Raw genomic sequence first — 72,089 nt, forward strand, 5'->3', positions numbered from 1 at the left:
GAGGTTATATGTAAATCTACATTTAACAGGTAAAAAAGCTCAATCCAAGTAAATGAAACAGACCCTGACAAAGTAACAAAAAACTTTAAGTATTCTGGGTTTTTTGTTTTTCCATATGAAGTTCAGAGTTTCAATTTCAATGTCTTTAAAAAATTGTGTAGGTATTTTGATAGGGATTGCACTGGATATGTAAATTGCTTTTGGTAAGATGGCCATTTTTACTATGTTAAATCTCCCTATCCACAAGCAAGGAAGATCATTCCATCTTCTGATGTCATCTTCAATCTCTTTCTTCAGGGTTTTGAAATTTTTTCAAACAAGTCCTTCATTGCTTGGTTAAAGTAACTCCTAAATATTTTATATTGCTTGTGGCTAACATGAAGAGTGTAGTTTTCCTAATTTCTTCCACTGCATGCAGACTGGCTAAGATAAAAAAAATCAAGCAACACCACATGCTGGCAAGGATATGGAGAAAGAAGAACACTCCTTCATTACTGGTGGGAATGCAAACTAGTACAAACACTTTGGAAACTTATCTGATGCTATCTCAGAAAACTGGGAATAGGGCTTCCTCAAGACCCAGCTATTCCACTCCTTGGAATATACCCAGAAGATGCTCCAACACACAACAAGAACATTTGCTCAACCATGTTAATAGCAGCCTTATTTATAATAGCCAGAAACTGGAAACAGTGTAAGTGTCCCTCAGTAGAAGAATGGATAAAGAAACTGGTACATTTACACTATGGAATACTACTTAGCTATTAAAAACAAGGAATTCCTGAAATTTGTGGACAAATGGATTGAACTAGAAATGGTCATAATGAGTGAGTTAACTCAGAAACAGAAGACTCAAATGGTATATACTCACTTATATCTGGACACTAGCCCAAAGGGCATGTCCCACGAAAGTCTTCAATTACCAGGAAAGTGGGACAGAGGGGAAGACACCCTACTGGGACTCTAGATGGGAGAATAATTGGAGAATGGGGTAATAGAAGGACCCAGAAGATCCTAGAAACTTACAAGAAGAACATTATGATGGGCAGATCTAGGCCCAGCGGTCCTGCTCAAATATGGCACCAGCCAAGGACAATACGTGCAGTAAACTTTGAACCCCTACCCAGATCTAGCCAATGGACAGGATATTCTCCTCAACTGAGTGGAGAGTGGGGTCTTACTTTCACATGAACTCAGGTGCCCCATATTTGACCACATCCCCTGGAGGGGGAGACCTGGTGGCACTGAGAGGAAGGATAGCAGGCTACTAAGAAGAGACTTGATATCCTATGAGCATATACAGGGGGAGGAAGTCCCCCTCAGTCACAGTCATAGGGGAAGGGAGTAAGGGGGAAATGGGAGGGAGGGGGAATGGGAGGATACAGGAGATGGGCTAACAATTGAAATGTAATATGAATAAATTAATTAAGTATATTTAAAAACACTAAGTAAACCTTATATATCAGGGCATTTGATGCAGCTGAGCTACTGCCATAGCCTACTTCTTCATCTTAAATTTGCCTTCTCTTGTTATACTGCCTATGGTTTTGCAGGCGTTGTGTGTCTATGCTCATTTTTTTCAGAAACATAAGTACTTTCTATTCCCACTGGTACCCACTAACTTCTGATATCAACAGTTACCACTATAAATTTGATTTAAACTTTTGCAGCGTATTCTGAAAGTCTATTTTGTCAGTTGAGAGTTACTGAGCTAAAATATAGCCTCTTGATGAACCAATTTACATTAATTGAATATCCTTCCTAGAGGTTTCTGAAGTTAACAGTGCTTAATGTTAATCTATTATTAACTGTTCTTTTTCAAAAGGGCTGTGCTGGCTAACTTTAGCCACTCTAATTCTACAAGGTGTCTTTGGGAAGTAAATCATAAGTTTCATGAGTATGGATGTGAAATCTCATGTGGGCACAGTATGATTTTATAGCCCATTGCATGGTGAAATTGTTTAGGTAGAGATCAAAAATCATAAACTTTCACGGCTTCTTCCAATTTACGAATGATGGTGAAATGGTTTTCAATGATATTTCACTTTCTCTTCTCTATTTTAACCTGAAAATTTGGTGCTTATTAATTTTTTTATATAGAGAGCAAAAGAACTGTAAAACTGTTTTTTTTTTCACGGATCATATCCAGGTGAAGTAACTCTGTATTTCTGCTATGTAACAGAAATGTTCTATTTAATATGCTTAGTATGATAGTCAAATCAATACAGAGTAAGATATCTCCTAGGAATGGCCAAACAATTTCTTATAGGAAGTAAGAGAGTGCTCTGGTAGAATAAACAAAATCCCACACAAACCAAGGAACAATTGTCATATTTTTACTGTTAAATAACCTAAGTGGAATGTTGAATAATGACATTAGCATTCACTTAAAATAATGCATAGTTTACAGAAATTGACCTCCATCAGACTAGAAATTCAAAATATTAAGTATAAAATATTCAACAAAAAATTTATTTTTAAAATATAATAATATTACTTCATCACACATGAATAACGGTTCATATTTAACCATTTAATGGTTCATATTTAACTACAAGAATAGTTTCAAAAGAATGCCCTCATGTCAGATATGTGCACTGTATTTCTGTAAATGTATCCAATGTGGACTGTATAATTTCTAATATAGAGAGAGTTTACCTTTCCAAGGAATTTAATTGTCATTGACTACAGAGTGGTACATTATTTTACATGAGAGAAAAATTCATGTTTTATTTTCTTTTGTTCTTTTATATTGACTATTCCATATGGACATATGGTATTTTCTCAACCAAAGCATGATGGTTGCATAAGAAATTATACTACATGGTTTTATAGTCTTTCTCTTCCATTGTCATAAGTAATATATACTATGTCCAGAACTTAGAAGTAGATGATAAATTTGGGAGTAAAAAGAGAAACAAAATGATTGAAGTAAATGTGAGTGAGATGTGGTGATACTGGGGTAAAGAGAACAACTGAGACAGAGTATTCTAGAAGAATTAGGATAATAGTATGAATATTTGATAGGTTATTATCAATAAAACAATACATTTTATGAAATAATTCTTTTATTAATCTACAAATTTTGCTTCTATGTGTTTTGACATTATATGTATAAAAGCAATCTTCAATTCTGACAATGAGTTGATAAACATTCACTTTATGATCAATTTACATGGCATTTAGTGTTAACTTGAGTTCAACTGATAGAATAAAATGATATGGAGAGATTTCTTTGCACATATTTACAACTAGATATTCAGGTACTTATGTGAATACTTTAGTAAGATTGTTGACATGACCATTACTGAATCACTACCAATTTACATTGGTAATATTTGATTCTTATATGAAATTGTGGTCTTCTAATCCTGTTCCTTTCTCTGAGTAATGTGTGGTAAACTAGTAATGATTAGCAGATGAGAAGGACAAAAACCAGCACATATTAAAAGTGATAAAAAGGAGAAACCACTGTTTAGAACAAGATAATATATTTTTTAAAAAGGGAGGAAGAGAAAACAGTCAGACTTAAGAAATAATGCTATGATCAAAAATACCTTTTAATTCTTGAAGTAATTTTTTTAACCTGTTGCCATGGTGATAATATTAAAATTGGTATGGCATCACTGCTTTTTCTTAATAAGTCAGAAGACACTCTTTGGTATCTCGAGAGAGCAGGTACAAGAAAATTAGCTATGCCTAAGACAAGAAGTGAGTGAGAAAAATGTGTTTTAATTTAGCTGCATTGATCAAATTTCTACAAGTGCCTTAAAACACTTATACTGGATATATTCTTGATGTCGTTACTGCTTCTGAGTATCTTTCGCTCCTCTGGGACTTTCTATATAAATCAGGTTAGTATTTTATCAAGTTAACCCGAATCCCTGTTCTGTCTCAGATAGAGAAAGTATAGGTATGCACCACCATGCTTGGTCATATCACTATGTTTACAAAATGGAAAAAATGGAATGAGAATTCATTGTAGTAGCTATGCCTGAACTCTCAATTCAATGTAAGAGGGTCAGACATTGTCATTTCTTTCATATGATCCAATTAATACACACACACACACACACACACAAACACACAAACATACATATATGTATATATTCACTTACCTCTTTCTGAACTTATATAGTGTTTAATAACATCATATTATCTATAAAATAAATAATAAATTAGCTATACATTAAATATATATAAAAGTTGATATAAACTTTAAAATCATAAAAAGCCAATAAGCTTAATTGGTATATAACTTTATTTTTATAAGATCAAAGTGTTCACTAATGAATTATTTCAAAATATTTTTTATTTTGTTTGTTACTCTATTTATTTTTATTTTTTTATTAATTTATTCTTGTTACATCTCAATGGTTATCCCATCCCTTGTATCCTCCCATTCTTCTCTCCCTCCCATTTTTCCCTTATTCCTCTCCCCTATGACTGTTCCTGAGGGGGATTACCTCCCCCTGTATATGCTCATAAGGTATCAAGTCTCTTCTTGGTAACCTGCTGTCCTTCCTCTGAGTGCCACCAGGTCCCACCTCAAGGGGACAGAATAGCTAAAACAATCTTGTACAATAAAAGGTGTGCCAGAGGAATGTCCATACCTGATCTCAAACTGTACTATAAAGCAATAGTAATTAAAACAGCATGGGTCTGGCACAGCAACAGGCTGGTTGATCAGTGGGATCGAATTGAAGACCCAGATATGAATCCACACACATACGGTCACTTGATTTTTGACAAAGAAGCCAAATCCATTCAATGGAAAAAGGATAGCATCTTCAACAAATGGTGCTGGTCTAGCTGGAGGTCGATGTGTAAAAAAATGCAACTGGACCCATATTTGTCACCTTGCACAAAACTCAAATCCAAGTGGATTAAAGATCTCAACATAAAACCAGAGACACTAAGTCACTTAGAAGAAAAAGTGGGGAAGAGCCTGGAACACATTGGCACAGGAGACAACTTCCTGAACAGAACACCAACAGCACAGGCCTTAAGTTCAACAATGAATAAATGGGACCTCATGAGGCTGAGAAGCTTCTGTAAGACAGGAGACACTGTCAAGAGAACAAAGCGACAGCCTACAGACTGGGAAAAGATCTTCACCAACCCTACATCTGACAAAGGTCTAATATCCAAAATATTTTTAAATGGCATTTTATCATTATACAGTTATAAAGTATTTGAACTAATGGTAAATAAAATGTTATATTATTGAAATTATTGAATGTCTAAGGATCATTTGCAATAGTGATAGTTTATATATCTTGTTCATCATATGAGAATGGAAAAAGCCTTTCCATTATCTTGACTCTGATACTTAAACTTAAGGAGCAATTCTTTCACCAAAATCTCTTATAGGGACTAGGATATGCACATGATGACATTGTAGAACAATAGTTCCCAGTAAAATTTGTCATGTTTTTACAATTCTATAAAATTATAATTGTATCTTATATGTACAGATAGAGTTCTGTCATAAAACATATTTTTATGTTTGGATATCCAAAAACAAATTGATAAACCAAGTTTTCACAAATAAGAGAGTATCAAGATTTCTCCTGTGAAAAAATAAAACAGGATTTTTGTGGGAAGTATGAGAAGATTTACAATTGTGGAAAACATTTAGAGTAGATATTTTGTCATAAATAAATGAATGATAAAATGTAAATCTGTAAAATGTGTTATCATTAGGCTGAAGCATAGGGACACAATTTGGAAAATTCATTTGCAATGCATGAGAAGAAGTGAAAGGATAAAATATTAGCTGAGAAAATTTCAGTAAGCTTATCAATTTTTAGACTGTTCATGAGCATGAAAAGAGAAACATTCCTAATGTTACCAAGTAGATACTGACCAGTAATGAGAATGCAATGAAAAACAAGACAGCACTAACACACTTTGAACTCCACTTTTACTGAATACAAATATATGCATAGAAATATTTAATAATGCATTTTCAGACATGGCATACCATTATATGTGAAATGTTCCTTCATAACTGTTTTTGTATTCTAGGACCTACATAAGAATTACTGTATTAAATTAAATGTGAATATGTCTTTTTCTTTTCCAATGTGTAAGCTCATCAACTAATATAAATTGGAAATCTCCCACTGTAGCTGAAGTTTTGTTTTTATACAAAATCAATTGGTTTTTATCTTATTCATCATTTTGTTCATTTCCCTGATTTGCAACAGGGGACACACCTGTTAGTCATTTTATCAAGTTATCCAAAGGAAGTATGTAGACAATGCCTTTATTAATATCCTATCTTGATATCAAACAAGTATGTCCTTTCATTTGACTAACTTAGAAATTGTTTTACTTACTATTACTTGAAATATTTTCTTTTTTCCTTGAAAGCTTGGTGCACTCTAGGCAGTCCAATTTAAGGGTAATTGTTGTTTCTGTAGGGGTAAAATTACCAACCATTAAGATTCCTAAGATGCCTGATATAATCATCTGAAAATCTACTTCCTACTGTGTGTTATTATTGACAAAATGGGTGTACTTCTAAAATATTTAGGAAAATACAAATGTAACAAAACTAGAAATGATAATTATCTATTCCAGAGACAAACAGGCTCTGATTGCTGATGACAAAGCAACAAATCTGCTAGGGTGATATACTGAAACATTGCCAAAACAAGGGCAAACTGTCGCATGGGATATAGAATAAAATGTAAATTACATATTGGAAGATGATCTTTGAGTGCTGGCTTAACTGTTTATAAGAAAGTTATTTTGAAGTAAATCTTCATTGGACCAACTGAAGAAAACACAAATTCAAGATAGTTCATCATACTTTAGCTGTGAGCTGTTTTTCTGACTTAAGACATAAACTATAGATTATAAATATGTATATTTCATAATATTTAGAGTTAGATAGATATGATTATTTTCTTTTAAGAAACTTAATTTATAGCTGGAGAGATGTCTAAATTAGCAAGTACCCTGCCATATGTGCATAAGGACCTGAGTTTGGATGCCCAGAAGCAAAACTGAAATTTGGCATAAAGCTGGTCAACTCAGGTTATCTTGTAACCACAGCATTTTGGAGTGGCAGACACAGAAAGCTAGAATCACAAAGGGCATCATTGACAAGTGAGACTACGCAAATCAGTCAGTTACAGATTCTGGGAGAGACCTTATCTGAATGAGTGAGTAAATACATAAACAAAGGGATGTGAAGCAATCAAGGATAGCCATAGGATAGCCATTCAATGTATACCTTTGGCATGCACACAGAGACACACATACATACAATCATGACCAACTATACACACACACACACACACACACACACACACACACACACACACACACCAAGCTAACAACTATATACATCACTCAAACAACACAGGCACACAGAGACCACTACACATAACTGCACACATATATATTAAAAAATACTTTAAATATATCTGTTTTAGTGTATCAAGTATTTAAAACATAAAAATTAATTTTATATGTCTTTATATATTTGATGTACTGTTTATCCTTAATTAGCTCATCTTATATACTGTACCATTCTTCTTGATACACATACTTATTAAGCAATTAACATTAATCTTCATTTCTTGATGCCCTTGTGGACGATATAGTCAGTCCTGCATATGTTTGCTTTTTCATCCAGCAATTAGTTGTATTTTTGCAGAACTTTATAAAAACCCAATCAAATTATCTTCATCTTTTTGAGTGTGCCTTAATTTTGCTTGAAAAATTAATTGTACATTTTCCTCACATTTTCTTTCCATATCCTCTCTCCAATATCTCCATACCTTCTCTTTCCAACATTAATAACTCCCATTAAAGAAGAAACACACAAAGGAAAAATTACCTGTCTTCATATATCGGACAAATTCATATTTTTAAAATGTTCTTACAACCAAATGTACCTACATTTTTAATTCTATCTCAACCTAATATCAATGAGATTCTTTAGAGAACTGGAAGATTCAATTAAAAATTCATACAGAAACACACACACACACACACAGAGAGAGAGAGAGAGAGAGAGAGAGAGAGAGAGATGAGGGAGGGAAGGAGGAATGGAGGGGGAGAGAGAGAGACAGAGAGACAGAGAGAGCACTGAGTAGTGAAATCGGTATTGAGCAAGGATAATAAAGCAGGAAACAATGTAGTATCTGATTTATTGACTTCATATTACATTACAATACTGTAGAAACCAAACAATGTAGCATCGACATAAAATAGACACATAAACAGAATATAGTTAATGATTTAGGAAGGAAGCTCAGGCTGATATTCTGCAAAGGTGCTAACACCGTGTGATGGAGAAATCTCAACCATTTGCATAAATGATGGTGAAAAAAAGACGAACATCAACAAGCATAATCTTTTCTTCATTTCTCATAACTTTGAAAATGAACTCCAACGGACTTATATGTAAAACAAAACCTATGAATTTGCTAGAAGAAATCATAATAACCATGATTGAGAACATGGTAAGGAACATTTTTTCCTAGATAAAAACCTTAAAACATAGGAATAAAATAAAATTATGCTGTGTAGTGCACTGGGAATAAATCAACAGAGAGGTACCTTGCAGAATTTACTTACTAAATTTACATGTGAATATGAATGGCTATGAAACTTGTAGATAACCTAAATAACTACCTAGAAAAAACATAATCCTGTTGCAACTGGTAATGGAATGAAATATTCATGTTTTTTTTTAAACAGAAAGTGTAAACAGGACAACATTTATTTAGCAAATATTTAGCATTATTAATATTAACATTTGTTTAGAAAACTAGAAATGACATTTGTTCACAGTTATGAATTTAAGCTCTAAAGTGACCAAGACAGGAAGATTCCCACAAGCTCAAAGCTAGCATGTACTGTATAGTGAATTCCAGAGTACCATTGATAGAGCAAGATCCTGGCAAAGATGTAGACAGAAGAACAGGGGAATGAAGGTAATGAGAGGGGATGGGAACTAAAACTAGAGAAAGGAAAGGGATGTGATAGAGCAAGAGGAGGGAAAAGGATGGGAGGATGTGGTAGGGGATGGAAAGGGTGAGAAAAGGAAAGGAGAGGAGAGACGAATGAAGCGAAGAGAGGTATCCCAGTAAAAATGGTTATTATCAAAGCAACAGATGATGACAAATTTTAGTGAATATATGAAGAAGGGACATTTCACATCATTTGTAGGCATGGAATTCAGAATATCTTCTATAAGTTCATGTATAAAAGTTCAACACAAAATAAAAACGGAATTTCCATGTGATCTAGTGATGACAATAATGTGTTTATATGAAGAGAAAACGTGGCCATTCTGATGAACAGGCATCTGTATTCTCAAGGTCATCACAACAGTATTTTCAGTAGCCAAGAAATGTGACAAACTCAGCATTAATCATCTGGGAATATGTAAGAAAAGTCCAGTATACATTCCTGAAGGACACTATTCAGCCGTAACAAGGAATCACTCTGTTATTTGCTTGCATTCCAGAGACCTTTGTAATAAGGAAAACAATCAACTACAGAAGGAAATGAACTACATGATCCTGTTGGTGGTATTATTATTATTATTATTATTATTATTATTATTATTATTAATGTAGTAGTAGTAGAAGAAGAAGAAGAAGAAGAAGAAGAAGAAAAAGAAGAAGAAAAAGAAGAAGAAATAGAAATAGCAGTAGTAGTAGGGTTTTTTTTCTAAGACAGTTTCTCTATGTAACCTTGGCTGTACTGTAACTTGTTCTGTAGACTAAGCTGGCCTTGAATCCATAAAAATCTGACAATCTCATCTTTCCAACTGCTGGTATTAAAAGCATGCACCACCACAACCTGGCTACTTTTTATTATCTAAACTAATTTTAATTTTAAATAGATTTTGATTATATTCTTGCCCTCTACCCAGTTCAACCAGATACCTTTCTTCTCCTTACTTGTCTAAATTTAAGTTATTTCTCAATAAATAAATAAGTTAATTAATTAATAAAACCCAAAACCCCTAAGACAACAACCACCAACCACCTCTAACTAGAAAACCAAAATACTGTGGTTCTCACCTCTCCTAATGGTGCAATCCTTTGACAGAATTCTTCATTTTGTGGTGAATCAAGGTCATACACTAGTGGGTAAGTTTTCATTCACTGATTCATGTATTCATGTATTCATCCATTCCTTTTTTTCAATGATAGCAAAATAAAGTATAAGATACAACAGGAACTATCACATCAAAGTCAGGCAGGACAAATCAACAAAGGAAAAGAGCCTAAGAGAGGGCACAAGAATCTGAAGTCCCCTTGTTCACACACATAAAAAAGCTAGATTGGAAGTCATAATAAAAGTTCAGAGGAGCTGGTACAGAAACCTGTGGTCCATGCACATCCTGCTTCTGTCTCTGTGAATTCACATGAGCTTTCCTCATGTTGATTTAGAGCAGTGTCCTCAACCTACCTAATGCTATGACACTTTGGTACAGCTCCTTATGCTGTGGAAGCCACAACCATAAATTTACTTCAGTGCTTCAACTTGACTGTAATTTTACTACTGTTATGAATCACAACACAAATATATAATCTGCAGGGTATCTGATATGTAACCCAGAGCAGTGACAAACTACTTCAAGAACCACTAATTTAGAAAGCTCCATTGTCTTGGCATCTTCCTTTCCCTCTGTCTCTTACACTCTCTGTGTCCTTTCTTTGGCAGTGTTCCATGTGAAGAGAGATATTTGATGGAGACACTTCCACTAGGTCTGAATGATGCATGATCTTTTATTCTCTCGGTAATATTCGAGTCTCTATATTTGTTCTTATCTGCTGCAGGAGGAAGCTTCACTGATGGTGGGTTAGCAAGGCACTGATCTATGCAATATAAAGTCACTTCTTTCTTTCTATTTGTTTGTTTGTTTGTGTTAGACCAGTTTTCTTCACTTTGCCCAAGGTCCCATGGCTGTATAGCTCAGGTTCTTGGTTGCCCAAGTAATATTGGGTACGGCTCCCATGTCATATTTAAGGGGGTGGGCCTTAAGTCAAATCAGCTATGGGTTGTTTACTCTCATTCACTTTGTGCCCTGTTGTCCTTTCATAACTTGAAAGTAACACACCATAGACGATAAAGGGGTTGTGGCTTGCCTTTGATGGTATGCAAGAGTACGTTCTGTAACAAAGACAGTGGATCATAGATGTTAAGGATATAGGGAGGTACGAGCCCTTCATCTCCATGTCCAATGAGTGGTGTAGGTGTTGCCCTCAGCAGGATCTTGCTGTCAGTTTGTGGAGAGAAACCTATAGTCTTGGCAACAGCCAGCAATTTTTAGGGATTCTTCTGGGGTCCCTTTGGCCAATGACTTTGTTAAATATAAGTCAATCCTAGTACTGGAAGCTTTGTGTGGTGACAGGATATGGCCAATTGTGATTATATCTCCCTAGTTATTTGGCAATAACTTTTACATCAATTTCATATATGTATACAATTTATGAGGTTTCTACTGTATTAGAATTCCACACTACCACTCAAGTGCCCCTTAATTTTAGCCTTTCTCCCGATATTGCCCCCTGCTACTCCCATATCTCCTTCCTGTTCTCACTTGATCTTCCCACTCCAGACCTCCTCAAACTACCAATAAGTATCAATTCTATTTCCCTTTCCTAATCTCACTGCTTTTGTATTATTGAAAAACTGGTAGCTCTTATGGGCTGGTGAGAGGGACAATGTTGATCAATAAGTTCCAAGTTTAAGTTTTAAAGGGATATGAAATCTTCTACACACTACAAAGGCTATGGATAACAGTGGTTTTCTGTACATTTGGAAAAACTGGAAGATATTATTTTTTTTGAAGATATTATTTTGAATAGTGACTTTTTATGGTTTCATTGTATTCGTTCTAATTTTATTTAACAATTATAAAATAGACATGTAATAAGATGTTATGTTTTTACAGATAATAAGACCAATTTTACATTAAAAATACATATAATAAAGTAAATGTAAGTAAAAAACATTAAAGGTAAATATGGGTAAGTGAAGTGAAACAATAAAGAATGAATAAATAAGGTAACGCACTGTCTAAAAGAGAAATTATGTAATTTATGATTGCTGTCCATCCGGCTTTTTGAAAAGGGCCTGAAATATTTGCACACTGGTTTTGAAAGGACATGAATGAATAATTAAACATCATCCTCACTTTCAGAATGAAAGAATAAATGTCAAAATTAAAATATTATGGTAAACTTTCTCATTCTACAAAAATTGAAGATATTATTTTGAGCTTTCAAGCTAAAAATAAAATATATAGGCTGATATGTAATAAGTCCCTTCTATATACCTGTAAAACAGTGTATGTCTATTTATATATAAATGTGTAAATGCAACTATAGCATTCCTATATATAGACACTAATATACATTAACTGTATATAATGTGCTTTATTTTCAAAACCTAGAAATTTAGCAAAGAATGAATTTTATATATAAACTTATTTATTTCTGTTGGAATGGATAAGATTCCTATCACAACCTTTTATATATTGACACACATCACTAAATAAAAGTGAAACATTTTTCTGTTTGATATTTTGATTCTCCAGGTATGTCCCATGAGGGGACATTTGCATTATGTTTTCCCACTCCTTAAAATGTATCCTCTACAATTGCTCACATTTAATAAGTTCAATTAAAATGAATGATTAAGGCTTTTTAAAAATAATCACCATTTTGTGACAAGAATGTTCATCTATATATCAATAAAGTTACCATTAATATTCCTGCCACTTCTGTGGTGCAATTTACTCATTAAATTTGATCCATGTCATAATATAACTGTTAAAATGAGGTTCACACTGTTCATTTCAGGAATGATTTGAGATTCCCAGTATCTTTCCAGTTCAGTTACCACAGAAGTGACAAGACCGAAGAGTTGTCTTTAGTATTGCATTTGTCATCCCAATCCAGTGTTTCCCAAACAAGTATTTACAGTCTAAAATGTTTTTCACTAGCATGTATGGGATTTATCTAAGTGTTTTGATTTAAACTGTAAAAAACTTAGGCAAAGAGATACATTAATTTCTTGGAATTTTATGGAGTTTGTTACATGGATGTAATATAAATATATATGAAGTGTGTGTGTGTATGTGTGTGTGTGTGTGTGTGTGTGTGTGTGTGTGTGTGTGTGTGTAAAACTGTTGTAATGTGCTCATTCTTGTTCTTGCAAGCTCCCTAAGAACTTAGGGGAAGCTTCCTGGATGAAATGATTAATTTGCATGCATGTGGACCTGAAATAGTGGTTCCAAACATACATCAAAAGCAGGTCAGGGTAATTACACCAGGGTTTCGATGGCGGAGTGGCAGAGATACATCAATACTCATTGGTCAGTCACCAATCACTCTATGATCTTCATGCAAAGGGGAAAAACATAACTTAAGAAAACAAGGTAAATCATGATAAGGAAAGACATTCAAGATTGATCTTTGACCTTAGAACATAAACACAATGTCATGTTAATGAATGTGTATATATTCACACACATAGACACACAGACTCACACACATGCACACACATACACACACATGCACACACATGCACATACACACACACATACACACACACACCACTTGCACATACCTGGGTTTACTAAACATACAACTCTTTCCCATCTTATGTATAGTAACATTACATTATTAGCTTTAAATTAGCTTATGAGGCACAGAAACAGCATGCTAATGGATAAATATAATTAATCAAACATTTTCTTCTGCCACACATTCCTGGGTAAGTTGCTGAATAAAATATTGGTGGGCATTATACTCCAATAATTTTGAAGACTGTGAGACATTCTATATTGGCAAGATCTTGTGTAAAGTCTTGTAGATGTCCCTATAAGTGCTCGCCAACTGTGAGTGGAGTGAGATGACAGAGAGATTCAATATAGGTTGAGAAGCAGCACACACAAAACCCAATAAACAAAATGCATAACACGTGTAAAAAAATAAAACTATGAACCACATTTTTCTTGTTTCATATATTTTTCTTATAAAATAATAACTTGATCATTTTCTTCCCCTAATTCCTTTCAGATTCACTTTACCTCCTAACCCAACTATCTTTATACTCTCTCTCTCTCTCACTCTCCCTGAATTTCTGTCTCCCTCTCCCCCTTCTCTTTCACTCTGTCTCTAAAATTAAAATCACTGTAACAAAAATCAATACAACAAACAACGAAAAACAATAAGACAACAAAATGTGTTATACTGCATTCGGTGTTGGTCAATTACCCTCTGGCACGGAGCCTTTCTTGGATTGTAGTTGATATACTCAGAGGTACTCCATTGATTCACAAGACTATTCAAAGTAAAATATGAGAGAGTGGCAAATGGCATAATTAGCATTATTACAAGTATTTAGTTGTTTGGGATTTGAGATATAAGACAAATCTTAGGTTAAAATTACAAAAGATAATTTTTCATATTAAAAAACTACAAAAAATTATTAATATAATTATTATAGAATGAAGAACACAGGTTAAAAGCAAGAAATTTGTAGATTGGGAGAATTATCAAAGAACAATTTCAACTTAAAAATATAAAAATATGATATGGCTTATAAATATCCATAACATTACTAACCAAGTGAGTATTAAGAAACATATTAGATGTGTTTCTCAAATTTAAAATAACTTCAATACTTAGGATGCAAGGTGACATACTTCAAAACTTCTACTGTTGATAGTTATGAACTAAAAGTTTTATACTATATACTGAAAAAAAGAAAAGAAATTAAGCATTCATAAACATCATATTTTATATACACATTAGGTGTATTTCTATAAAATCTTGACAGGATAACAACCAATCACATGCTTAAAATCCTAAATATTACATGCACACAACTAAAGAAGAACCTACAACTATTCATCTTACCTTTATTCACGTTAAAATGTTTTTATTAATGTGAGAAAATTTCATATATGATTGCTCTATTTATAAAATATGACATTGATACCCTTTGCGTATATACAGGGGGAGAAAGTCCCCCTCAGTCATAGTCATAGGGGAGGAGAGTAAGGGGAAAATGGGAGGGAGGGAGGAATGGGAGGACACAAGGGAGGGGATAACCATTGAGATGTAATATGAATAAATTAATAACATAAATTTTTAAAAAATGAATAAAATAAAATATGACCTCCTCTGTTTCCTTTTTTGCACTCCTAAGTCCCTAAGTTTCTATCAAATTCTTTACTTCTTTAAATATTATTTTAAACTTGCATAAGTATAAACACTAAAGGAGGCAAAGGATTAATTGGAATGCACAAGATTAAACAATAATAAAATCTTACCTGATGGAAATTGCTTTGGCATAGTACTAAATGAGAAGAATAAATATATCCATTTTTTCAGGTAACTGTGGGCATCTCTCATTTAAGTCATTGTATCTTATATTTCAAAATATCATTCAATAATTATGTGAGCATTGAACAGATACAGATTGCATTTTTCTTCTTATTAATAGTAATGTTAAAAATAACCAAATCAAATAAAAATTAAATTACATTAAAATACTTTATAAATATCAAAACATAATACTAGAGACAATGTAGAAAAATTTTGTACATTACTAAGATAACTAAAAGTGTGGGGTCAATGCATAAGCTCTATTTCCTCAAACAAAAATAATACAGATTTTTTTTCAGGAAAAAAGTTTGTGAAAGAAATTAACAGCAACAGGTATATTTCTGAGCATTCTCATTTTACAGTGCTTGTTAATAAGCATTGTTTTCAGTTCTAGGCTAACATGGACTCCCTGTACACTCAGGTCATTCATTTTATTCTTTCTCAAGTCTCTGATGGGGTCGAAGACCAGATAGTTTAGTTTTGCAATTAAGCTTAGTTGCTTAGGGGTTAAGATGTTTTAGGTCTAGATAGATGTTTTAAGTTGATAATGCTGAGATATGGTAGATATTGATTTACATTCATAGTAATCTCCATACCTGATCTCAAGCTGTACTATAGAACAACAGTAATTAAAACAGCATGGTATTGGCACAGCAATAGGCTGGTGGATCAATGGAATCGAATTGAAGACGCAGAAAAAAATCCACACATATTTGGTAATTTGATTTTTGACAAAAAAGCCAAATCTATTCAATAGTAAAACAATAGCATCTTCAACAAATGGTGCTGGTCTAACTGGACGTCTACATGTAGAAAAATGCAATTAGTCCCATATTTGTCACCATGCACCAAACTCAAGTCAAAGTGGATTAAGATCTCAACATAAAACCAGAGACATTAAATCAGTTAGAGGGAAAAGTAAGGAAGAGTCTGGAACACATTGTCTTGCTCTTCTTTTAAGCTGAATTCTTTCTGTGGTAGAAATGAGGACATTTTGCCCAGTGGCTTGTTTGCCACATTTGAAGCCATTTCTATAAGGAGGTTCTTTGATGCTCAACAATCTTTTTGATATAGGCTGGGTGTTTCCAGGAGTTAATCTTTCTCATTGTCAGTGAATCTTTAAAATAATAATAATAATAAAAACATTTTATAGGCAAGCTTGAATGCAAGCAGAGTTTAAGACCAAATTCTGGCATGACAAGGTAAACAAATTTTCAATAGTTCCTGCCTCAGAAATATGTCTATTAGATAATATTGGGCCAAAGGCTGAAGATGATGCTCCAAATTTCTAAAGAGTTTCGGGTGATTGTTCAGAAAGCAGACTGTCTCTGTCATCTTCTAATTTGGGAAGCTGCTAACCTGCACTCCCTGTATACTCAGGTAAATTAATTTTATTTCTTCTCAAGTCTCTGATGGAGTTGAAGACCAGGTAGCTTATTTTTACAATGAAACTTAGCTGATTATGGCTTAAGATGTTTTTAAGTTTAGATAGTTAATAATGACAAGATGTGATCGAGATTGATTTACATTCAGAATTTTAGATACACCAAGATAGGAAAGAGGTTTTCTTCAAGGCTGTCAAATAGAAATAGTCAAAACACTAAGAATGTAACATTTATATAATTTGTGAGTGTGACATGGTTCTTCTTGTTATAGGTAGTTTATTGTATATATGTTGAATAATATAAATGTATATGTAAAAATAAATAAATCTATTAAAAATAAAAAAGGATAAAATGAAAGATGGCAATATTCTCAGTTTTGTGATCCCAAACAATATTAATAGATAACAAAAGGAAGGTATAAAATGTGGTATAAAATGACTTTTTTACATATTACTTTATATTCTTAGATCAGCTCTTTTCTCAGAGAAGCATCTATCTTCCGAAGATGAGGAGAAATACAAAAACCCACAGCCAGACATTCAGAGAGAAGGAAACCTTGGAACTCTCAGGCCTAAATGGAATGTCTCTATCAAATCATTTCCCACAGGCAGGGCACAGATAACACTGCAGAAAATGAAGAAGAAAGAATATAAAAGTTACAGGGGATGGAGGACCCCAAGAAAACAGTTCTCTCTAAATCAACACAAACAAATCACATTTAAACTAACAGAGACTGAAGCAGCATCCACAAGGTCCACAAGGGGCTGCATCCAGTCCTTTGTGTGTATAAATGGCTTCCAGTTGAGCGTTTTTATGGAATTTCTGAGTGTGTGAACAAGTGGGTCTGTGAATCTTGTTCCTTTATTTGGGCTCTTCCTTCTGTTTCTTTACTTTGTCCAATTCCAATGCAAGAAAAAAAATAGTATACAATGAAATCTATTTTGCCAAAACACTTATGGCTCTAGGGCATCTCCTATAGAGTGTATGACTTAGTAGGAAATGATAAAAATGGGTCCTTTCACTTCCAGCAGGTATCAATTGTTAACAAAATAACTCCAAAAGGAAATATTGCTATATCCATAGACCATTATAGACTACTGCATCACTCAACCTTTATCAAAAATTCTTACTGCACAACATAGTAGTTAATGTATATACCCACACATTGATGTTGTGCATAAAGTAATAAACTTTTGGTCACTCGGTCCTAAATGTGATGTATTTTTTTTAATGACATCTACCCCTTGATGTTAAATGATGTACATAGCCAAGGAGGCAAATGGACTGTGTCAGAAGCAGTGGACAACTCCAAGGACGTAGAGTCTTCCAAACACAACAAGGATGATACACCTATGAACTCATATAAGCTATTACAATATGCTGTAGGACATACAACATGCCACAGAAGGAGAGGATGAAGGTTCTCCTGATGAGACTTCATAGGCTGAGATCAGTTGGTGTGGAAGAAGGGTTCCCCATTTTTGAGGATTAGGTGAGGGGAATGGAGGGAGAGGATTGGTGAGACTGGTAGGAAATGATGGGTTGGGCTACAATTGGGATGTAAACTGAATCTATATTTTCTCTCTTTTTTTATTTCAGGATTTTCTTACATACACATTTATATCATTGAACATATAAACAATAAACTACCTAGAGTAAGAAGAACCATGAAACAATCAGGAATCATATAATTGTTAAATTGTTAGTGTTTTGGCTATTTGTATTTGGCACCCATGAAGAAGACATCTTTCCTATTTTGGTGCATCTAAAATTCTAAATGTAAATAAATATCTATCATATATCATAATTATCAACTTAAAACATCTATCTAAACCCAAACAAAAACAAAAACAAAAACAAATAAAACAAAAACTTAAGCCCTAAACAACTAAGCTTAATTTTAAAACTAAACTATCTGTTCTTCAACCCTATCAGAGACTTGAAAAGGAATAAAATTAATTATTTGAGTACACAGGGATTCAGGTAAGCAGCTTCCCAAATGAGAGGATGACAGATATAGTTTGATACGTGAATAGTCACCCAACACACTCTATAACATTGGATCATCATCTTCAGCCTTCTTGCCCAATATATGTGACAGACATATGTGTGAGGCAGGAAGTATTGAGGACTTGTTTACCCTGTCTTGGTAGAATTTGGCCATCAACTCTGCCTGCTTCCAAGCTTGCCCTTTTTTAGGCAGAATTCTGTCTGTGGTAGAAAGGAGGACATTTTCCCCAGTGATTTCTTTGCCAGATTTGAAGTTATCTCCATAAGAAGGTTCCTTTATGAAATCAAATCAAAATAAAATAAGCCATGCACAAGCTCAAACTACATAAAATCTCAATACAGGTTACAGCGAAGTGGGCATACTGTGTATATCAACCACACTAAAGACTCTATACTCAACACAAAATAAATTCCACCGGTGTGTGTGTGTGTGTGTGTGTCTGTGTGTGTGTGTGTGTGTGTGTGTAAGAGTAGAGATAGAGTCAGAAAGAGATCAAGAACAGTAGCTTCTCAGTATGAACTGGATCCTCACCTTACCCTCTTTACTCTGTGTTTTTGTGGTTTGAGCTTACACATGTTTTGTACAAGCTTTCAGAATTACTGTGTTCACAAGTTCATCTGCTCCTCTTGTGTAAGTGTTATGTCTTTGAGGACAAGTAAACTTGTGATTCTTAAAATCTCTTCTTTCTCCTTTCTAGGAACATCTCTGAGCTGCAGGGAGGAATGTGCTATAAATATTCCAGTTGGAAATGAAAGCTCTCTCCTCTATTCCATGCATGCTTAGCATTTGTGATTAGTTGCCGTCAACTACAAGAAGGAGCTTCTCTGATGAGGGCTGAGAGATGCACTAATCTACGGAGATAACAGTAAGTCATTATAGGTCATTTTACTATCATGTGCATTGGGCAGTATAACTTGAATTAGCTCTTACCTAATTTCTATGATTGGAGTAGCCACAGGCTTTTATCTCTGAAAATGGTGTAAGGTGTAGTTTCCATTTAGGGGAGTAGAATGTAAATCCAACTAAAATGTTGTCAGTTATTACTTTTATGCTACTATTACATTAGTGGGCATGTCTTGCTAGGATGGTCATTATTGTAGCTCACAGGGTTTGCATCTGGTAAGACTGAGGACTACTTGGTAAATATACAGGGGGAGGTAATCCCTCTCAGGAACAGTCATAGGGGAGGGGAATAAGGGGAAAATGGGAGGGAGGGAGGAATGGGAGGATACAAGGGATGGGATAACCATTGAGATGTAACAAGAATAAATTAATAAAAAAATAAAATTAAATTAAAAAAAAAGCTGATGACTATTTTCCCCTTCAATAGTTTGCACATTAACTATTTTTAATATGAATGTCACCTATTAAGGATGAAGCTTCAAGGTCAGTTGTCAGTTGGTTTCTCCTTATTTTGTGATTCGCATATATGGTGGCTCAAACAATAAGATATTTCATTCATTTTTGGAGATGTAGCCTAAAGAAATGAAAATAGCTTGTAATGCTTTGGGGATCTATGGAATTTCACTGTCTAACTACTCACTATAATGTAACACACACTCCTGGTATTAATGTTTCTAACTGTTGGCATGTGGTGTCTTCTTGGGGAAAGTCCCACATTCTATTGTTGCTACATTTTAGGTATTTGCACATGTATGTTGGGAACGTACATGATGGAATATGTAGAGGGAAAGCAAATTCAAAAGGCCTTTAGAAAAAGCTATATAACTGCCAACTAAAATAGTAGCTTCCCAAGATACAGACCTATTCTCATCTGATCTAAGTCTATTGCAAAAGCTACTTGGTAAGGTATTTGGATATTTTATATTTATATTTTTCTATACATGGTACTTGATCAAAGGCTTACAAACTCCAATTTCTGGATTGGAGTTCAAGTAAAACTAAAAAGGAAAACAATATGAATAGAAATTATGATATGTGCAAGCAATTCACAAATAAGAAACAGACTGAAGTAGGTTGAGAGATAATTAGAGGCCCCATCTGTCTAATTAAAAAAATCAATATTCTCTAATTTTGCAAATAAAATGCTTTATTCTGCTAACAAAAGTGAGATCATAAGTGCACTTACTCTATCTTTGTTTAAAATATGAGTAAACAATGTATGTTGACAGCTGTTGGTTATCTAAAATTTCTCAAGAAATTTTCATCACTAACACTGATGCTCTCCACAAAGATAAACAGACTGGCAGTGTGTAATTATATGAAGTGGCTTAGGCACATTTCTCAGCAGAAAATAAAGAGTTAATAAAAACCAAATAAAGCTGGTCACTAAGAATATAAAAGCAAACCTGCATCATTCAACAGCTACTTCTTTGTTGTTTTGTTTGTTTGTTTGTTTGTTTTGCATTTTAAAATGTTTTTTTACATTGATTTAGACTACATAGTATTACAATAATGAAGAATATAAACTACTGCAACCAATGATACCACACCTCAGTGTCTCCCTGAGACATTCCTGTTTCTCTTTTTCCTCACAGGATTAGTTAGTGTTTGACTGTGGAGAACGAAGCTTTCATCTTGCCCACAAATCTGGGAACATGGAGGCTGAGCTACAGCAGAACAACAAGGAAAAGCAGATGGAGCAACACATAATTTCCCTGTGTTTAGAGCTAAAATGTGCTGTTACATTCATTGTTTGCACTTATATTTGCCTGGATAAGAGATATGTAAATGAAAACCCTCAACTGCATGTAAATGTGGATTAATGCGGGTGGTCCATAGCCATAGGGAAGACCTTTTAAAGAGACTAGTCCAAGGGTGCTCCTATTACTTATAAGCTAGAACTTTACATACTGTGTGAAATAGAGGTTAGAAACGATTTCTCATGAGATGCCAGCTTTCCCTGCTCTTCAAAATCCTTCCCTGTTTATGAATCTTACCCTCCTGAAATTGTATATTTTCTCTCAGATACCTCCTTGTCACTGTTACCCCCTCTGCCATTCACTTTTTCTATATTCATTGCTGTCTTTGGGCAGGGTTTCAGAACTTACTTTTTCTTTTGGCTGTAAATTGATTTTGATGGATGAGTAGTTAGTGATATTTTCTTAAGTTATGCCTAAAAGAATCATTCATTAATGTAGTCATTCTAGCCACACAATATGAAATAGCATCTTTATGAATGATTCCTAGTAATATCCCTCTCAACTGAAACATTGAAATTTTTTTAATACCAAAACTCATCTTAGAATTCCTTGGTAATATGTGAATACCACCCACAGACCACCCATACAATGAATTCTCGGTGACATTAGATATGCTTACAAAATGATGGCATACAAAGCATACTTGTAAATACTTGCTGTATATATTGTCGAAGGTGGCTATGGCTCTAATTTAGGAAATTTTCCTAGCATGGATGAGGTCCTGGTTTCATTCCCCAGCATTACAGAAAAATATGAATGAGTAAAAAAAATTGATATATGTGTATTAAGATACAACTTGTTATCTTCTTCTAAAATCAGAGCAGGGTAAAGGTGTTTATACTCTTAGTTGGTATTGTAATGATACATTCACATTTTTTTGTTTGCATTTCTCAATATCCTTCCTTTTCTTTCTTTTTTTTTCTTTTTTTTTTTTTTTTCCTTTTTAGTCGCTTTTGAGACAAGGCTTCTTTGTTTAACAGGCCCAGGCTATCCTGGACATGCTTTGTAGCCCAGGCTAGCCTTGAACTCATAGGGATTTGAGTTTCTCTACCTCCAGAGTACTGGGATTAAAGAAGTACACCACCATGTTCAGCCAATATCATACTTTCTTAAACTATCAACCCAATGTGTCTTTTGAATTGTTATTATTAGAACATTTTTTAACATGGTTAACTTAAACATTATACATGCCAATTTTAGAAACATTTCTGAGGATAAAATAGTTTATGCATTCAAAATTAATCATTTTAGTTATGGTCCTACAATTGGGTTTTGGCTGACAAAGCGCTAAGATATTCTGAAATCTCTTCATAATTTTGCATATAAATTTCTTTTAAGAAAAAAGTTTATCTATTTGTATTATTTACATAGGCTTATTCAGTATCACATGAGATTTCTTTAGAATTAAATAATTCTATAACAGCTTTAGTATAATGTTCTCTTGTAAGTTCATTAGTACAGTCAACCTACTCCATCTATCAAATACTTTAAACACAGCTTTCGTGTGTTGGGAAATTGTTAATTTATCATTTTCCTTTTTTATTCTTAATTATTTATATAAATGAAATTTCTAAAATAAGAATGTTGATTCATAAATTACATTGTAGTCTTAGATTATTTTTAGAACCTAATTTATTTAACGTTTTTACACCCTTCTACCTCCTCTCTAACCCAGTGACCAGAGGTAAGGGAGAAAGATTATCTTAAAAAGGGGTTGTGGATATGTTTAGAAGTAGTTCCTTAGGCAATTCCAGTCTTTGATGACAGAATACCAGGAATTCAGTGCAATAGCAAACACCAAACAGAAACATGAACCAGTAACAGCCACACTATCCAGCAGAAACAGCAAGATTTCACTGTATTACCCTGAGTCAGTGAAAGCAGCCAGAATCAGCCTGAATATCACAAGAAGTTCTCTGGAGCATTTCTCTCTACACAGTGAAGACCAGAAAAGACCAGCAAAGTATTGCCCAGAGTAGCAATGCAAAAAAACTCTTCTCACTGTCTGTGGGGCTCTACTTAAATTCTTTGTAAACACCAGCCATCCTCTTATGTCTGTTTTAGTAAAATATCACATGTCCTCTCACAAGACAGCTTCCAGAAAAACACCACATAGCAAAAGTGTCTTTAAAAACAAACAAAAATTTTATTTCAAGTTTTGTGTAAATATTTATTTCATTTTCTATTTCCTTGTCTGGTTTTATAATGGAATATCTTGTCTCTAATTTGAAATTAATTAGAGTGTGCAGAAGATCACTTGACTCTTTTTTTCATCTCTTTTTTTCTTGTAAACAAGAACTATGTACAAATAATTTTACAATTGGCAGTAAAGTAGTATCTTAATTCACAAAGTATATGAGAGAGATTATCAATATAATGAATGGATGGATGAGTCACTGCATGGATAGATGAATGAATGAATGAATGAATGAATGAATGAATGAATGATTTTCTGTGCTTTGGCATAAGCCAGAAGTGACGTATTTATGGTCCAAAGTCAATCTTTAAATCAAAGTCTTCTCTTTTTATATTTTTCTGAATTATAATCTCACATACCAAACAGGCTGTTGCCAGTATTGCTATGTAGTACGGTAGTACATGCTATTCTTGAACTCTTGAATCTACTGCTCTGGCTCTTAATTCCTTAGATTTCATGTCTACTGCCATGACAGTGGTGAAACCAAGCACTTCTTCCCTTAAATGAATTATTATTTTTCAAATACAGGTAGAGAAGCATTACTTACAATTGATTTTGGAGAAAGAAATACATTTCCAAGGTGCAAACACAATTGCATAAAAAAATTGTGATAGATGAATTTCACTTAACATTTTGAGAATTCCCTCTATAATGTTCCACAGAGTAGGGTCTTCAAAATGGCCATCAGTATTATAGAATAACTGGAAGCTTATGTTTCTCATGGTTTTCTGTTTTGTTGAAAATGAATTTTTTTTCATGGAATTAGAGATTTACTATATCAAAGAATATATTTTGGTCACATCCTATTAACTAGGTAACATTCATTATATAATGGAAGGAAGGTTTTAGTACAAAATTATTTTGTAAATATGGTAAGTATACTAATCCACAATAAGCACTCACATTTTCAAATAAACAATTAAGAAATTTATAACACAAATTGCATAACTCAAAAATGTTAAGGCTCAGAAAATATATACTGTGTTAGAAATAAAATTCCTAATAGCCCAACATTGATTGAGCCATACTAGTGAGTACAGTAAACAACACTGGCTAGTAGTTGACAGCACAGGAGGATCTCTGTTGTGGCCACTGTCACTCTTTTTGGACACCCAGAGTCTGCATAGATCACGGCCACAAAAAACACATAACCACTTAGATGACTTAATTAGTTTTGCAAGCTACTGGTTCTCAGCAATGATAGTAAAATGAAAGGCACCAGATTGGCAAATGTATGTATTTCCTTCTGATAAGGGAAATAATTTCCATTCCCAATGCTACTATCTATTTGCCATGGAACTTGAGCTAGAAATGTTTAATGGTAAGCCATGTTGTATTATTGAAAGGTTATGATCTTAAACCACTTTCTTCATGAAAATTGTTTTGACAACTATTTTTCTCTATGGTTTCACTAAACTGGAATCTTACCTTTTGACTCCTATTAACCTTTATTATTTTTCAGCTTACAGACTATCTTCTTGGCTACAGTCAGTGTTTTAATTTATAGTTAATATCATTTTAGTTTTAGTAAACAATATATTAGTACAACAGGCAAGGCAATCCAGTGTCTCCTGTGTAGGGGCCTCACCTAGCCCCGACTACAACAGGAACTACAATGAAATGGCTACTGGAATTGTTTCTTTTAATTTAACAATTATAGATAAAAGAAATAACAATATTTTGAAGAAAAAGATTAAGTGGTTCAGATCAGCACAGGCCTGCTTGCTGCTAAGCTTTGGGGAACCACTGCACCATGTGGTCTACCTGTTCCTCAACAGAGGCATAAAGAGACAGCCAGCTTAAGGACTAAGAAAACTGCCAGTTCTTCTCAGCTTATGCATCTAAATGCAGTATGAGACTTCTTGTAGATGACCACAGTTCAGAGCTTTTGACAAGACCCACATAAGAGAGATGTGATGTTCAAGAAATCGAGGCTGCCTGAATAATTTACCAGCTGCATATAGTTCTGTAAAATATTAAAGGGACCGTAGGGTACAATGAGAGTTCACAGAGATTTGAGCTTGACATTAGTATCTTTCTTGCACACTGGAGGATTGCTTACAATGATCCTTGTGTGCTATACTGGTGAGACAATAATTACAGTGGAACTACTAATGGCTTTAATAAAAGTAAGATCAGCTAACTGACATCTAAACACTTATAAAGGGAAGACGCTTAAAAATGTAAACTATCTTAGGAATACAGACATGATATAAAAAACTGAGTCAGATGCAAATTCACGTTAGTCCCATACTAATGGCGCCACTATGTTACCTGCAGTAAAGGAAACAGTGTGCTAGCTGAAAACACTAGAGAACAGTGGCTTCTTCTATCACCATTTGTCCTTAGACTGTGTTTTTTTATTTTAAATATATTCTGAGTTTGGGAAGATCATGCCCATAACAACATCATTTTGAATTACATCGCATTCTGGGTACTTTTAAATAAATGTATTATGGGTGTGAACTCTGTGCCCAGCTACATACCTTCTGTAAGACCATGATGGGCTTAATAATTTTTTTACAAAATGAAAAGCAGGAAAACAGGTACTTCCCATGCTGGGCTGTATATGATTTCAAAATATAATAATATGCACACTCAACCCATTGTATAATCTGGTAGCTCTCTTCTTAGTGACATGCATTGTACTACAGATGCTCATGCATCCTTAGAGTCCTAAGACAACACCTACATTTTATTTCATTGCAACTCTTTGCCTTAGTACTGATAGAAGGTCATGAACTGAAGCAAAAATATTTACCATTTCGGCTGCTTCCGTGTTCTGGCTATTATGAATAAGGCTGCTATGAACATGGTTGAGCAAATTTTCTTGTTGTGTGCTGGAGCATCTTCTGGGTATATTCCACGAAGTGGAATAGCTGGGTCTTGAGGAAGCCCTATTCCCATTTTTCTGAGATAGCACCAGATAGATTTCCAAAGTGGCTGTACTAGTTTGCATTCCCACCAGCAATGAAGGAGTGTTCCTCTCTCTCCACATCCTCGCCAGCATGTGGTGTTGCTTGCATTTTTTATCTTAGCCATTCTGATGGGTGTAAGGTGGAATCTCAGAGTTGTTTTGATTTGCATTTCCCTGATGACTAAGGAGGTTGAGCATTTCTTTAAGTGTTTCTCAGCCATTTGATATTCCTCTGTTGAGAATTCTCTGTTTAGTTCCAAGCCCCATGAACTCTGGTGCCTCATATTTGACCATGTCCCCTGGAGGGGGAGACCTGGTGGCACTCAGAGGAAGGATAGCAGGTTACCAAGAAGAGACTTGATACCCGATGAGCATATACAGGGGGAGGAAATCCCCCTCAGGAACAGTCATAGGGGAGGGGAATAAGGGGAAAGTGGGAGAGAGGGAAGAATGGGAGGATTCAAGGGATGGGATAACCATTGAGATGTAACAAGAATAAATTAATAAAAAAATATATTTACTATTTCACTTATTTTACATATAGAGTTCTAGAAAAAGAGTTTATTTGTACTCATATGTGATGCCAGTTTTAAAAAGAAAATCTTTTTAATTAACTGTAATTAATTATAATTTCTCCAGATTATGTCCTGATTGTTATCTCCTCCATTGTATTTTCCATTTCCCACCCTTCATCCATCTTCTACCATATTCCCCTCTTCTAGACCTCTGACAAAAAAGTTCTTCCTCCCCAATCATATGATCAGAGCCTATCAAATCTCATTAGCCTGCTTCCCTTTGCTCTGTGTGCTCAAAGGGGAAGTAGCCAAATTAGAGGCACCAGATTTCATATCAGAGGCCAACCCTGCTCCACCCAGAACCATAGAGAATGAGCTGTCAATTGGTTATATCTGAACAGAGGGTCTAGGTTCATTGCATTGTCGTTGGTTGGTACAACAGTTTCTCCAGGCTTCTTTGGTTCAATAACTTCTGGCCATGATGGTCTCCTTTAAGGCTCCTGAACCTTCTGGGTTCTTCCATCTTCCATTTCTCCCATACTACTTTCAGCACTCTGCCCAGATTACAGCAGTGAGTCCCAGCATCTGTCCTATCCCCTGCTGAGTAGAGTCACTCAGAGGACATTAATATTGGACAAATATCCATTTGCAAGTGAGTATATACCATGAATGTCTTTCTGCATCCAAGTTACTTCACTCAGCATGATCTTTTCTAGTGCCATCCATTTGCCTGGAAATTCAAGATGTCCTTGTTTTTAATAGCTGTGAAGCATAGAATTGTGTAAACGCATCCCAGGTTCTTCCTTTCATTCTTCAGTTGAGGAACATCTAGGTTGTTTCCAGATTCTGACCATTACAAATAATGCTGCTATGAACATAGTTGAACAAAATGTCCTTGTTCTATGGTGGGACATTTTTCCAGTATATGCCCAGGAGTAATATAGTTGGGTCATGCAGTAGTGCTATCCCCAACTTTCTGAGTAAGTGACAGATTGATTTCCAAAATAGCTGTACAAGTTTGCAGTCCCACCAGCACTGGAGGAGTGTTCCACTTTCTCCACATCATAAACTGTGTGTGCTGTCACTTGAAATTTTGATCTTATCCATTCTGGTAGGCGTAAGATGGAATCTCAGAGTCATTTTGATTTGTATTTCCCTGATAACTGAAGACATGGAGCATTTCTTTGGATAGTTTCTGACTATTCAGTGTTCCTCTGTTGGGAATTCTCTGTTTATCTCTGTACCCAATTTTTAAATTGTCTTATTTCATTTGATGGTCCTTAATTCCTTGATTTCTTTACATACTTTGAATGTTAACTCTTTGTGGGATGTAGTGTTGGTGAAGATCTTTTCCTAGTTTGGAATCTCTAGTTTTATTCTGTTGACAATATCCTTTGCCTTACAGAAGCTTTTCAGTATCATGAGGTCCCCTTTATTAATTGTTGGTCTTAGAACCGGAGCTATTGGTGTTTTTTTTAGGAAGTGGTCTCCTGTGCTACTGAGTTCAAGGCTATTCCCCATCTATTCCTCTAACAGATTTAATATGTCTGGATTTATATTTTCCTTGATCTATTTGGACTTCAGTTTTGTGCAGGGTGATAAATGTGAAACTATTTGCATTTTTTCTACTTATAGAGTCCAGATAGACTCTTGCCAGATAGCACCATTTCTGAAGATGGTATCTATTTTCCCATTATATGGATTTGGCCTCTTTGTGAAAATTCAAGAACTCAGGTTTTCTTCTGGGTCTTTGGTTTGATTCCATTGATAAACCAGTGTATTGTTATGCCAGTACCATGACATTTTTAATACAGTTGCTCCATAGTACAGCTTGAGATCTCGGATGGAGATTCCTCTGGAAGATCTTTTATTGTGCAGGATTGTTTTCTATATTCTGGTCTTTTTCCATACGAAGTTGAGAATTGATATTTCAAGGCCTGTAAAGAATTGTGTAGGTATTTTGATAGGGATTGCATTGAAACTGTAGATTGCTTTTGGTAAGATGGCCATTTTGACTATGCTGAAGTCCCTGATCCATGAGCATGGGAGGTATTTCCACCTTTTCATATCTTCTTCAATTTCTTTCTTCAGAGTATTGAATTATTTTTCACACAAGCATTTCACCAGCTTGGTTAGAGTTACAGCAATATACTTTATATCAAATAGTCCTATATTTTCCACAAAAAGAGAAACAGTCATTAAAATTCTCCCAAACAAAGAATCACAGAGCATTTGGTCTCACTTCAGAATTCTTCCAGACCTTCTGGAATTGGTACACCAACACTCTTCAAATTATTCCACTAAATAGAAATGAACAGAACATTACCAAACTCATTCTATGAAGCCACAGTCACCTTTAAATGTAAACTACACAATGACACAACAAAGAAAGATAATTTCATACCAATTTCCCTATGAACATTGATACAAACGTACACAATAACATACTCATAAACCAAATCCAAGAACACATCAAAGATATCATTCACCATAAACAAGTATGCTTTCGTCCCAGGCATGCATCAATGCCTCCATATATGGAAATCCACCAATATAACCCAGCATAAAAACAAACTGAAAGACAAAAGTCATTTACACATAAAAAGCATTTGACAAACTCCAACACCCATTCATGTTAAAGTCTTGGAGAGAGCAAGGATACAAGGCACATACCTAAACATAATAAAGTCTGTATTCTGTAAACAACCTAGATGTTCCTCAAAGAATTGATAAAGAAACCATGGTACATTTATACAATGGAATACTACTCAGCTTTAAAACAAGGAAATCTGGAAATTTGCAGGCAAAAGAATAGAACTAAAATAGGCTATCTTGGGTGAGTTAACCCAGACCCAGAAAGACACGCATTATATATACTTACTCATAAGCGGATATTAAGAAATTAATAAAGGATAACTACAGTACAACACAGAGGCTGATGTACTAACCAAGGACCATTTTTGACGTGCACCTAGATGCTCTCCTGAGATAGTCAGCACAGTCTCCTTGTGGGTCCCACGTATGGGGAGTAGGGACTACTTCTGACATGAATTCTGGAACTTTGGTCATTTTGCTCTGGCAGGGCGGCCTTTCCAGGCCACAGAGGAAGAGATTACAGGTAGTACATATGAGACTTGGTAAGTAGAGACCTGATGTTAGGAGAGGAGGGCTCCTCTTTCCAAGGACTAGGAGAGAGTGGGAGAGGGGATGAGGGAAGGAGGGAAGGTTGGCAGGGCATGAGAGAGGGAAATACGATTAGGATGGAAATAATTCAAACTGCAGAACAAACAGCTAACTTACATGAAAATAGCTCTGAGACTGGCTGAGACATGAATGTCTATTCAATATATTTTTTTGAAAACACATTAAACTTTTTTATAGTAAAGATAACATGACTCAGATATAAAAGGTATTTCTGATGGATTCAACTTGTAAACTGGGTGTTCACTCAATTTCAGATCATGTTTTAAGAAATGGCACTCAACTTTTGATGCCCTTCCTCTTAGTACTGTCATGCTTTCACACATGTATCTAGTATTGGGGTTTATCTGTATCTAGCAACAAATGTACAAAGCAAATATAGTTACATAAGGTCTTCAAAAACCTCAGAGACATTCAGAATATGGCATTTATGATGTTTTATTATTTTAAAGATGTATTAACAATAAGGCAGGTCAGCTCCTGCCAACATGCAGCATACCGCAAAGAAGATGATGAGCTTCAAAGAACTTCCTTATGGAGATGGATTCAATTGTGGAAAATAAGCCACTGGGGAAAATGTCATCATTTCTAGCACAGACAGAATTCTGCCTGAAAAGTGGACAAGCATGGATGCAGGTGAGTCAGCTAAGACAGGGTAAGCAAACCTCAATAGTTCATGCCTCACAAATATGTCTGTCACATAATATTGGGCCAGAAGGCTGAGGATGATGTTCCAAATTTCTGGCGAGTTTTGGGTGATTGTTCAGGAAGCAAACTGTCTCTATTATTTTCTAATTTGGGAAGTTGCTAACCTGCACTCCTTGTAGGCTCAGGTAAATTAATTTTGTTCCTTCTCAAGTCTATGATGAGGTTGAACACCAGATAGTTTAGTTTTACAGTTAAGCTTAGTTGTTTAGGGGTTAAGATGTTTTTAGATCTAGAAAAAATTTTTATTGATAATGATGAGATATGATAGATACTGATTTACATTCAGAAACTTAGATGCACCAAGACAGGAAAGATGTTTCCTTCAAGGTTGCCAAGTCCTAATAGCCAAAACACAGTAAATGTAACATTTATATAATTCCTAATTGTTTCATGGTCCTTCTTGCTGTAGGTAGACTTTTGTATATATGTTGAATAATATAAATACGTATGTAAAAAATTTAAAAATATTTAATAATAGTAAAAAAGAAAAAATGCTATGAACAGCAAACCAATAGCCAACATCAAATTAAATAGAGAGGAACTCAAAGAAATTTCACTAAGATCAGGAACTAGACAAGGCTGCCTACTCTCCCCATGTCTCTTCAGCATAGTATTTGAAGTTCTAGCTTGAGAAATAAGATAACAAATGGAGATCAAGGGAATCCAAATTGGAAATAAGGAAGTCAAAGTATTGCTATTTGCATATAATATGGTAATGTGCATAAGTGACCCCCAAAATTCAACCAGATAACTCCTTCAGATGATAAACTCTTACATATATGACATTAATTAAATAAAAATCAAAAATCACTTGCCCTCCTGTGTACAAATGACAAGCATGCTGAGAAAGAAAATAGGGAAACTACACACTTCACAATAAAAAGAAAATCTTGATTAAACAAAAGCATCATGATATGTACTCCTCCTCCAATTGAAGTTACTTAATATAAGGTCTCAGTGTGTAGTCATATCTGCACTGCCACTCTCCACACAAAGGATGACATTGACCTCTTAGGGATCCACTTGTTCCTACTTCCTCTCTTCTGTGATTAAAGGCCTGGGCCTACAAGGTTTACCTCTAATTCTTAATTATTTTAGAGAATGTATTCAAAGTCATTGATATATAGTCTGGTTTCTGCCATTTGATCTAAAAACACAAGATACTGAAAAAAATGAATAAAGCAAGAAAGAGAGTAATGAAAAGAAAGGCTTAGTCAGCTATTGCAGAATTTAATGAAAATATTTTTGTCAAAACTTTTTTAACAAATAGAAACAAACTTAACTTCAAGGAGACAGGATATTTGCTTTTACAGAGGAACTTTTGAGCCATGTATCTCATATCAACCACACCCAAAGAAACTTACCATAGATTTCTTTTGATCTAAAATAAAATATTTCATTTTCATAACAAAAAGAAAAATCATGTGTATGTTTGGATATTCTGATATTGTGAAGTAAATTCTACCTCTTAGATGATAACAAAAATGTAAGGAATATTGAGACAAGTGTCTAGTTTCCATAATGTAGACTTTCTACTGTAAGTTTGGAACGTAAATAAGATAATTAGCATTAAATTTCACTAAAGACTAGATATGTGTTTACATACTTACAGCATTTATGGAAATTGACAGTGTGGCAAAACTACAAAATGTTGTTTTCCATTCCTGGCAATTATTCTATGACAAAACCAACAGTTAGGTGGTAAAGTAATGCTGAAATTCATATATACATTTTACAGTTTTGAATTTTTGTGGAAATATAGCTTGCTCTACATTTTTTCAGCATGTTTGAGAACTTGTTTATATTTATAGATTTAAAATTTTTGTGTCTTGTGAATCATATATACATATATATATATATTTAATTTCTTTATATAAATTATATTTAAATTCTTTATATAAATTAAATATATATATATTTAATTTAATTAAAATCAAAGAAATGATATTGTCTTTATTCATCCTTTTTGGACATTTAGTGTTCATTAATTTAAACTACTCTTAATTCAAAACAAAGACTATATTACAAATTAAAATCCACACACAAGGGGGTATCACTGCATAATTTTTCTCCATAGTTTTTTTGACCTACAATGTGCATCTATATATGGCACTAAAATATGACCAGTCATTATATATGCATTTTTAATATTCCATATTTTTATGAGATAAATTTGAATATTTAAAAACATTATCTACACTGGAAAAGAATCCAAGCAGCTGGTAACTACTTTAGAACACCGAAATTTTATTTGTCTTAATTTATCAGAAGTTTTCATAGTTTTATTGATTTGCCGAGACATTGTCTTTCTTCAATCACCTTTCACAGTATTTAGCAATATTTTCCATAGTTTGTAACAGATATCAATGTCATGGCAGAGCTAGGTGTCCTTTATTTCTTTAAAAGGAAGACACTATAGTGATATATATTGTATTTAGAATTACAAAAAAATCAGATAAAATTTTTAAAAATTGTTATGATAGGAGATATTTTTATACTTGAGGGAAGAATTCACAGAGAAGTTATCTATCTGTTCATTCTTTCATAAATGAGTATACATCAGATCAGGGAGAATGAGATATGATATTCTAACTCCACCTCAGAGAAAAAAAACTTAATTTAATCTTTAAATCTATTTTTCTGAGTAAACAGATGTGGTTTTAATATACAAATATCTAGTAATATACATAATATAAATCCAGTTTGATGTTTTAACTTAATTTGTCAGAGTGAATTTAAACATAGTACCTTGCATGCTAGTTGTTTTTGTTTTAATAGCTCTGTTCGCTGTGATTCATGAAATGCTTCTCTAAGGAATATAAATTGAACATATATGTACATACATATACCATCCACCAAGTGAGAAGTGAGTAATGTCTTAATGTATCAGTAGAAAGTTATATTATCTGACATAAAAATAGTCACTAGCATTGAGGATGTACATTAGTAGGATATTTCCACAGATGAGATTCTCACAAAGACAGTGAATTTCTAGCTGCAGCTCCGTCTTCAAATACGCAAGACAACTCATGTGAGGTCATAGGGTTGATATATGCCTTCCTGCACAATTTTATCTCCCGTCCGGAAAACATAGGTCTATAGAATTTAAGATAACTTATTTAAAAGGCTCCAGAGATTTTGAAATTATGAATAGTATCAAGTTTGGAGGTCATGGAAAAATAAAAATGAAAACAGAGTGTCAAGAATTAGGCATTTTCGGAGTCACTTTAAAAATGAAAATATATATCACCTTTATCAACTTGATATTGATTGACATTCAGAAATTTAGATGCATCAAGATAGGAAAGATTTTTTTTCAAGGCTATCAAATACAAATAGCCAAAACACTAAGAATGTTACATTTATATAATTCCTGATATGTCATGGTTCTTCTTGCTATAGGTAGTTTATTGTATGCATGTGTAATAATATAAACAAATATGTAAAAAAATTAAATGTTTAGAAGATTAAAGTATGAATTAAAGAATCACTCACTTTATATAGGCTTTTCAATATTGACATGCTTAGAAGTTGACTTTGTCCAAAAAAAGATAATTATGAGATATGCAGTAAGAAAGCAAATGTTTAAGGAAATCAAGAATAAAGTATGCATGTGGGTAGACTGCTAAAGACAGCACTCTTTTTGGATTGATTTCAAAAGTTTAACACCATTTCACAGTCTTTTCTTTGATATACCCAGCACTTTCAGTTACTGTGAATTGCTACCACAGATTAAATTATCACCAGCTCAATTTTCATCTCTTTCACTGTTAAAGAAGAACGCCTGTCAAGCTGACCTGTCCTGTTCTTGACCAGCAGGAACTGGCCTCTCAAAATTATTAAACCCATCTTCCTTTTTAAAATATCATCTACAATATGATTTTCAACCTAAAGAATGATTTTTTTCTTCTTTTTTCATAGTCCTTCTAACTTATCTCTGGTGCAGAAGTGATTTCTTCTTAACACAGCAACACACAGAATTCTCATAATGATTTCATTGGATGCTACTATTTATATATGCCTTAACTCCTTTCTTATAAATCAACCCCCTTTCTTTCATTTATGCAAGTAGGTGGCATTTCAATGCTTTCTCTATGAACTCTAAAACAATATTTAAATTGTAAGATTTGCAAATGATTTATGCACCATAAGGCAGAATAAAGGCAAAGGGTTTCAGTGGGGCCATATTTGTATGGTTCATGATAAACAGGTGCAATTCCTCCCTCACAAATTGGTTTCATCGCTTTAACCTTTAAAAGACCATTTTGTAATATTTCAAAACTCATGTATTGCTTGAGGAAAAAAATTAATCATGTATAAAGGTATAACTCAAAATATACTTTCCCCTATGTGATTTATAATATTATACATACCCAAATGTATGATTTATTGAAGATGATGGAAGATTTTATGAGTCATACAATTTTTTCCTAAATTTAAAATGGACATATAAATTGATTATTTATAATAGACAAGTTGCCAATAACATGCTGACATTTGAGAAGGCTTCACTCATCTTCCTTCTCCACCTGGCACACTAACTATGCCTTTATAACCTCATGCAGAGCTCACTGGAGAGGGCTCAAGTATCATTTTCCCCAGTTTTATTTGCTTCCAAAGTTTTTCATTTGTAGTTATCACTGGTGTTACCCCTGCCATCAAAAAATATTTCACATTGAACAATGTTTGGAATGTGAGAAATAATAGATTTGGGTGGAGGTCTGATAACTTTGAAGAAGTCTTCACTTGCCATCTGATTAAGAATGAGTGATAATAGCCTTATTACTCTTGTTAAGGGCACAGAGCCCTACATTATATATTAGGTTCATAGTTCTGTAAGCACACGACTGAAGTAAAAAATCTGCTGATGGCTCTTTGTTGACTGAGTAACCTTCTCTGGGTATCACATGGCAAGAGGCAGTGAATATATTTAACTGTGCATCATTTCTAGTCTCTTTCCCATTTTTCAAAGACACTAAGAAGCAATCACTGACACTGTCATTCAAAGACTTTATACATTCCTAACTGCCTCCCAAAGTGCCCTCTTCCCACTGTCATCAGATATATTTTCATCTTAACATATGACAAGAATGTCATTTTAACACATGGAAGTTCAGAGAACTCACTGAAGTCACTTCAAAAATGTGGAAGGAGCAACACTGTGCATTTTTTCTATTTTTAAAAGCTTATTCTTTTCTCCCATATAAAATACGTCCTGACTGTACTCTCCCATACCTCTTCTTCCCCTCCCAGTTCCTTTCCCCTTCTGCCCTCTACATCCACCCCTCCACAATTTCCCCTTAAAAAAGGGACAGGATTCCTGGGAATAACAATCAAGCATGGAATATCTTTCGAGATGGCTGTGCTTCTTTATTTTTCCAGTTGACCATTTTCATACTGGTATGAATAAGACTTTACAGGATTTGATGGTTGTGACAAATTAGAAACAATTTCCCGGCATGGTTCATAAATAATTAAATGTTCTTAAACTATTACAAATTACTGTTTACCATTAATAAGTGTATACAAATAGACAATTCAACAATTTTGGTAAAGATCCGTTGGAAGTGTAATTAAAAACATAAATCCTTAAAATGAGTTGCTAAGAGGCCTGTATTGCCCCCTGTTCTACAACCTCAAGGTACAGTGCCCTGTCTCCATAGATCTTTATCTGGAAGCTCCAAAAGGAGCTGTTACCTGTGGACTCCTGGCTTTTAGAAAATCAGTGCCAGTGGATTTCACACCAGTAAGACAATATACTGCTTTGAGTAGCTTGTTTGTGAGGATTTGTAGCAGAGCAGAGGTAGAAAACTGGTATAGTTATCTATGTGAGATTTTCAGAATAATTCTCAATTTTCCGGGATTAAAAATGAGTAACATATCAAAACTTTCATATCATAGTAAAATACACTTAAATTGTTAAGTACAGATGCAAAATATGTAAGTTGGCAATGAATAAAATATTAAAAAAATGTAAGCTCACTCACTGGGTTTTAATTGTAATGAATAAAATATATACAAAAAATGTTAAGCTCACTCACTGGGTTTTAATTGTTCATTCTGATGCTTTAAATGCTGGAGTGAGGCGATTAGCTCTTCACTATATAAGCATTGAAATTGGCTTCTAGGGTCCTTGTAAATGTATTGGAAGAAACAAAGCCTTAAAGTAAGAAATGCTAACTGAAACACCTGTGTAATCAGGTAAGCGCAGTGTGTCCTGGCTCCAAGTAATAGAAAATAGAAAAGCGCAGGGGAAGAAGATTTAGTAAAAATAATTGAAGCTGTGTCTGGATGGAAGTTTTGGAAATGAGTGACTGACCTATACTGACACCTGCATTTCCAGTTTGGCCGAACGAACATGTAAAACCTCGAGAAACACACTGCAATTGCATTCAAAGGACAGGAGGAACAGCATTATCTTTTGAGTTATTTTGGAATACACACTAGTGTTTGTGACTGAACATTGAATCTCAAGAAATGGAGAGTATCTGAGAAAGTGAAAAATAAGGAAGTTGACAGTGACCCTCCAGCAGTCATTGAGTTAAGTGCTTCCTTGGGAGGTAATGCAGTCAGGGAGGAGGTACTTCATGAAGCAGAATGACCACATATTATAAAAGATAAAGAGACAGACGAGAGTTTACTACAGGGTACATGATTTCACAAATTCAAACACTTACAACCATCACACATATATCTGTTTTATTTCATTCCACCATGGGACCTTCTTTATCTTTAGTAGCTTTTGATAGTTAATTTAGTTTGGTTTAAAATATTTATTAAAGTAGAATTAACTCCTCCCTTGATTTTTCTCCTTTCAACACCAGCTATGCTCCAAATTGTGCTTGAGTCTGTATACTGTGTGTCTGTGTGCTTTATAAATATATAAATGCATTAATACAACTTCGTGAATCCACTCAATGTTTTTTCAATATATATGCTTTCAAGGCTGACTATTTAGTATCAGATAACCACCTTAGTTAAATAACAATTGTTTTCCTTGATACAAATATAGCACTAAAATTCAGTGTTATAATGTCTAAAAAGAGAATTTCAGTACATTTCAGTGACTAAAAGATAATCCTCTCCCTCTAAAAGTTGTGTGGACCAAGATTTTCATGTTAAGCAAAGTAAGTAAGATTCAGAAAGACAAATATCTTATTATTTTCTTGTCAGGTCTAATCTAGATTTTAAAAATAAAATAAGAACATGAACGTAGCAGCAGAACTAATATGAGGAAGACAAACATTAGGAAACAGAGGACACAAATGGGACTAATCAAGCTGAATTGTACCCTACGCATGCGTGAAAACATCACCAAAACAGTTCTGGAGAGGTGGCTCATGCTCTACAGCATTGGGGGCATTTATTGGTTATTTTTCTGTTGTTTGATGAACCCTGTGTCCAAGGAAATTTACAGAACAATTTTGTTCGGACTTATGATTCCAGAGACATAAGAATTACAGCAGTGGCAACTGTAATAGCAAGCAGAAAGGTTCACACCTTGAATAGTAATCACAGGTACGAAAAACAACCGAAAATAGTTCAAGGATTTCATCTCTTAAAGACCACCTTAAGTGACATAATTACTTTAAGAAATCCTCACTTCCTGCATCTCCAAAAATGATGCCAAGTGTTCAAATACAGGAGTCTACATCAGGGACATTTTCATGTTAAGCACCAACGTTCTCCTTCAGAGACTCTAAGCTCAATTTCCAGAACATATGGCTCCCAACCAACTGAAGCCTCATCTCCAGGGAATTGGATGTTTCTTCCATCCTCCATGAGTACCCAACATGCAAATCCACCTACCCAAGCAGACACACAAACACACACAGCGCACAAACACACACATACAGAGTGGGGGGAAAGAGAGGATGTGAGAGGGAGTGAGAGAGGGAGGGAAGGAGGGAGGGAGGGAGGGGGAAAAGGAGAGAGACAGAGAGAGACAGAGAGCTTTTAAATTCCAAATTAATCTCATTATTTGTTTAACAAATATACATTTACCCAAAATACATTTACAGCTTAGAATTAGTGGAGAATGGTGGGATAAAGAAATTGTGCAGTCTAAATACTTGCCTAAATGATGAAACAGGTATGTTATTCCTAATGAAATAAATATTGTTCAAGCCAATTATCACCTTCTTTGTAGGCAGATGTCATTGCCTAACATAATTAAGATATAACCAAGTGTCAAAGATATTTTGAATCATCAAAGATTAGAAAGGACAGTCTTTTTTTTTTTTTTGTATTTAGATTAGCTTTATTCTTTGTATCTCATGCTTAGTCCCCCTAAAGAAACTGTTAAACATTTAAATTTAACTTCCATAACCCCCCAAAAAATAATAACTGGCCTTTTTGAATTGCCAAACAGTTGCCCTCTGATGCATTCTACACACTTTAAAATGACTAATAATTATAAGTGGCTCATTGGTCTTCCTAATCTATAGTACATTTGAGGGAATAAATCACTTCAGTAGGTATTGCATATGGTTAATGATATGTAAATACAAAATTTGATTCTTTTTCAGTCACAGACAAACAAAATTAAAAACCCAGAAAGGACAGTCTTATCTTACATCTGCTACATAATTCTATGGGCATGTGAGAATATAATGTGGGAGGTAGGGTTAAAGAGTTTCATTTGGTATCAGCATATTGGGAAATACCCTTTGTGAGACATTCGATCTTTTCATGAGGTATAAAAACCACATGTGATTAATAGAGATTCCAATTTAATGCATCATAACTTTGCCTTTAAGATGTCCTGGTTTGACTGTATTTTGTGGTTAATCTATTTTAATCCATCAAATTTGAATATTCATTAAAACATGTCAACAAGATAAATTGCAAATAGATAAGGAGGCAATTTGAAGGAGTGCTAATAAACAGCTAACACTGGTAAAAATAACACAATAAAATTTATTAAATTACACTTAGATCCAATTAAAATTGTTACTAAGAATTCAAGTTATATTTATGTTCCACAAGTAGCTGAAAAGTAAGTGTGTAAGCATAATTATTTAGGTCTCTATTCTTGCTTGGATAATATCTAGACACATGATGCCTTTAGGAAGAATATTTTTATCATTATGGGTTATCTTATGCAGGAAACACTCAGGTTTATGTCTCCCTATTTGATCATTTAGATTTGGCAGCAGATGATATGACTCTGAGTCTATCTACAGTGAATAATTGAATGTCAAAAATGTTTTAAATTAAATTCTGACAATGATGAAATGGTTTGTGAGAGATCTCAATGTTTGCTAAGTTCTTTATCTTCCTTTCAAGGTCTCTTAATGATTGCAAGCTTATATTTGCTGTTGCAGTGTGTTTGTGTGCCATTTAGGAGTCTATGGCGGAACTCCAGCTACTTTACATCTGTTCTTACATTTTCTTTCAGCAGCTTTAGTGTCTTGTAAGGAGTAAAGGAGCATCCACGAACAGCTTCTGGAAAGATGGAATAATTGGTACGAAGTACATATTAATTCTGTTAAACAGTTACAGACACAGGAATTTGGGCTGGTTGGTGAGTCTAAGCTGCTTTATGTGAAGCAGATTTTCTGATATATTAAAAAGTTAATTGAATAACACACTAACCAGTGTGTAGTATGGTTATATGTCATCAGTCGACATACCCTCCTATACAATTAGTTTCAGGGTGGAACATGGGGAGAGTAAATGAAAAGGAATAAAATGTTGTTGGAACAGATATCAGTTGAAATATAAAACACAAATTACAGTTTAAGATGAAATTGCGTCTAAATTATTACTCTATCAGTACATGCTTATGTAGTCCTGGACAAGCTACCATGTAATGAAAGTCTATTTTCTCCTTTGTAATTCAGGAAATTCATTATGTGTAATAATTTAACTGTGAGATATTTACTGTATTGAATTATATGACAGTTTTGATCTCTGTGTGGAATACAAAGTATGAAACAAAATAAAGAGTCATCTGTCATGATGGATCTGAATTTCTAGTGGGTATAAAAAGCAAGAATGTGAAATATACCATATAGTAAATGATTAGAGATTGCATAAAATAAATCATGAAGGTGTATCACTGTGTGTACACCAGGTAAAATGATTGTATCACTGTGTGTACACCAGGTAAAATGATTGTATCACTGTGTGTACACCAGGTAAAATGACGGGGTCACATGTTGTACATACATACACGACCATCATACCAACTATTGAATAGTTTATAGAAACAGAACAGTAATATTTATTTTACTATGATCCAAAGTATCTTGGAATAGTAGCTAGTAGCTAGAATTTATTTTTAGAAACCTAGATGGCCAGGGTCCTGTCGCAGCATGAGGGAAGAGCTTGGAGAAGGGGAGATGCAGGGAGGAATGAGCCAGGGGCGGGAACCAGGAGGAGTTTCACAGCCTGGCTGATCAGCAGGAGACTGCTTCTGTATTTACGCAGAACTTGGTAGGCAGGGATAGATGCAGGTTGTTCCAAAATATAGATCATATATTTTTTTTTTGCGCCCAAACACGTTTTATAACTTCCACTTGGTCATAAGTTTAGTCATCACTGATAAACCGTGACTGAACAGAGTTATATTTACAATCATTTTTCCTCATCAACTCTATAACCCAACTTTTAACAATATTGAAGTTTCAAGGGCATATTTTGTCAAAACGTGACAGCCTGTTCTCAGGGTGGTAACTCTTGCAGTTACAAGAGCACTAGATAGAAAGAAACTCTCCAAGCCAGCTTAGGCAGACAGTTATGTCCCAAGCAGTGTATTATCAACTTTTAATAGTCAGAGGGCAAATTGCCACTAGGACCAAGAAAAATCTTCAAGCCAAAGTTACTGCAGTTATTATTAAAGTTCTGACATAAGACAATGTTTCTATATTATATATATTTGTAGAATTTATTTATATATCTAATATTGGTATTCTTTGTTCCTTGGTCATACAACACCATTGTGGCCCTGTATGAGTTAATTTTTAAAAAAATACTTTTGGTTGAGAGTCTAGCCTTTAATGGCTGATCCATCTCTCCAGCCCAAGTTAACTTTTTCTAAGGAGGGGGGGAGATCTTAACATTTTATCCTTTTGTCACTTATCCACACCATTCTTTGACTATCATTCTAAGGAAGAGCCTTTTAATTTTATCCTCTATCAACTTCTCTAGCCTATCACCAGATAGTGTATACCTTAATACTTTTACTTTGTTTTGATCACCTTGTTCCTGAGAAAGGTACATCCAGGAGTAAATGTGCCACAGAACATCTTTGAGTCAGAGCCTCATAAAGAGATCTCTGGCATAATTATTGAGTCACAGCCTCGAAGGGATAAGAAAGACCTTCAAGTAGGGCCACATAAGAACAACTCCCTAGTGGGGCTAGTATGGTCAGTAAATTCCTGTGGGAATCTCAGAAGCAGTACTCCAAAAAGAGAATCTAAATGTTTCATTAGAAATTTTTCCATCAATTCAATATCCCTAAGTTGTACAAATAATAAAAGCCCCTAAACATGTAGGACTTAGAGGTCAAGATCAAAGCACGGCGGACCGTAGTACAGCTATTGAATCACTCAGCTCAACTTTGCTGAAGATTTGTCAAACAGCTGTGCTGGCTTTGTGACTGTCCCTGTTCCTGTTAGATATTGCTGCACCACTAAACTTAATCCTTCTGTCAAACTAGAACTTAAATTATGATATAAAAGAAGGTTGTGGTAATTTGTTAATTGATAACTTTTTCAAGCCATACTTTCTAATCAGTTTCCCCTCTCCTAATTGTACCCAGATCCTCCTTAATTTCATGTCCTTATTTCTGATTCTTTTTTAGGAAAACAACAAAGAAGTAAGTAGCAAGGAAAGTGAAAACACTAAAAATACACACGCAATCAAAACCCAGTGATCTTCCTAATTAATGAAATGTGAAGAAAGGTGTAGCTTTTGTCTTTCACTCCTTTTTTGGTCCTTCATGGGTTCGTCTGCCCACTAACAATACCTTCTGCAGGTCAGCTCAGCTTCTGCTACCACAGCTGTCACCAACTGTCTTCTCTTTTCACTCTGCTAAGCCAATTCACTTCTGTCTCTTATTGTCCCTGCTCATTATCTTTTCATCTGTTCTCTAGAGCTACTCAATCTTCTTCCTTTCTACACCATCTCTCTTCTCTAACACTACTCTGACGTGCTCTTTTCTGAACCTACTCTATCCTACTCAGTCTCTCTCAGCCTCTGGTCACTTCTTTTATGTTCTCTTCTGTTCCAGAACTCCAAGAAGCAATAGACTCTAAAAGTCCTAAGATCAACTGGGATCCTTTAAAGGGCCAGGCACACAAAATAAATCACCCCACATTTGCTTCAGGTGCTGATTATGCTTAGTTTATCAGACAATGATTTTCTAAGTTTCACTTCTCGTACACAGAGTTGCTTATAGTTTTCCATTTCTGTTTGATTACAGTGTGCTTGGCCTTTCATTTTTAGAGGATTCAGTTTCAAAGTCCTTTATTTTGAGCTCTGGCTGAGTTCATACTGAAGCTGTCTGTTTCCTATGCTCGTCTTCATATGCTTCATGTGTCTGCAAAAACAGGTTGACATGATTTAATTGTTTCTACTAAGTCCTGCTTTTCCACTCTTCTGATTGAAATGCCCTTTGACATAAACTCTTTGCCTCTCTCTACCTTGAGGAAACTCCCAATTTCTGGTTCAGTCATTAAGAATGGATCTATCTGTTCTTCCTTTCCTTGATGTTTTTTCTTCCATTTTTTGATCCCCACACTTCTTTAATTCCACTGGTTTTTCTACTTCCTCAGCAAGTTTTTCAACCTTTTTATAAACAAAATAGCCAGAAATGATAAAACTTTTTTAAACGGAGGGGGAAAAACTGCTGCTGGAAATCAGCAATTGCTGGCTTTTCCCAACAGGAGCTTCAACAAACACCCTGCTTGCTTTTTGAAGTAAAAGACCCTTCCCCGTTTCCTTGCCTGTTGCTATCAAGCCTCCCACTCTGCCTAGGTGCACTGGTGGCCATGGGTAATTTTGTCCCTTCATTTGTTTTGCTTTTAACATTTCTTTTTCCAACAAACAGCACTGAGCACCAAATGTAGCTTACTGTCTCTTGCCACTTTAGGGGTCTTCATGGGTTCTTCTCCTGCCTCCTAATAATGTCTTTGTTTGCTCAGCTCATCTTCTCCTGCCACAATTGTCACCAACGGCCTGCTCTTCTCACTCTCTTAGTCCAATCCACTACAACTGTCTCCTATTTTCATTCTGCTCAATATATTTTCTTCTTCCTTTAAATATTGCCCAATTTTTTTTTCTTCCTGCATCAACTGTCTTCTTTACCCTACACTCTGACCCTATTCCAACCCTGCACACTTACTCCAATCCTATTCAATCACTTTCCGCCCCCACAGACTTTTTTAGTTCCTCTCCTGTTTCCAGAAGTATGAGAGGCAACTGACACCTAAAGTCATGTGTTAACTGGGTATCCTGTAAAGGACCAGGACCATAAAATAAATCTCACCCAAAGAGAAAAGTGATTTTCTTAGAACTAATTAATTCTCTATAGCCTTATTCAGGTGGGAGGTTTTGTGATTTTTTTATCTTTCTGCATTGTAATTCAATTTGGTTGTTCTCATTGTTCATAACTTATTTGTGCAATCACATTGTTAAGATTTCATGGTTGTAGCTTGCTGTCCTATGTAGAAGACTCTATCTCACAGCATATGACCTGGTACTCTGACTCTTGTAGGTTTTTGTCCTCTTTTCTTCAATTTTCCTTGGTCTCCAATTGTAGTGATTGTGTTGTAGTTGTACCAACTGGGGATGAGCAATCAATGGCTAATTGTCCTCTGCATTTTGACAAGTTTGCGACTTCTGTGATGATCTCTATCAGTTGTAAAAGGAGCTGCTTTTATGAGAGGTAAACTCTGCACTAATCTGTGGATATATGACTAAGTCTTTAGTGTGCATTTTGGAATCATCCTGTTTAGGGGCATGAAACTGTCGTTTCCTTAGGGTCCACGATATTGTTAACAACAGGTAGATAGCTGGGTTTATAATGCTAAACATGATCCCCTTACATTGAGTGGAACTTAAGTTACATTAAACAGCTACTGGTTACCCTCAAGATAATAGTGTGACTATGGTTGCACAAGCAGGATATTTATGGAATTTAGACTTTACAGCTGGGTAGGACTTTTAGTAGTTTTTCTCACGCGGCAGCTGGTACACCACCTTCAGATACCATGGGGGGTGATTAAATGTTGCTCTTTTATGAACTTCTAAAAACACCATAAGACTCTGATTTAAAAGTAAGATAAAACTAGATCTAACTTTAAGATAAGATATACATTGGCATATATCCTAGGCATCCAATATCCATCCAAAAATACTTGTTCAGTCATATTCAGTACTATTCTTGCCTCAATAACTAAGGGCTGGAAACTACCTAAATGTTCTTTAACTGGTAAGTAGAAGGTGAAAATGTCATACTTATAAACAACAAAGTTACATTCAGCTGAAATTAAAAAACAAGAATAGAAAATTTTTAGATAAGAGAATATAAATTTGTGTAAAGACCCTGGAAATCAGTCTGAAATGTTCTCAAAAATCTAAAACTTGATTTATAATGTGATCTATCTACATGACTATTGTACATTCATTTAAAGGTCTTTATATCATATTAGGGAGATAATTGCACATTCATGTTCATTGTGGATCGATTTAGTCAGAAAATGGAATCAACCAAGATGTGTATAAAATGATGAACAGACAAAGTGGATGTGGTTTTTATGAACAATATAATGCTATTTACTCTTAGTAATAAATGTTTAAGTGAAGATAATTTCCTAGAAAAGGAAGATAGGAGTTAGGATATCCAAAAATAAGGTATTATCAACATATCTTATTGAAATCCATTAGTTTATAAGCATACACATATGTTCATATATATATATATATATATATATATATATATATATATATATATATATATATATAACCTTATATTATATATGTGTATGGTATATATGTTGACAGAAGACATGAGATACTGAATTAAAATCTTAGAATCAGGAACAGGATATCTGTTTATGAGTTTTTTGACTAGTGGGGTCTCAGAGCCTCCCCAAATCAATACAGGCTACTGTGTCTTTGTTGGTCATTATGGCTACAGTACATAAACATTGAGCCGATCATAAAATTTCTCCTCATTGGCTAATTTACATAGTGCTAGAAGCAGTTACACAGTATTAGGAACAGACGAAGACTTGAATGAATGACTTTTATTGATAAGAATTTGGCCGTGCAGAGGCCTCCAGTGCTTCAGACCAATGGATTAGCAATGCCTTCCCTGCTTCTGATTCAGAGAAATGTCCAAAACTTCCCTAACCTGAATATGAATTTCTGTGAGTATCTAAAATTAGTGTTGCAGAGAGTGCCAACTGCAACTTCTTAATGTTGGGTCTTGACATTGTTTCATAAACTATATGTTGGGCTTCCTCCTCCTACATGTCTGCACCCCAAGTCTGATCATGTATAGAGACATCCTACTGTGGTTAGCTAATATGTATCCTCCTCCTTCATGTTGTGTAATATTGTTGTGTGTAACAAACGCCCTGAGCTTCTGAGATTCCATTGTTATGTCTTCTCCATAGTACCCTGCTCACCTCTATCCTAGTTGTTTTTGTTTTGTTCTGCTTGCATATGTGTCTCATTTCTTCATCTTTATTGTTCCAGTAACATCAATTTCTGAAACTTTACATAGATGGCAATGTAGCCTCCTAGGGGATAAAAACAGCCATAGTCTTATCCACATGGATTCTGTACGGTATCACAGTAACCCACTGGCAAGTTATGCCCATTTGTGTAAGGGCAGCATAGGGCTTAGGAGGATAACTAATCATTTTTTGATTGGATATAAGGCCTACTCCATCAGATGTATTTTATGCTGGCTGTGTGGATCTGATTAAAGATCATAATCGAGAATATCATAGTCTCAGAAGGTGAAACTACAGATTTCATAAATGATTATTCTGTCAAACTCATTCAATATATTTTTGTGTATAGTCAGAGATTTGTGTTGCTTTTAATCGTTGGTCCAAGAAGCTTCTTCCTGCAGGAATTAGTGGTTAACACAGATACACATAACTCAAAAAATGTTGAATACAAATATCACTGAGAACTCAGGTGTAGATAAGTCATAAACACACACACACACACACACACACACACACACACACACACACACACACACACACACAAACATAATCATCCTCCCTCCATCCAAACCCTAATGAGCTTTAAGGATGAATGCTCATAAATAATTCAGGAATGAAAGTATAGAGAGAAAGGTGTGAAATCCTGATTTCTTGACATTACATAGTGGATGTGCGCATCAGTCAACAATGGTTATGATTACCTGCATCAGGCTAACAAAACATTAAACTACTTAAGATTTCAGCATGGATGTGTTATGGATCAAAGGACCCATCCAACTGTACCATTAGTTTATAACTGATGACTAGTTACTAAGGGAAACCCTCTTTGTTTTTAAGATGTAGCTGCAGAGAGGTTACTCCTTCTCCAATGGATACAGGCATCACTTATCTTTATATTTCCTAGGCCACAAATATGTTTTAATTTTCGTTGTACATGCTTGGTGATTTGTTTTGCTGTTACAGTGTTAATCTTGTATCGTTTTTTGTTTTGTTTTTGTTTTGGATATGTAAACCAGGCTCACGATTCTCCTGTCTCAGCCAAAATACTGGAATTACAAGTTGATGACACCATGCCTGACTTTCCTAATATTTTGGTAATAGTTCTACAGTATAAACTATAATCTTGTAATAAATTTTGTAATTACAATGCATTTACAGATGCAGCAGTAACATCTAAGGATTTCACAATAAAAACTTTAAATTAGTTTAAAATGATTTTTAAATTTTGATATTATAATATAATACATTTACAAAATTTGTCTCTTCTCTTTGTTCTCTTCAAGTGTTCCCATGTACTAACCCCCATCCTCTCTTTCATTTGTGACCTTTTATTTAAAAAATACTAATTTCTCATATAATTTTTCATTTATCCTAGACTCGTTAATGATAATAATTACATTTGGGATCTGAAGTTTATTTTTCCACTTATTTCAGACACACATTAATGCAAATGACACAGGTTAATCTGTGGTTTTTACTTCCTATTTAGACCTCCAGTCTTTTAATTAACGATAATTTTTGGTAATTACAATATGGATATATGTGCCTTTTTATTTTATATAGTGTTATATTTTCAAAGTTATTTGGAGATGAATTAAGCATTGATTGCTAAGAGCTTATATTCATAATATTTTACATCAAAGCTTTGTATATTAGTATGTATTATTTTGTGCCAAGTTTATTGCAGTCCTAAAATTTTTAATGTTCTCTATTTAATTAAGACTGGGTTTTGGGCTGGAAAGATGGCTCAGCACTTAAGAGCACTGTTTTCTCTTCCAGAGGTCTTGAGTTTAGTTCCAAGCAACCACATGGTGCTTCATAACCATCTATAATGGGTTTTGTGCAGGCATACATGCAGGCAGAACACTGTATATGTAATAAACAAATACATATTTTTTAAAAGCTAAGATTTTTTAATCCAGTCACAGTGGTGTCCACCTTAATTCATGTACTCCAAAAGGCAGAGGCAGGCAGATCTCTGTGAGTTTGAGGTCTACCTGGTCTACAAAGTGAATAAATGAGAGTAATGGCTACACAGAGAAGCCTTGTCTTAAAAAAATTAAAGGTAAGAAAGAAAAAACAAAGAAAGAAAGAAGAAGAAAGAAAGAGAGAAGGAAAGAAAGAATGAATGAATGAAGGAGAGAAAAAAGAAACAAAGAAAGGTGGGACCTCTCAGATTACAGCTCTGCTAGGCTTGGATAGGTAAGCATTGCAGAGTTAGTAGTGTCAGGGGTTGGTTCTCTTGCATGGTATAGTCCAACTAATAGCCTTAGTTGGACATTCTCTCAATCTCTTTTCTTTCTGTATCCTTGCATATCTTGTAGGCAGGGTAAATTTTGGGTCAAAGGTTTTGTGGGTGAGTTGATGATTCCCCTCCCTCTACTAGAATAGAAGTACCCAGAGGGAACCAGAGCTCTACAAGAAGACAAACAGAGCCAACTAACTAGGGCCCAAGAGAGCTTGTGGAGACTAATGCACCAACCAAGGCCATGTATGGACTGGACCTATGGCCCCTACACGTATGTACCCAATGAACACCTTGGTCTTTATGCAGGTTCCCTAGTTAAGGAAGCCAGGGACATCTCAGACAAGGACTTTTTGCATGCTTTTCTATCACTTTTCCCTTGGTGGGACTGTCGTGCCAGGACACCTTGGTAGAAGATATGCTCAGTCTTGATGTGACTTGATGGCCTGGGATGAGTAGGGGAGGGGCAGGCTTCCCTTTCTGTTGGGGAGGTGAGAGTGGATACAGGCAAGAAGGAAGAAGTGTGGGACCAGAAGGAGAGGAGGGAGGGGACTATGATTCCGATGTAAAGTGAATTAATAAATGAATTGATTAGTAGTAAAAAAGAGACTGAGTTTCATCATAATTCTACACTAATAAACAGTTTACTGGTCAAGATAATTGAAAAACATGAGTAGAAACACTGTTAGCTGTCAAAATATTTGAAATGAGGCATTTAATTTTACTGCATTTCTAAAGCAGCGGAAATGTTTTGCCTTAATTATGTTCAACTCCTCACCATAAAAATTAATAGGTGAGTAGTCATACAGTACCTTTTGCATGCCCTTTATCTGTATCTTAATAGGCAGACTCTCAAATTGCCAGTGTTTAAATTGTTTTGGTATTAACATAGTTAGTGACATATTATTGGCTTTATGTATCATTCTCTGAAGATGTTACCTTTTGTCTTATATTTCAAATATCAAAATACTTTACTGAGCAACATGGAATTCTTATTTATGAAGCACATAATCAACAAAAATATGAGCATATAATCACATTAAGATTGGTTGCCTTTGTTTCAGTTTTATCCTCAAATATAAATCTTAACATTGCTGCTGTGATATAAATAACTACAACTGAGGAATTTCAATTAAAGTCTTCATTGTAAGTCTCCATATCATCTTAAATGGTTACTTCAGTGTGGTATTAAAAGTTACTTTTAAGTCATAATACCTTATAAATTTTTATTTCTCATACTCCTTTTGAATTAATGTTTTACCGAATCCTTATTTGTAGGTTATTTAGAGCATTTTTAATTCTTTGTACATGGAACAAGGCCCCACTATTTATTTACACTGGCCTCATGGTGGCAAGTTTCAGAAGGAATATATTTTAGGAAATAAAATGCTCAAAATTGACATCCCTTTTTACAAGCTCACCTGAATATCTTCTCCAAAACACTAATTTTATGAAGATAAAACTCTCTTATTTATAATTGGTTGAATATATTCCACAAAACATTTCTCGAGATAAATAAGACTATCAATAGTCCTGTAATACAAATTTTAGGAAGCTTTCTTTAATTTTAAGCTACAAATTTGTAATTTAAGAAAATGAAAGGTAAATGAAACTTATGTGGACATAATTTTGCTGTTGCTTCTTGACATATTTTTGTCTTGTTCAGCTACAATAACATTGAGAATTAAGGCATTCTGAGATATTTTTATGATTGCAATCATTTGCATCAATTTGTTACAATACCACCTGTTTTTCCACAACTTCATGTTCACACCATGATATCTAAGTCTTGTATGGAAGAGTTTTCTTTTTAAGCTTAATTTTTTTTCCTGTTGGCATGTATCTGTCACCAGACTGATGACATGCTTAATTTTTGGACATAGCAGTCCATAGTTCCTTCACTAATATACTGTTGCATTGTTATGGTTAAAACAGCCTCTGGTGAGAAATAAAGATTTGTGGTCACCACTGATAACATTGACTGATGCAGATTATATGGCTTTATTATATAAAGACAAGTTGACACTTAAAGATCTCTGAGACAATTCAGAACATTGTTCCAAAGTTCTAGCTCAACATTGTCATGAAGTTCGGGGTATTTCCACAATACTTTATATGGTTTACCTCTCATTTTCAGGAATAACACTATGTAGTATTTTGCAAATTTTCATATTATTAATGTATGATACTCATAATACATATGTGTGTGTGTTTATTTTTTCAAAATGATTTTACAGTTGAATGTTATTACACCAGTAATCAAGTCCAAAAGAACGGCCATGTCCAGCACTGGCAATGATTGCTGCTACTAAAATAGGAATAAGGTATACAGAGTGATTTGCTCTGAAATTTTATCTCATAAATTATATACTCTAAAACAAAATCCTAAACTCCATCTAGTGGTATAATGTTTGATGTTCTCAGAGTGTGATTGTTAAATGTAATGATGCTGATATAAATTTGGATGTCTCTCACAAAATCCCACTGTGATATGACTCATAAGCTAACTGCACAATGTGCCAAGCCTGATCACATGAATGATTACTGACACCCAAAAGTATAAGGATAGAACTTACTTCAACATATTGGTATTTAAATTATGTACAAATTCACACACACACACACACACACACACACACACACACACACACACATTTAAAATGTAATAAGGCCTTGAAGTTCTTGTCACACAAATCTTTCACCTGCTTGGTTAGAGTCACACAAAGATAGTTTATATTATTTGTGGCTACTGTGAAGTGTGTTCTTGTGCTAATTTCTTTCCCAGCCTATTTATCACTTGTACAAAGGAGGGTTACTGATAATTTTTGTGTTAATTTTGTATTCAGACACTTTGCTGAAGATATTTATCAGCTGCAGGAATTCTCTGGTAGAATTTTTGGAGTAATTTATGTACAATATTATATGCTCATTGATCAGTAAGATTAACATAGCTAAAATGGCTATCTTACTAAAAGAGTATATATGTTCAATGCAATTCCCATCAAAATTACAACATAATTCTTTACAGACCTTCTATGAAAAATTCCAAACTTCAGATGAAAAAATAAAAGACCCATGAAAACAAAAACAGTTCCGTATAATAAAATAACTTCTGGAGGCATCATCATCCCTCATATCAAGCTGCATTACAGAGTAATAATTAAAACCAAAGAATCCTGGCATAGAGACAGATAGATTGATCAATGGAATTGAATCAAAGACACAGAAATAAATTCACACACCTTCATTTGATTTTGGACAAAGAATGCCAAACCATACAATGGAAAAATTATAATATATTCAATAAATGGTGCTGGTCTAACTGGATGTCTGCATGCAGAAGAACACAAGGACATTCATAGTTTTCATCCTGCACAGAACTCAAGTCTAAGTGGATCAAAGACATCAACATAAAAACAGATACACTAAACCTATTAAAAGAGAAAGTGGGGAATAGTCTTTACTCATGGGCACAGGAGAAAATTTCCTGAACAAACCCAGATGGACACATATGGTATGTGCTCACATGTTACTCATACAGTAGAGGATAACTATACTACAAATCACAGACTTCAAAAATCTAAGTAACAAGTAAGTCCCAAGGGAGGATGCTTGAATCCCACTCAGAAAGGGAAATAGAATAAACAGTAACTAGATGAAGAGGTGTATCTTGGTGGGACAGGGTGTGGGGAGAGTGTGGATGAGAGGCTAGAGGGCTAGAAGAGAGAAAGGAAAGCCAGGGGACATCTCTGAGAGACGCTGGAGACCTGTTACACGGTAGACTTCTGGAAGGATGTTTGGGTGACTTTAGCTGAGACTACTAGCTGTTGGGGACATGGAGAATGAAATGGTACTACCTAGCTAGTCACGAGTTCCAGTGAAGGAAAGGGAACATCAACCCACCCACAAAACTTTCTACCCAAAATTTACCCTGACTACAAGATGTGCAAGGAGAAAGATGAAGGAGAGAGTGAGGTAATGGCCAACCAAAGACTGGCCCAACTTGAGACCCACCGCATGGGGAGAGCCAGCTCCTGACTCCATTAATTATTCTCTGCCATTCTTGCACACAGAAGCCTAGCATAGCTGTCTCCTGAGAGGCTCCACCCGACAGCGGGTCGATGGAGATGCTGAGACGCAGAATCAAACATTAGCGGGAGTTTAGGGAGTCTTGTGGGAAAGTTTGTGGTCGCGGCAGAGAGAATTGGAATAGAGATCCTGAAGGGGACAAGAATTCCTTAAGATGAGCAAAGGAGTCAACTAAGCTAAGTACATAGGGGTTTACAGAGAGTGAAATACAAACCGAAGTTCATGGACAGACTGGGCCTTGGCTCAGGACGCAAAATTAACTGATAGGCACCTTGGACTTCTTTCAAGTCCCCTAGCAAGTAGAGCAGGAGGGTGTAACTGCCATGGACTCTGTTGTGTGCTTTTCCCTAACTGAGCTGCCTTATCTGGCCTTAGTGGAAGAAGATGCTCAGTCCTGATGCCGCTAGATGTGCAGGGGTGGGTTTGTAAGAGGGGGCCTTCTCTCTCCTGAGGAGAAGGATAGGAGAAAAGGAGGAAGAGCCTTGGAGGGTGGGACCAGGAGGAGATGAGGAAGAGGTGTGTGATAATGATGAGTAAATAAATGAATTTAATAATAATTTTAATAATATGTAAAACTATTTAAGCCTAGATCCTGAGTACTGTTCCTTGTTTTTACAAATTGGTGGGTGTGTCTCTCTCTGTGTGTGTGTGTCTGTGTGTGTGTGTGTGAGTGTATGTGTCTGTGTTCATATACACGTTTGTGTGTATGCTGGTTCATGTTTCTCTTCATGCATATCAGTGACCAAAATCAAGCTCTCAACACTCTCCTGTTAATTTTTTGAGACAGGCTCTTTTGGTGGAAATGAAGTCAAGTCACTGCCTTGGCTTGACTCTTCTCTATGAGGTCCAAGGCTGTGCTCTCTTAGTACAAGAGCTCTCTTCTCAGTGCATGAATGCATTATTTTTACATTAAAAATTATTTTAAAATAATATTGTCTATAATAAGACATACTTTTAGCATTGACAGAGGACATGAAAGAAATATTCTATGAAAATATGTATAATTTAATGTAAGAATTATCACCTTAGGATTCTATTATATGCGTTACCATCTTAAATAAGAAAGAATGCAGTAAAAATCAGTTCATCTTTAACCCAGATTAAGATAAAATTTAAAAATAAATGTTTCCGTCCAATATAGTTTTTTCTTCAGCACGCTCCACCCCTTGATGAATTGTATATCATATGTGCATCTCATATACATTAATATGAGGATTTCGATAGCTGACTTGTTGATAAGGTGCATGCTTTCAGATACCTCTGCAGGAAACACATCATACAAATGCCAATACATCCAATTTTCTCTTAAGCCTTAACATTGTGCACACTCCACATGGCTATGGATCAGTAATACATGACAGTAGGAGTATGAGAGACAACTCAGTAGGCTAAGACCTTGCTTTACTACTGTGAAGATTTCTATTCAGATGCACAGAACTCGTGTAAAGCCTTTTGTGGCATAGGGGTACTGGAGTATCAGCATTCCTATGGTGAGTTGGGAGGCATAGAAATCCTCCAAAGCTCAAGAATTAGCTAGCCTAGAGAACTGTCAATATTCATTAAATAAGCAACCTTTCTTGAGCTAGAGAACATGACAAAATAGTGCTTTCCCTTTGTTAATGAAATATTTTCACCTTGAACATGAATACATTTAAACCAAATTGAGCACATTAAGAGAGGGGTCAGTATAAGAAAAAGCAGCAAATAAAAGTGATAAGAGCAATGTTGATGAAATATCTCCATTTAAAAATATTTTTTTCCTAGCTGACTCTTCAGATTACAATCATGAACAGAAGCTTTATGGAGTTCTTTTGGTAATATGAAGTGACAAGTGACAAGTCTGACCTTAGAGAAAACAGCAATATTATTCACAACTGAACTAATACTTAGTTAAATCCTGTTATGTTTTGTATTAGTTATTGTACAAAGCCAACTTGGTTGATATTGTGCTAAGGTATCTGTTTTGGAAAAAATGAGGAAAATAGGACTTCTTGGTAATTCCACAGGGAAAAATTTGAGTTGTAGGCAACTATTTGCATTAAGTAATTAAAGTATTATATTATTTATTAACTTTTGTTTATTAATTTTATTATTGTCCTTTTTTAATTTCTTTTTTAACATACATATTTATATTATTACCCTTGAATAAAATAAACTACATACAGCAGGAAGAACCATGAGACAATCAGGAATTACATAAATGTCACATTCATAGTGATTTGGCTATTTGTATTTAGCAAAATTGAAGTAAACATCTTTCCTATGTTGTGAGGTCTAAATTTCTGAATGAACATTAATATATATCATGTCTTATCTCTTTTCAATTAAAACATCTTATTGATATAAAATATCTTAAACCTAACCTACAAAGCTTATGTGAAAGACTAAATTATCTGTTCTTCAGCCCCATCAGAGATTTGAGAAAGAATAAAACTTAAGTACCCAAGCGAGCAGAAGTTTAGTTTACCAGCTTCCAAAATGAGAAAATGACCGAGACAATTTATTGACTGAACAGTCACCAACATTCTCTATAACACTGGAGCATCATCTTCAGCCTTCTGGCCCAATATATCTGACAGGCATATACAAGAGGCAGGAAGTACTGAGGACTTGTTTACCCTGTCTTGCCAGAGTTTGGCCATCGACTCTGCCTGCATTTAAACTTGCCAGTTTTTAGACAGAATTCTGTCTGTGCCAGATATGTGGACATTTTGCCTAGTAGCATATTTGCCACATTTGAATGCACCTCCCTAAGGAGGTTCTTTTATGCGCATCATATTCTTTGAGGCAGGCTGGGTGTTGTCAGGAGTTAACTTGTCTTGTTGTCAAAGAATCTTTAGAACAATAAAAACATCTTTAAATGTCAGTAGGTCTCTGAAGCTTTTGAAAACTTTATTAAACTATTTTACTTTATATATCTATAGAATCATATCTATCTACTAGCCCTAGAACATATATTCTTGTGATAAAATTAGACTAGATTTTGACATGACCATGATTTGCATCAATATACAAAATTCAATACCAATGAATTAAAAAATAACCTCATATATGAGTAACAATTAAGGCCTTGAGATGAGTAGATTCAATAATCTACCTTTTGTTTTATCCTCTGTCTATATTTCTATACACCCTTTTCTTTCTTTTCAGCTTCTATCTCCTTACCTATGAAAGAAAGATAAAGGAAAAGAGAGATGTCCCTGAGTCAAACCTAGCTTCCTCTCTGTAAAAGACCAATAATAACTTATAACCAACTCCTAATGAAATTAAACATCTGTAAACCAAGAGAGTAAAGAGAAACCTATGTAACCCCATTCAGAGGAAATGGGACCTCATTCTCCTAGGTATCTTCAGGGTGATTTAGGGTGAATAATACTTTTGAAGGAGGGGCTCCAAAAATGGGGAAAATGGTTAAGTAAGCCAAGGATAGCATTTGTGGTCCATTTTCCAATTGTTGCAAAATTTCAGGCTTAATAGGTGTCCTGTGTGAGACAGTCTGAAAAGCTGGACCAATTTGGGTCAGAATCTTTCTACAGTGCTGTCCTGTTCTGGTGGGTAACAGCAACTGAGGCTGCTGGGATTGTAACACAGAGGCTGCAGGATGTCAGTGTCCAGCATGCTGGGAGGAATGAATCATGTTAGGTCGCATCCAGTATCACTGTCAGTGTCAGGTACTTTTGTTCTGAAAACGTAATTTCTCAAAAGCATTGTACAGTTCTAGCATTATAATTATATGAGTGTGTAGGATGCACAGAGCAATTAAAGCTGGTTCTCTTCTCGTTGCATGAGCAGAAGTAAGAAATCTGCAAATCTTCCTTCATGCCAAACTAAGAACAGCCTCTAATTATAAGTCATAGAGTCTGGAACCAACACGAAGCCTTCTCTATGCATAGACATTCGTGTCTCAGCCAGTCTCAGAGCTATTCCCATGTAGTGGGAATAGCAACATTAGTTACCTGCTTGTTCTGCAGTCTGAACTCTGTACATCCCGATCAAAGTCTCCTCCCTCCTCCCGATCCCACCCTGTCCCTCATCACCTCCCGATCCCACCCTTTCCCTCATCACCTCCCGATCCCACCCTGTCCCTCATCACCTCCCGATCCTACCCTTTCCCTCATCACCTCCCGATCCCACCCTGTCCCTCATCACCTCCCGATCCCACCCTTTCCCTCATCACCTCCCGATCCCACCCTGTCCCTCATCACCTCCCGATCCCACCCTGTCCCTCATCACCTCCCGATCCCACCCTTTCCCTCATCACCTCCCGATCCCACCCTGTCCCTCATCACCTCCCGATCCCACCCTGTCCCTCATCACCTCCCGATCCCACCCTGTCCCTCATCACCTCCCGATCCCACCCTGTCCCTCATCACCTCCCGATCCCACCCTGTCCCTCATCACCCCCTGATCCCATTCCCCGAGCCAGGGTTGAACTGAACTACATTAGGAGGCTGGAACCCATTTCACAAGTACTCCTTACTCCCCATATTGTGGGACCCACAAGGAGACCGTGCTGCCTATGTACTACATCTGAGCAGAAGGCCTAGGCCCACATTGCACATGGACATTGGATGGCACATCAGTCTCTGTATTTTAATGTGGCTAGCCTGAAATAAGCGGCTAACATCCACTTATGAGTGAGACTACGCCATGTGTGTCTTTCTGCCTCTGCGTTACCTCTCTCAGGTTGATTGTGTCTAGTTCCACGCATTTGCCTGCAAATTTCAATTTTTTTTGATAGATGAATAGTATTCCATGGTGTAAATGCACCATACTTTTTTTTATCCATTCTTCACTGGAGTGACATCTAGGTTGTTTCCAAATCCTGGTTATTATTAACAAGGCTGCTATGAACATAGTTGACCAAATGTCTTTGTTGTATGGTGGACCCTATTTAGAGAATGTGGCTAGGAGTGCTATGGCTGGGTCTTGAGGAGACTTATTCCCAATTTCCTGAGATAGTGCCAGATTGATTTCCAAAGTGGTTGTACACATTTACACTCCCACTAGCAATGGGAGGAGTGTTCCCCTTTCTCTACATCCTCATTACCAAGTGCCATCACTTGAATTTTTTTATCTTAGCCATTCGGATAGGTGTAAAATGGAATCTCAGAGCTATTTTGATTTGCATTTCCCTGATGACTAGGGATGTTGAGCCATTCTTTAAGTGTTTCTCAGCCATTCAATATTCCTGGGCTTTTTTTTTTTTGGTTGGGAGACTTTTGATGACTTCCTCAATTTCTTTAGAAGATATAGTACTGTTTAATTTGTTTACCTGATCTTGGTTCAATTTTGGTAGTTGGTATCCATCAAGAAAACTGTCCTTTTTCTTTAGGTTTTCAAATTTGTGGCATATAGGCTTTTGAAGTCCAACCTAATGATTGCTTGGATTTACTCACTGTCTGTTGTTATTTCTCCTATTTCTTTTCTGATTTTGTTTATTTGATCACTCTCCTTTTGCCCTTTAGTTAGCTTGGCTAATGGTTTGCCTATCTTGTTAATTTTCTCAGAAAAAAAAAACCCTTGGTTTTGTTGATTCTTTGAATCATTTCTTTGTTTGTATTGTATTGATTTCATCCCTGAGTTTGATAATTTCTAGCCATATACTCCTTTTAGGTCAGTTTGCTTCTTTTTGTTGTAGAGCTTTCAGGTGTGTTGTCAAGTTAGAAATATGGAATATCTCCAATTTCTTAATAAAGGCAATTTGTGCTATGAATTTTCCTTGTAGGACTGCTTTTATTGTGTCCCATAAGATTGGGTATGTTGTACCTTCAGATTCATTGAATTCTAGAAAGTTTTTCATTTCTTTTTTATTTCATTCCTTACCCAGATATCATTGAGTAGGGAGTTGTTCAGTCAACAATGAGGTTTAGGCATTCTGTTGTTTTTGTCGCTATTGAGATCAGCATTAGTCCATGGTGGTCTGATAGGATGCAAGGAACTATTTCTATCTTTTTGTATCTGTTGAGGTTTGCTTTGTGACCAATTATATGGTCAATTTTGGAGAAGGTTCCTTAAGGTGCTGAGAAAAAGTGAATTCTTTCATGTTTGGGTGAAACATCTCTATATTACTGAAGTGTGTTTCTTGTATGTCCTGTTTTTGCACCCATTCTGATAGCCTGTGTCTCTTCATTGGGGAGTTGAGTCCATTGATGTTGAGTGATATTAATAACCAGTGGTTAATAGTTCTTATTATATTGATATTGGTAATGGTAGTGTGTGTGTGTGTGTGTGTGTGTGTGTGTGAGAGAGAGAGAGAGAGAGAGAGAGAGAGAGAGAGAGAGAGAGCTTCCGTTCTTTGTTTATGTGCATGTTGGAACATTCATTTCCTTTGTTTCACTGAGTAAATTTACCCTCCTTGGGTTTAAGTTTTCATTCTTGTATCATCTGTAGAGCTGGATTTGTGGTTAGATGCTGTTTAAACTTGTTTTTGCCATATTTTTCTCCATCTGTGGTGATTGAGAGCTTTGATGGGTGTAGTAGTCTGGAGTGGCATCTGTGGTTTCTTAGTGTGTGCATGACTTCTGTCCAGGTTTTACTGGCTTTCATAGTCTCTGTTGAGAATTCAGGTGTAATTCTGATAGGTTTATCTTTATTTGTGACTTAGTCTTTTTCCCTTGCAGCTTTTAATATTCTTTCTTTATTCTGTATGTTTAGTGTTTTGACTATTATATTGCAGGAGGACTTTCCTTTCTGATCCAGTCTATTTGTAGATTTGTAGGCTTGTTGTATATTTATGGACTTTTCATTATTTAGGTTAGGGAAGATTTCTTCCATGATTTTTTGAGCCTTGCAATTAGGAGTCTTCTTTTTCTTCTATCCCTATAATTCTTATGTTTCATTTTTTCATAGGGTCTGAGATTTTTTGGCTATTCGGTGTCAAGTGGTTTTTAGATTTAACACTTTCTTTGACTGATGTATCCATTTCTTCAGTCCTATATATCTTTTATCTCTGATATTCTTTGTTCCATTTCTTGAATTCTGTTGGTCAAGTTTATGTCTGTAGATCCTGTCTTCTTCTCTTGGGTTTCCATTTCATGAATTATCTCAGATTGTATTTTCCTCCTACTTGTATCACCTTTTTTAGGTCATAAAACTTTTTATTCATTTCTTTCTCCTGTTTGATTGTAGTTTCTTCAAGTGATTTCTTCAATTCTTTCTATTAGTATTCCAGTTATAGTTTGAGGGATTTATTTTTCTCTTTAAGGCCTTTATCATTTTCATAACTTTATATTTGAATACTTCTCTAGTGTTTCAGCTGTATGTTATCTTCAGGGCTTGTTGTGGTGGATGGGACTGCTGGTTTCAGTTTCTGGTGGTATCAAATGGTCCTGACATTGCTGTTTGGGTTCTTATGTTTACCTCTTCCCATTGTGATGTCTCTGCTTGGGTTTTATGCCCAATGCCTGCTTGAACCTCAGAACTTACTTTGTTTTTTCCGGGAGACCTGAGATCAGATCCGCTTGCTATCCCAACTGTGAGGTCTGCTCAATGCTAGAACCCACTGACACTGGTGTTTTTATAGATTCAAGCTAGTTCTGAGCTCTAGAGGGTGCAAGAGAAGCCTTCCAGCCAGTTGTTTTGGGCCATGCAGGCACGCAGGGGCTGTTAGAGAACACAGGAGCTCTCTCTGTGGCTTTTCTGAGTGACCAGGATTAAGTCCGCTTGTGATCCCAGCTGTGAGATCTGCTCAGTACTATGACCTACAGATGCCAGTGGTTTGGCTGCCACCAGCTAGTTATGTGCATAGGGAGTGCACAGAATAGGGAGTGCACAGAACTGCTTATAAGGCAAACATTTGATTTGCATGAGTTTATTTTTCTATAGTTTTTACAAATAATAATTCATTTAAAAGTTATTAAAAAGTCTTCTTTTTTAACTTATTTTACAATTTCCTTAGGTGTTAAGTATAAATATTTTTAAAATGTAATTTTTGTTAAGCCATTTTTTTTTTAGTTTTTTTCTGGGTATTTCATGCTTTTATGTAAAGATTTGTTTTCTGAAAGACTAGTTTAAAAATCTTCCAAACATTTATTTATAAAACAAGAATAATGTTAGCATAAAAAAAATATGGACATCGATGGTAAGCTGTCTATGGTGAGTGTGTGGGGACCAGAGGGACACTAACTAGGTTCAGTTCTCTGGTCTCTTTCCACCTTCACTTGCATTCTTTTTTTCTCTCCTTTATTAATTTATTCTTGTTACATCTCAATGGTTATCCCATCCCTTGTATCCTTCCATTCTTCCTTCCCTCCCATTTTCCCCTTATTCCCCTCCCCTATGACTGTTCCTGAGGGGGATTACCCCCCCCCTGTATATGTTCATAGGGTATCAAGTCTCTTCTTGGTAACCTGCCTGGCAGGAGAGATACCATGTTCACTTGCATTCTTGAGAGGAAACTCAGTTTGCCAGGTGCATAGAAAGTTGCTCCTCCTTGGCCATCTCTTGTCGCACTCCAACACTTAGAGTTTTTTCAAAGTCAGGAGTCACATACTCGAAATATGTATCTCTGTGAACTTAACTGAACTGCCTTGAAATTCATAAATTGAAGTATCAACTCCAAATATAGTTTAAGGAGATAGATATTTGGGGAAAAACCTGTGTTAGGTAATGTCATGAAGTGCATGCTTTATTATAGGATTAGTTTCTGAAAAAAATCAATCATGGAGAACTCAATTTCCTTTTTCTTTGGTGCTCTTCTTTTCTCCTTACAGCATTATTTGACAAGGACAGGTGAGTAAACAAATAAAGAGGTCAGTCAGGCGTGGTGATCCCAGCACTCAGGAGGCAGCACTCAAGGCCAGCCAGGGCTGTTACACAGAGAAACCTTGTGTCCAAAAACAAGAACAAAAGAACTGACCCCCCCCCCAAAATACCACGAAAGCAGACATCATGATTAGCATATAAAACACAAGTCCTGGTGGCTTTGATTTCTGATTTCCAGTCTGCAGATACTGTGGACAAAGGCACGGAGTGTATGGTAAGTAGTTTCTATAGCTGCCAGAATAAATGAATACATATGTCATTGTAAAATGTATAGAAATACTATTTATACTTTTAAACCTGCTGTGATGATTCTTATTATATGTGTCATAAAAGTTACTTGTGAACTAACAAGTATAAATCTAATGAAAAGTACTATAGCTGATGATTCTTATGAAAACAGGTTATAAATACCATTTGTAAACGGACCAGAATTTAAAAATGTATATATAAATATATGAATGCAAAATTTTATATGTATATTGACACGAACATATAATGCTCTTCAAATTTGTAGCTCTTTTACACTCTAATAGAAACACAAAAGCATAGATAATAAAATATATGCAAATATTATAATGAATATTTGTCCATAGAAACATATTTTTGTAAACATATATTCAAACTCACTTTAAGTGATAGTTCTACATAATGCATTCTTTATTTCAATATATGTTTTAATCACTAAAGTTTTTACATTTTAGATGTTAGAATCATTTTTCTAATATGTATATAAGTAGTTTTGATTTTATTAAATTTGTAATCTCTCATTTATAAAAAAAGTTAGAAAATAGTGAAAGAAAGTATGCTATTATTTTTTATTTCACTGACCATATAAGCTAATGTGTAGAACTATGCCTGCTTTTTAATCAGTCAACTGTTAATTAATGTGCACTTGTCATTGTGTTTGCCACCTCAGAGTATATTCCAATAATAATAAAATTGTATTGATGCATAGTAGATTATTTTAATATCAAAATTCAAATGTATAGAGAGAATAATTAATTTTAACCTCCAACAAAATGCAGAATTGTAGTTTATATAGTGGGGTTATGAGGTTACTGTGACACTGCATTGGAAAATCATTACTTAACTGCTAAGTAAACTGAATAATTGATATGAAATACAAAAAATATTTACCATACACCATATATAAAGCATAAGAAAGCTTTAGCAACCACTTTAATATGAATGTCTGAGTATAAGACAATAAAGGATAAATTTTCATGAACTATTTTTCACATTTATTTCTTCACCAATGCCATTAACAAAGTAAAGACGACACAGTGCAAAAAACCTCTTTACTATCAAGATATATATGTATCATGTATATTCTATGTACAAATTAATTAAAGAAGATATTAGAAAATGAAAATATCTCTCACGCTTATGGATCAAAGCATTAATATAATAAAAGTAGCCATCCTACTAAAAGCAGTCTATGGATTAAATGTAATTCCCATCAAAACCCCAACACAATTATTCACAAAATGTGGAAAGACAACTTTCAACATCATTTGGAAATAAAAATTATCCCAGGTACCTAAAACAGTCCTGAATAATTAAAGACCTGCTGTACGTCTTACTATCCTCAATATAAAATTGCACTACAAAAGGATAGCAATAAAACAGCAAAGTTTTGGCACAAAACATAGACTTGTCATCAATAGAAGAGAATATAAACCCCAGACATAACCTGCTATACCTTTTGATCTGTAGTTTTTATAGAAAAGTCAGAAATACGCACTCACAAAAAGGCAGAATTTTCAAGAAATTGTGCTGATCAGATGATGTTTGCATGTAGAAGAATGAAAATGCTTATGGAACTGCACAAACTTTAACTCCAAATGTATCAAAGACTCAATATAAGAGAAGATACACTGCATATGATAGAATAAATAGGATAAATTTTAATTATATATATATGTTCCTCAAGACTTGGGTACTGGGAATTGTACCCAGGAATTTGAGAAATGCTCATAAGCACTGACCTATATCCTCAGCTCTTGGGGATAATTTCTGAGATACTTGGCACAAGAAAAGACTTTTAAAGAGAACATTAATAGTGCAGATAGTAAGAACAGTTAGTAAATAAGTCCTCGTGAAGCTGACAAGTTTCTATATAGCAAAGGACACCATCATGTAGACACAGTAGTAAGCTATGAGATAGGAAAGGTTTTTATTTACTAATTACATATTAGTTATAGAGCAAATATCAAAATTATATGAAGAATTTAAAAAGTGGATATAAAGAAAACAAATAAACCAGTTTTAATATCTTGTACAGATTTAAACAAAGAATTCTCAAAATAGTAAACTCAAATGGCTGAGAAGCACTGAAAGAAACAGTCAATAACCTGAGTCATTAGGAAAATGTAAATTAAAATTGTTACTTTGAGATTTCATCATGCACAAGTCAGAATGACTTAGGTCAGGTCATCCAGGGAAGGATGTGAAGGAAAAAAAATCCTCATCAATTGCTGGATGAAGTAAAAACTTATACAACCACAATAAAATGAGTGATGTAGTTTCTCAGGAATGTGAAAATCAATATACTTTCATATTCAGTTATACTACTGTAAGTTATATGCTCAAATAATGCTTCATTGTATTACATTGACTCTTGTTCAACCATGTTCATTGATGATTTAATCATAAATCCTGAAATTGTTATAAGTCTAAACGCCCATCACTTGATGAATGAATGAATAATTTGAGCTATATTAATCAATAGTAATATTCCTACCTATAAATAAGATAAAATTATGAAATTAGTAGATAAAGTGATGGAGTTGAAAAGAAATTATTTTGAGTGAGGTAATCTAAGACCTAGAAATATAATTATGGTATCTTTCCACTTAAGTATGGATTATTTGTTCAGTCATTGTTTTGTCCTGTTTTGATTTTTTTAATGTTATTATTATTATTATTATTATTATTATTATTATTATTATTATTATTATTAGATATGTGATTGTTTTCTTTTTCCTTTTTATTAATTCATTCTCATTACATCATAATTGTTATCCCATCCCTACTTTCCTCAATTCTTCCCTCACTCCCTCTTTTCCCTTACTTCCCTCCTCTATGACTGTGACTGATGGGGATCTCCTCCCCCTGTATATAATCAAAGGGTATCAAGTCTCTTTTTGGTAACCAGCTTTCCTTTTTCTGAGTGCTGCCAGGTCTCCGCATCAAGGGTACTTGGTCAAATATAGGGCAACAGAGTTCATGTGAAAGTCAGTCCCTACTCTCCACTCAACTGTAAAGAATGTCCTGTCCATTGGCTAGATCTAGGTCAGGGTTGAATGTTTACTGTACATATAGTCTTTGGCTCGTGTCATAGTTTGATCAGGACCCCTGGGCCCAAATCCACCTGTCATAATGTTCTTGTAGGTTTCTAGGACCCTCTGGATCCTTCTATTTCTCCATTCTCCCATGCTTCTCTCACCTAAAGTCTCAATAGGATGTCCTCCCCTCTGTACCACTTTCCTATAAGTGAAGACTTTCATGGGACATGCCCCTTGGGCCAGTGTCCAGATATAAGTAAGTATATACCACTTGACTGTTTCTGCTTTTGTGTTAATTCACTCATTATGATCATTTCTAGTCCAATCCATTTATCCACAAATTCTAAAACTACCTGTCTTTAAACAGCTGAGTATTATTCCATAGTGTAAATGTACCACACTTTTTTATCCATTCTTCTACTGAGGGACACTTAGACTGTTTCCATGTTCTGGCTATAATGAATAAAGCCACTATGATCATGGTTAAGCATATGTTCCTGTTATGTGCTGGAGCTTCGTATGGGTATATTCCAAGGAGTGGAATAGCTAGGTCTTGAGGAAGCCCTATTCCCAGTTTTCTAGGACAGTGCCAGACAGATTTCCAAAGTGGCTATACTAGTTTGAGTACCCACCAGCAATGAAGGAGTGTTCCTCTCTCTCTACATCCTCGCCAGCATGTGGTGTCACTTGAATTTTTGATCTTACCCATTCTGATGGGTGTAAGATGGAATAGCAGTGTTGCTTTGATTTGCATTTCTCTAATGTCTAACGAGGACGAGCATTTCTTTAAGTATTTCTTAGCCATTTGATATTCCTCTGTTGAGAATTCTCTGTGTAGTTCTAAGCCCTATTTCTCAACTAGGTTATTTGGTTTGGTGGTGTTTAATTTCCTGCGTTCTTTATATATTTTGGATATAAGACCTTTGTCAGATATAGGGTTGGTGAAGATCTTTTCTCAGTCTGTAGGTTGTGGGTTTTTTCTGATAACAGTGTCTATTGCCTTACAGAAGCTTCTCAGCCTCATGGAGTCTCATTTATTAATTGTTGATCTTAAGTTCTGGGCTGTGGGTATTCTATTCAGGAAGTTGTCTCCTATGCCAATGAATTCCAGGCTCTTCCCCACTTTTTCTTCTAACAGATTTAGTGTCTCTGGTTTTATGTTCTGGTCTATAATCCATTTGGACTAGAGTTTTGACATTGTGACAAATATGGGTCTACTTGCATTTTTCTACATATAGATATCCAGTTGGACGAGCACCATTTTTTGAGGATGCTATCCTTTTTCCATTGAATAGATTTGGTTTATTTGTCAGAAATCAAGTGACTATATGTGTTTGGATTAATATCTGGGTCTTCTATTTGATTAAATTGGTCAACCAGCCTATTGCTGTGCCAGGACAGGACTGTTTTAATTAGTATTGCTCTATAGTCCAGCTTAAAATGCATATGGAGATTCCACCTGAGGATCTTTTATTGTATAAGATTGTTTTAGCTATTCTGGGTTTTTTGCCTTTCCATAAAATATTGAGAATTGACCTGTCAATGTTTTTAAAGATTGTGTAGGTATTTTGATAGGGATTGCATTCCATTTGTAAATTGTTTTTGATAAGATGGCAGTTTTTACTATGTTAATTCTCCCAATTCATGAACAAGGGAGATCCTTCCATCTACTGAAGTCATCTTCAATCTTTCTTCACAGACTATTTTGTTTTTTTTTTTTTCAAACAAGTCCTTCACTTGCTTGGTTAGAGTAACTCCTAGATATTTTATATTGCTTGTGGAACATGTGAAGGGTGTAGATTTAATAATTTCTTCCTTTGTATGATTCTCATCTGTATATAGGAAGGCTACTGATTTTTGTTGAGTTAATATTGTATCCAGCCAATTTGCTGAATGTGTTTATTATCTGTAGGAGTTCTCTGGTATAATTTCAGGTGTCACTTATGTACACTATCATATCATCTGCAAATAGGGATAATTTGAATTCTTCCTTTCCTGTTTGGATCCCCTTGATCTCCTTGTGTTCTCCTATTGCTCTGGCTAGAACACCAAGAATTATAATGAAGAGATCTAAAAATAATGGACAGCCTTGTCTGGTCCTTGATTTTAGAGGAATTTCCTTGAGTATCTCTACATTTAATTTGATGTTGGCTATTGGCTTTCTGTATATAACCTTGTATGTGCCTTGTATCTCCAATCTTTCCAGAACTTTAAGCTTGAATGGGTGTTGGATTTTGTCAAATGCTTTTTCTGCATCTAAAGAGATGATCATATGATTTTTCTTTTAGTTTGTTTATATGGTAGATTACATTGATGGATTTCTGTATATTAAACCATCCCAGCATACCTGGAATGAAGCCTATGTGGTCATGGTGAATGATATCTTTGATATGTTTTTGTATTCATTTGGGGAGTATTTTATTGAGTATCTTTGTATCTTTGTATGTAAGAGAAATTGATCTGAAGTTCTCCATTTTTATTGGGTCTTTATGAGGTTTAGGTATCAACGTGACTATTGCCTCATAGAAGGAAATTGGTAATGTTCTATCCATTTCTATCTTTTGGAATAGCATGAAGAGTATCAGTATTAGCTCCTATTTTAAGGTTTGCTGGAATTCTGTGCTGAAACCATCTGGCCCTGGGCTTTTCTTGGTTGGGAGACGATCAATGATTGCTTCTATTTCTATAGGAGAAAATAGGACTATTTATTTTGTTTATCTGATCTTGATTCAATTTTGAAAAGTGGAATCGATCAATAATATTGTCCATTTCCTTTAGATTTTCAAATTTTGTGGCATATATGTCTTTAAAGTAGGATCTTTTGATTCTTCATATTTCTTCAGCGTCTGTTGTTACATTTCCCTTTTCATTTCTGATTTTGTTGATTTGGATAGTGTCTCTTTGCCTTTTAGTTAGTTTGGCTAATGGTTTGTCTATCTTGTTGATTTTCTAAAAAACAAAACAAAACAGTTCCTGGTTTTGTTGATTCTTTGAATTGTTCTTTTTGTTTCTAATTTATTGATTTTAGTCCTTATTTGGATTATTTCTAGATGTCTACTCCTTTTATGTGTTTCTGCTTCTTTTTTTCCTAGGGCTTCCAATTGTGTTGTTAAGTTGCTTATGTGAGATATTTCCAATTTCTTTTTAAAGGCACTTAGTGCTATAAATTTTCCTGTTAGCACTGCTTTCAATATGTCCCACAATTTGGGTATGTTGTTCCTTCATTTTCATTAAATTTCAGGAAGTCTTTTATTTCTTCCTTTATTTCTTCCATGACTCACATGTCATTAAGTAGAAAGTTGTTTAGTTTCCGTGTGTGACTAGGCTTTTTGTTATTTCTGTTGTTGTTGAAGTCCATCCTTAGACCATGGTGATCTGAAAAGATTCAAAGTATTCTTTCAATCTTCCTGTATCTGTTGAGGCTTGCTTTGTGACCTACTATGTGATCAATTTTGGAGAAGGTTCCACGGAGTGCTGAGAAGAAAGTATAGTCCTTTGTGTTTGGGTGGAAAGTTCTGTAAACATTTGTTAGATCCATTTGATTCATGTCATTGGTTAGTGATGTTATTTCTTGGCTTAGTTTCTTTTTCAATGACTTATTCTTCCATGAATGTGGGGTGGTGAAGTCTCCCACTATTTCTGTGTGGGGATTGATCAGCGTTTTAAGATTTGTTAAAAGTTCTTTAACAAATGTGTGTGCCCTTGTATTTGGAGTGTAGATGTTCAGAAGTGTGATGTAATCTTGGTTGATTTTTATCCTTGATGAGTATGAAGTGTCTTTCCATGTTCCTTTTGATTAATTTGGTTGAAAATCTATATTATTAGATATTAGAATGGCTACACCACCTTGCTTCTTGTTACCATTTGCTTAGAATATTATTCACAGCCTGTTACCCTCAGGTAATGTTTGTCCTTGTGTTTGAGATGTTTTTCTTGGATGCAGAAAAATGTTGGGTCTTGTTTATGCATCCACTTGGTTAGTCTGCATCTTTTTATTGGAGAATTGAGACCATTGATATTGAGAGATATTAATGATTAGTGACTATTAAGCCCTTCATCTTGATATTTGTTACCGTCGATAGTTTGTGAGGCTGTGATTTTGCAATGGTGTAGTCATCAATTTCCTGTGTAGTTTTGGTTGTAAGTCATCCATCTGGGGTAGAGTTTTCCTTCTAGTAACTTCTATAAAGCTGGATCTGTGGATAGGTACTGTTTCAATTTGTTTCTGTCATGGAATATATTGTTTTCTCCATCAATGGGTATTGATAGTTTTGCTGAGTATAGTAGTCTAGCCTGGCATATGTGGTCTCTTAGGGTTTGCAGGACTTCTGCCCAGGCACGTCTGGCTTTCATGGTCTTAGCTGAGAAGTCAGGAGTAATTCTGATAGGTTTGCCATCATATGTTACCCTGCCTTTTCCTCTTCTTTTAATATTTTTCTTTGTTCTGTATATTTTGTGTTTTTATTATTATGTGGCAGGAAGATTTTCCTTTCTGGTCTATACTACTTGGTGTTCTGTAGGCCTCTTGTATGTTCATATGCATCTCTTTCATATTGGGAAATTTTTCTTCTATGATTTTGTTGAATATATTTTCTAGACCACAAAGTTGGGTGTCTTCTCTTTCCTCAGTGCCTATTATCCTCCGGCTTCTTCTTTTCATGGTGTCCTTGATTTTTTTGGATATTCTGAGTCACGAACTTTTTGGACTGAGCATTTTCTTTGATGGTTGTTTCGAGTTCTAAGATTGTATCTTCAAGTGCTGATATTAGTTCCTCCATTTCTTGGATTCTGTTAGAGAAGGTCATCTCTTGGTTGGTTGCTTTCTTTTCTAAGACTTCTCAGTCATGTTTTTCTTCTGTGTTTTCCTTTATCATAGCTTCCATTTTCATCTTCAGATCTTGAAGTGTTTTAGTGATTTCCTTAATCTGTCTGTTTGTATTTTCCTGAAATTCATCTAGTGCCTCTCTGTATGTCTCTTTTATGTCTTCAACCTGCTTGGTTGCAGCCTCCTACAGTTTACAGATTTCATTCGTTTCTTCCATTATCATCTTCCTTACAAAGGACTTGAGGTCATTTTCTTTTATTTCTATTGTGTTTAGGTTCTCAGGGTTGTTTTCTTTGGGTTAGCTAGGATCTGGAGATTCTGAGCTGTTTTAGGTTTTGTTGTTTGCATTCTTACACTGTTCTTTAGTCATTTTGTTGTTTCTGTTGATGGGATATGGGTTCTGGTGTCCTTTAGTGGTTGTTGAGAATGGATAATTGATGAATGACTATAGGTCATGTGCTCTTGTCTGTGTGGATCAGGGAGGTGTCCTGCCTGGAACAGGCAGGTGTCCTAGTTTCCACTCCTGGACAATTTGCTCTACATCTTAGGATCCAGGCTGGGTTCCCAGAGGTAGGGTTGAGATTCAGGTCAGCTCTTATGGGGTCTCAGATCGAGACTGGCAAGCTCTGATTGGAAAAGTTGCTCCCAGTTGCCTGCACTTCCCATGGTCCTGTAATCCAGACCTTGCCCAACTCAGATCCACTGAGCTATGAGTGCCTTTAAAACCAGCATATAGACATTTCAGGGGCGTCCAGCATCTCCTGAGATTATGGGAGATCCTGCAGGGACTGTGTGAAATGTCCAATTGGGTTTTATGTGCTAGGATCTGCAGGCTCTGTCCTCCATGCTCTGATCCAATATGGACCCAGTTTGGCCAACTGGACTGAGCGCACCACTCTCTCTGAGCTAGGTGGACCCAGCCCCATGGGAGATCCTGCTGGGGCCCTGTGAAGTGTCCAAGATGGGGTCTACATGCTGGGATCTGCATGTTCTGTACCCTGTGCTCTGTTTTAATGTGGGCCCGGTTTGGCCCTGCAGTTTGTGCATGCTCTCTCTGAGCTAGGTGGACCCAAGCTGCTCTGTATCCTGTGTTCAGTTCCAACTGGGGCCATTCCTCCCCGCGGGTTGTATGCACACTCTCTCTGAGCTGGTGGACCCGGTTGCCTGTGATTCCACATGGCACGAGGTCCTTGGCAAGTTTGGGTCTAAGGGTAGCTTCCCCTGTTTCCCTGTGACTTCCACAGGACAGGGGCTCTGGCACCAACCCACACACTGAATTCGGGCTTTATCTGCTGGCTGTAGCCCGCAGGTGGGTTCTGTTTAAGTGTTTGGAGAGTTGATTCAGGATCTCCGTGGTCTGTTACTTGACCCGGGGCCAGGCCCACTAGTGGTCTGTGCTGTGTGGGACCCCACTCACCTAATGTTCTCTGGATTTAGCAGTCTGTGCCTCCATTCAAGTCCCTGGTGTCTGTGCAGTAGATCAGATACAGTGCTTGCTGGGGGCCACCATCTTGGATCCTTCATGTGATTCTTTTCCAAGAAAAGACAGAATGCTGTGGGCTGGAAGAGAACAGAGATAGTGAGGAACTTGGAGGAGGCTGAGGAGAGTAAATCCTCATCTGAAAGTTTTGGTTAGAAATTTCTATTTTAAATAAAAGAAAAAAGTGTAATATATACCACAATGTGGAAAAATCCTAGAAAGATACTTATTGTGAAAATAGCTAGCAATAAAATATCATATATGATATAGAATCATGGGAAAGTATGAATTATATAATTTGCATTTATAGACTTACATTTAGGAAATGGAGAAAGTAATTTAGTTGCCTTTTAGGGGTCCATCTTATAAACTGGCTTTTAAAAAGTGAATTTTATGTCAGAATCAGGATTGTAGATGATCATTTAGATGATCAAATTTGCAGCTTGATGAAAATGAGTGTGCTAAGAGGTTCTGTCAAAGAGGGTGCATTTGTTTAAAAGATTAGAACAATGTTGAAAGAAGTTAAGCTTTTTGCAATAGGAGCATAAAAAGGATGCCCTAATGTCATTACAGGAGTAAACAAGACCTCAACCATCATATGCAGGGAGAAGAGTCATTCAAATTTCCTCCTAAGTCTTCCTACTTCACAGGCTTGTAGAAAGAAGCATGAAAATGTCATGGCTATCCATGACAGTGTTCATTATCATCTACTGAGAATTGTGTTTGTC

Source organism: Acomys minous (assembly GCF_964271855.1).
Source record: "Acomys minous genome assembly, chromosome: 1".
In the NCBI taxonomy this organism is placed as follows: domain Eukaryota; kingdom Metazoa; phylum Chordata; class Mammalia; order Rodentia; family Muridae; genus Acomys; species Acomys minous.